This window comes from Solea solea, chromosome 20 (genome assembly GCF_958295425.1).
Source record: "Solea solea chromosome 20, fSolSol10.1, whole genome shotgun sequence".
Lineage (NCBI taxonomy): Eukaryota > Metazoa > Chordata > Actinopteri > Pleuronectiformes > Soleidae > Solea > Solea solea.
Genome location: NC_081153.1, coordinates 459,287 through 525,000, shown reverse-complemented (window position 1 = coordinate 525,000; position 65,714 = coordinate 459,287). Strand labels below are relative to the sequence as shown.

At 40.6% G+C, this 65,714-nt stretch overlaps 3 protein-coding genes across 3 annotated transcripts in view; 2 read left to right on the top strand and 1 right to left on the bottom strand.

Moving 5' to 3' along the window:
- LOC131447429 (carcinoembryonic antigen-related cell adhesion molecule 6-like) overlaps nucleotides 1–6,914 on the top strand; it is an 18,737-nt gene extending 11,823 nt beyond the window's left edge. The window contains exon 10 of the mRNA XM_058619213.1: nucleotides 5,661–6,914. The gene's annotated coding sequence lies outside the window, so the exon portion shown is untranslated. The remainder of the gene's footprint in view (nucleotides 1–5,660) is intronic.
- A 31,079-nt stretch (nucleotides 6,915–37,993) lies between these two features.
- Nucleotides 37,994–39,747, bottom strand: LOC131447436 (PWWP domain-containing DNA repair factor 3A-like). The gene is made up of 5 exons (XM_058619222.1): nucleotides 39,603–39,747; nucleotides 38,953–39,048; nucleotides 38,686–38,871; nucleotides 38,473–38,561; nucleotides 37,994–38,360 (listed from the first exon to the last, which is right to left on the bottom strand). The coding sequence occupies exons 1-5, from the start codon at nucleotides 39,657–39,659 to the stop codon at nucleotides 38,234–38,236; spliced, it is 555 nt and encodes a 184-aa protein (XP_058475205.1). The 5' UTR covers nucleotides 39,660–39,747; the 3' UTR covers nucleotides 37,994–38,233.
- Nucleotides 39,748–62,722: 22,975 nt separating this feature from the next.
- sf3b4 (splicing factor 3b, subunit 4) lies at nucleotides 62,723–65,424 on the top strand. Its single transcript, XM_058619911.1, has 2 exons — nucleotides 62,723–62,735; nucleotides 64,610–65,424. The coding sequence occupies exons 1-2, from the start codon at nucleotides 62,723–62,725 to the stop codon at nucleotides 65,422–65,424; spliced, it is 828 nt and encodes a 275-aa protein (XP_058475894.1).
- The last annotated feature ends 290 nt before the right edge of the window (nucleotides 65,425–65,714 follow it).

The following is a 65,714-nucleotide window of genomic DNA, read 5'->3' as shown; positions in this document are numbered from 1 at the left end:
GATTTAAACTTCAGAACATATTTAAACTTCACAGCAGATTTTAACTTCAGAACATATTTAAACTTCACAACAGATCTAAACTTCACAGCAGATTTAAACTTCAGAACATATTTTAACTTCAGAACATATTTAAACTTCACAACAGATTTAAACTTCACAGCAGATTTAAACTTCAGAACAGATTTGAACTTCACAGCAGTTTTAAACTTCAGAACATATTTAAACTTCACAACAGATTTAAACTTCACAGCAGATTTAAACTTCAGAACAGATTTGAACTTCACAGCAGTTTTAAACTTAAGAACAGATTTAAACTTCACAGCAGTTTTAAACTTAAGAACATATTTAAACTTCACAGCAGATTTAAACTTCAGAACATATTTTAACTTCAGAACATATTTAAACTTCACAGCAGATTTAAACTTCAGAATGGATTTAAACTTCACAGCAGTTTTAAACTTAAGAACATATTTAAACTTCACAGCAGATTTAAACTTCAGAACATATTTTAACTTCAGAACATATTTAAACTTCACAGCAGATTTAAACTTCAGAATGGATTTAAACTTCAGAACATATTTAAACTTCACAGCAGATTTAAACTTCAGAATGGATTTAAACTTCACAGCAGATTTAAACTTCACAACAGATTTAAACTTCACAACAGATTTGAACTTCACAACAGATTTAAACTTCAGAACAGATTTTAACTTCATAGCAGATTTAAACTTCACAGCAGATTTAAACTTCAGAACAGATTTACACTTCACAGCAGATTCATACTTCAGAACATATTTAAACTTCACAACAGATTTAAACTTCACAACAGATTTAAACTTCACAACAGATTTGAACTTCACAACAGATTTAAACTTCAGAACAGATTTAAACTTCAGAACAGATTTGAAATTCATAGCAGATTTAAACTACACAGCAGATTTAAACTTCACAACACATTTAAACTACACAGCAGATTTAAACTTCAAAACAGATTTGAACTTCACAGCAGATTTAAACTTAAGAACAGATTTAAACTTCACAGCAGATTTAAACTTTACAGCAGAATTAAACTTCAGAACATATTTTAACTTCAGAACATATTTAAACTTCACAGCAGATTTAAACTTCAGAACATATTTAAACTTCACAGCAGATTTAAACTTCAGAAAATATTTAAACTTCACAGCAGATTTTAACTTCAGAACATATTTAAACTTCACAACAGATTTACACTTCACAACAGATTTAAACTTCACAACAGATTTACACTTCACAACAGATTTAAACTTCAGAATAGATTTAAACTTCACAGCAGATTTAAACTTCACAACAGATTTAAACTTCACAACAGATTTACACTTCACAACAGATTTAAACTTCACAACAGATTTACACTTCACAACAGATTTAAACTTCAGAACACATTTAAACTTCACAGCAGATTTAAACTTCAGAATAGATTTAAACTTCACAGCAGATTTAAACTTCACAACAGATCTAAACTTCACAGCAGATTTAAACTTCACAACAGATTTAAACTTCACAACAGATCTTAACTTCCCAGCAGATTTAAAACTCAGAACATATTTTAACTTCACAACAGATTTAAACTTCACAGCAGATGTAAACTTCACAGCAGATTTAAACTTCAGAACATATTTAAACTTCAGAACACATTTAAACTTCACAGCAGATTTAAACTTCAGAACAGATTTTAACTTCAGAACATATTTAAACTTCAGAACACATTTAAACTTCACAGCAGATTTATACTTGATAGCAGATTTAAACTTAAGAACACATTTAAACTTCACAGCAGATTTAAACTTCACAACAGTTTTAATCTTCAGAACAAATTTAAACTTCACAGCAGATTTAAACTTCCCAGTAGATTTAAACTTCAGAACAGATTTAAACTTCAGAACAGATTCAAACTTCAGAATAGATTTAAACTTCAGAGTAGATTTAAGCTTCAGAACAGATTTAAACTTCACAGCAGATTTAAAGCTCAGAAAAGATTTAAACTTCCCAGCAGATTTAAACTTAAGAATAGATTTAAACTTCCCAGCAGATTTAAACTTAAGAATAGATTTAAACTTCAGAACATATTTGAACTTCACAACAGATTTAAACTTCACAACAGATCTAAACTTCACAGCAGATTTAAAACTCAGAACATATTTTAACTTCAGAACAGATTTAAACTTCACAGCAGATGTAAACTTCACAGCAGATTTTAACTTCAGAACATATTTAAACTTCAGAACACATTTAAACTTCACAGCAGATTTATACTTCAGAACACATTTAAACTTCACAGCAGATTTAAACTTCCCAGTAGATTTAAACTTCAGAACAGATTTAAACTTCAGAACAGATTTAAACTTCAGAATAGATTTAAACTTCAGAGTAGATTTAAGCTTCAGAACAGATTTAAACTTCACAGCAGATTTAAAGCTCAGAAAAGATTTAAACTTCCCAGCAGATTTAAACTTAAGAATAGATTTAAACTTCAGAACATATTTGAAATTCACAACAGATTTAAACTTCACAACAGATCTAAACTTCACAGCAGATTTAAAACTCAGAACATATTTTAACTTCAGAACAGATTTAAACTTCACAGCAGATGTAAACTTCACAGCAGATTTTAACTTCAGAACATATTTAAACTTCAGAACACATTTAAACTTCACAGCAGATTTATACTTCAGAACACATTTAAACTTCACAGCAGATTTAAACTTCCCAGTAGATTTAAACTTAAGAACAGATTTAAACTTCAGAATAGATTTAAACTTCAGAGTAGATTTAAGCTTCAGAACAGATTTAAACTTCACAGCAGATTTAAACCTCAGAATAGATTTAAACTTCCCAGCAGATTTAAACTTCACAGCAGAATTAAACTTCACAGCAGATTTAAACTTCAGAACAGATTTAAACTTCACAGCAGATGTAAACTTCACAGCAGATTTTAACTTCAGAACATATTTAAACTTCAGAACACATTTAAACTTCACAGCAGATTTATACTTCAGAACACATTTAAACTTCACAGCAGATTTAAACTTCACAGCAGATTTAAACTTCCCAGTAGATTTAAACTTAAGAACAGATTTAAACTTCAGAATAGATTTAAACTTCAGAGTAGATTTAAGCTTCAGAACAGATTTAAACTTCACAGCAGATTTAAACCTCAGAATAGATTTAAACTTCCCAGCAGATTTAAACTTCACAGCAGAATTAAACTTCACAGCAGATTTAAACTTCAGAATAGATTTAAACTTCAGAATAGATTTAAACTTCAGAACAGATTTAAGCTTCAGAACAGATTTAAACTTCACAGCAGATTTAAACTTCAGAATAGATTTAAACTTCACAGCAGATTTAAACTTCACAGCAGATTTAAACTTCACAGCAGATTTAAACTTCAGAATATATTTAAACTTCACAGCAGATTTAAACTTCACAGCAGATTTAAACTTCAGAATATATTTAAACTTCAGAACATATTTTAACTTCACAACAGATTTAAACTTCACAGCAGATTTAAAACTCAGAACATATTTAAACTTCAGAACACATTTAAACTTCACAGCAGATTTATACTTCAGATCACATTTAAACTTCATAGCAGATTTAAACTTCCCAGTAGATTTAAACTTCAGAACAGATTTAAACTTCACAGCAGATTTAAAATTCCCAGTAGATTTAAACTTCAGAACAGATTTAAACTTCAGAACAGATTTAAACTTCAGAATAGATTTAAACTTCAGAGTAGATTTAAGCTTCAGAACAGATTTAAACTTCACAGCAGATTTAAACCTCAGAATAGATTTAAACTTCCCAGCAGATTTAAACTTAAGAATAGATTTAAACTTCACAGCAGATTTAAACTTCACATCAGATTTAAACTTCAGAATAGATTTAAACTTCACAGCAGATTTAAACTTCAGAACAGATTTAAGCTTCAGAACAGATTTAAACTTCACAGCAGATTTAAACTTCAGAATAGATTTAAACTTCAAAGCAGATTTAAACTTCAGAATAGATTTAAACTTCAGAGTAGATTTAAGCTTCAGAACAGATTTAAACTTCACAGCAGATTTAAAGCTCAGAAAAGATTTAAACTTCCCAGCAGATTTAAACTTAAGAATAGATTTAAACTTCAGAACATATTTGAACTTCACAACAGATTTAAACTTCACAACAGATCTAAACTTCACAGCAGATTTAAAACTCAGAACATATTTTAACTTCAGAACAGATTTAAACTTCACAGCAGATGTAAACTTCACAGCAGATTTTAACTTCAGAACATATTTAAACTTCAGAACACATTTAAACTTCACAGCAGATTTAAACTTAAGAACAGATTTAAACTTCAGAACAGATTTAAACTTCACAGCAGATTTAAACTTCCCAGTAGATTTAAACTTAAGAACAGATTTAAACTTCAGAACGGATTTAAATTTCAGAATAGATTTAAACTTCAGAGTAGATTTAAGCTTCAGAACAGATTTAAACTTCACAGCAGATTTAAACTTCCCAGCAAATTTAAACTTCACAGCAGAATTAAACTTCACAGCAGATTTAAACTTCAGAATAGATTTAAACTTCAGAATAGATTTAAACTTCAGAACAGATTTAAGCTTCAGAACAGATTTAAACTTCACAGCAGATTTAAACTTCAGAATAGATTTAAACTTCACAGCAGATTTAAACTTCACAGCAGATTTAAACTTCAGAATATATTTAAACTTCACAGCAGATTTAAACTTCAGAATATATTTAAACTTCAGAATATATTTAAACTTCAGAACATATTTTAACTTCACAACAGATTTAAACTTCACAGCAGATTTAAAACTCAGAACATATTTAAACTTCAGAACACATTTAAACTTCACAGCAGATTTATACTTCAGATCACATTTAAACTTCATAGCAGATTTAAACTTCAGAACAGATTTAAACTTCAGAACAGATTTAAACTTCACAGCAGATTTAAAATTCCCAGTAGATTTAAACTTAAGAACAGATTTAAACTTCAGAACAGATTTAAACTTCAGAATAGATTTAAACTTCAGAGTAGATTTAAGCTTCAGAACAGATTTAAACTTCACAGCAGATTTAAACCTCAGAATAGATTTAAACTTCAGAACAGATTTAAGCCTCAGAACAGATTTAAACTTCACAGCAGATTTAAACTTCAGAATAGATTTAAACTTCACAGCAGATTTAAACTTCACAGCAGATTTAAACTTCAGAATAGATTTAAACTTCACAGCAGATTTAAACTTCAGAATAGATTTAAACTTCACAGCAGATTTAAACTTCAGAACAGATTTAAGCTTCAGAACAGATTTAATGTAATGTAATGTAATGTAATGTAATTTAAACTTCAAGATCGCTAGGATTTTCATTGTTTGGTCGTATGTTAAAGATTAACTAAACCAGGTTCAAACTAGTGTATAACTAGTAATAGTATTTTCTGATTGGCCGATGATGAAAAAAGATAGCTGTATGAATGAATGATGCAGAGCAGTCTGCCTTCATCCATTCATAGATTACTAATTCATGTGCCGTGATTTTGATCATGTGTTTTGTTACATTTTGACAGAAATGTGACGACATATCTTTGTCTTGTCTTTCTTCAGGACACACATGTTTATTTCCCATCATCCATCTGTGCACCACAGAAGGGTGTGTCCATGGATCAGCTGGTTTCCAGTGACAACCTTGATGGACTGGCTTTCACCAAATGTCTCTGTCTCTCTAATGAGGACGGTGGAAACGTGTTTGAACTTTTGACTGTTTTCACACACAGAGACACACACACACACACACACTCACACTCACACACACTCTCACACACACACACTCACACTAAATGATTGTTTTTGGGATTATGTCAGTGTGTGTATTGGGTGGCTGGGATTATTTACCTGACGCATTCACAGTCAGTGAAGTTAACGTTGACTGTGTCTCTTTCTTACATTTGTCTCCTCTTCACTTTGACACCAACGCATTTCTTTTATTTTCCTTCATTAGATGACGTCATGATAAAAGTGTTATTTTTTAATGACAGGTGAGACATTTCTCTCATGTCTCACATGTCTGTTGTTGTTGTGTTTATTTGTTAGTGTGTGTTTGTGATCTCTCATGTCTCTCATGTCTCACTTGTCTCTCATGTCTGTTGTTGTGTTTCTTTGTTAGTGTGTTGTGATCTCACATGTCTCTCATGTCTGTTGTTGTGTTTCTTTGTCAGTGTGTTGTGATCTCACATGTCTCTCATGTCTGTTGTTGTGTTTCTTTGTCAGTGTGTTGTGATCTCACATGTCTGTTGTTGTGTTTCTTTGTCAGTGTGTTGTGATCTCACATGTCTCTCATGTCTCTCATGTCTGTTGTTGTGTTTCTTTGTCAGTGTGTTGTGATCTCACATGTCTCTCATGTCTGTTGTTGTGTTTCTTTGTCAGTGTGTTGTGATCTCACATGTCTCTCATGTCTCTCATGTCTGTTGTTGTGTTTCTTTGTCAGTGTGTTGTGACCTCACATGTCTCTCATGTCTGTTGTTGTGTTTCTTTGTTAGTGTGTTGTGATCTCACATGTCATCGTGCACTGATCTCCAGTCAGAAAAGTATTTATTTTGTTGAAGATCGTTGTGTTTTTTTTTCTGACGCGTCAACACTCTCTTTTGTCGCCATGGAAACTGGTTTTAAGATGGCAGCTCACAGTGAGGGTTGAGTACCACGCTCTCAGTCACTGGTCAGTAACACAATCGCTGTGAGAAGAGATTTATTTCTCAGAATTATTTTTACTGATTTTTCGTGTGTAGCTTAGTTTTGTTATTGTTTACAAGAAATAAATAAAAAGTGAATCACATGAAAAAGATGTGATAACAAAAAGACAAAGATATGTTTTTACTGGCAAAAGTCTGAGCATCTTCAAGCAGCCAATCACAGAGAGGAAGTGTCTGTTACACACGCTCACACACACTCACACAGGGGCCTGGTGGGCAGAGTTTCGTGTTTTGTGAATGAAGTCGGGTGTAGTGTGACGTATGTGCACAGCTGACGTTGACAATGGTGTTCAGGAATGTCACTATGACTTGATTTCAGTAAAGTTATTATTCACGTCGGCAGTAATGACACCCGATTACGCCAATCGGAGGTCACTAAAGTTAATGTTGAGTCTGTGTGTAGGTACGCACAATCTATGTCGGACAACGTAATCTTCTCTGGTCCTTTAACCAATGTGACCAGTGATGACATGTATAGCCGCATGTCGTCATTCAATCGCTGGCTGTCGAGGTGGTGTCCAGAAAACAACATTGGGTTTTTAGATAACTGGCAAACCTTCTGGGGGAAACCTGGTCTCATGAGGAGAGACGGCGTCCATCCCACTTTGGATGGAGCAGCTCTCTTATCTAGCAGCTTAGGACATTTTATTAGAAACCCATGACAATCCAGAGCTGAGACCAGGACACAGAGTTGCAGTCTTTCATGCTTCTCTGTGCTTCTTTTCGAGCAGTCACCAATTAAAAACCCCATTGAGGGGGGTCACGTGATGGCGGTGAGCTGAGCAGGCGCTTTTGGCTGAGCTCCGCGCCACTCAGTGCTAATTTTCCTATTATTCTGACAACATTCTGGCGTTACATGACATTTTTGTTGTGAACATAACAGGCTTTGTCCTTAGAAACATTTTGGCCTCAGTCCTTCGACAAAATGGGAAGAACCAGAGGAAATAAAGACAAAAAAGACGCCTCTCCTGAGCCCGGCGACGACATACAAGATGGCGGCCAGACTGAATTGGATACCGCAGACAGCCTCGACCCTGCCCTTGCTAAGGCTCTGAGCGTAATGACTTCCAACATTATTAAAGTTATCGATGACAAACTTAGCCCTCTGGCCGAGACTATCCACAAGCATGCTACGGAGCTCCTGGCCGCTAGCAAGCAGCTAGACGAAGCTGAGACTAGGCTACTGGTAGTTGAAAACTCCGCCAAAGTGCAGGAGCCGAGGTTGGTGGAGCTGGAGAAGAAGGTCCGCGCCCTAACGGAGAGTTTGGACATGGCTGAGAACTACAACAGGCGCCTAAACATTCGTGTCGTCGGCCTGGCGGAGGATACGGAGACAGGGCAGCCGTTGGAGTTTTTCGAGTCATGGCTACCCCGCGTCCTTACGTTAACCACAAAGGCTGTCCGCATAAAGCTGGAGAGAGCCCACCGCACCCTCGCGCCAAAACCGGACCCGAACAGGAGCCCCAGGTCGCTGCTGCTACGATTTCACGCGTTCAGAGACAAGCAGAGGGTGATGGAAGCGGCACGCCGGGCGAGCCAGGATGGTGGCATAATCTACAACAGATCCAGGATCTCCTTTTACAGCGATTTCTCCTCGACGGTGGTGAAGAAACGCAAGGCATATGATGCGATGAAACAGCGGCTGCGAGAGCGAGGAATGCCGTATGCTATGCTGTTTCCGGCCACTCTACAGGTAATGCACGGAGGCTCCAAGAAGAGGTTTACCACTCCGGAGGAGGTTCGCGTTTTCATTGACTCTCTGCCTGAGTGAGGACTTTGAGGACAGCCGTAGTTTTCCCGTTCAGGCTGGTAGGTCATGCTCCGTTTTCTAGGCGTCGCCTACTCCTGTTAACGCTGATCATTTTGTGCATATTAAACATTTATTAGCCGTGTGGCGTGGCTGCTCTTAACGTGAATATTACGTTTCTACCCTATTTCGTTCACTCCCACAGGAGGTCTTTTTTCGTTTTTTTTGGCACACTACTCTTCATATGCTGTCAGTTCTTTCTTGATGAGTCTGAAAGGTGCCTATATGGTGATCAGTCCCCGTTTATTTGGGGAAAGACCCTCAGTTTGTTTTTCTTTGTTGTGCATTTGTTTTACTTGTTCAGTGTAGTTCATGTGACATGACATGTGTATAAGATGTGTGTGGGGTAACAGTATGGAATTTTCTATTCCTGCTAAATGTAACTGTCCTATGTGTTTGATAATGTGGGTCATAGGATGTATGGGATGACTGTTGGTGTAACCGGCTCTGACTTCTTTATTCTGCCGTTGTGGCAAATAGTGTCTTATGGCCATGTCTGGTTTAAATAATATTAAAATATGTTCTTGGAACATCCGCGGCCTCCAAAAACCTGCCAAGAGGACGGCAGTATTGTCATTTTTGAAAAAGGAAAATGTCTCTATTGCGTTTCTCCAGGAGACTCATCTGGAGGATAAGGATAATGTTAAATTACAAAGGGACTGGGTGGGGCACGTCTTTGCTACTTCATATTCTTCTTTCAGTAGGGGCGTGGCCATTCTGATTAGTAAAAAGTTGGCATTTAGGTCTCTTGCTTGTGTTAAAGATAGCCAGGGCCGGTATATAATTGTTAAAGGAATACTCGCAGGAAAAGAGGTAACTTTTATGAATCTTTATTGTCCCCCAGCCTATTCCCCAGATTTTCTATCCAAGGCTTTTGCAGCTTTTATGGAGCGGGCTTCTGGGGACTCTTTTGTGGGAGGAGATTTCAATTGTCACCTTAATCCCTCTCTTGATAAACGTCCATCTGTCATTTCTCCCCCCTCTAAGCAGGCGAGGGTGCTTGCTAATATTTGTCATGATATTGAATATTCTGATGTGTGGAGGCAGCTTCACCCTTCTGATTTGGAGTTCACCTTTTTTTCCGCCCCACATAAAACCTATACCAGGATTGATTATATTTTTATCCCCTCCTCAAAGGTGTCTCTTGTTTTGTCGTGTTCTATAGGCAACATTGTGTTATCAGACCACGCTCCCCTTTATTTGGTATATTCTCTTGCTGAGGACAGGGCATTGTCACGGCGCTGGAGATTTCAACCATATCTTCTCAAAGACAACAAGTTTATCTCCTACTTTATTTCAGAATTTAAGATTTTTTATTCTATCAACTTGCCATCCACGAATAGTCCCTCTGTCCTCTGGTATGTATGTATGTAAAGTATACTCTCGTGGACTGATTATGTCTTTTGTTGCATCCAAAAGACGTGGGAAAAATGAACAGCGTAAACTTCTTGAATCTCGACTAGCTGAATTGGAGAAAAATCATATATCCAACCCAAGTCCTGATTTGCTTAAGGAACTGTCACACGCTCGTGCTGCATTGAATACTTTTCTGATTCAGGACTCTGAACAGTCCCTCCGATTTGCCAGGCAGAAACTATATGAGTTTGGGGACAAGCCTGGGAGATATCTTGCTAGTCTTGTCAAGAAAAGAGCAGATTCTCAAAATATAGTCTCTATTACTGACTCTAGTGCTGTTAGATCGTTCGATAATAGAACCATTAATGGACACTTTGCATCATTTTATTGATACAGTATATAGTACTGAACAGCCTGATGATGCCTTGGCCCTTATGCGTCAATTTTTTGCAGACTTGAGACTCCCCAAAGCTACAGATGATCAAAAATTACAACTAAATGCCCCAATTACTAGAGGGGAAGCGCTATTTGCTTTGAAATCTATGCCGTCCGGTAAGGCTCCAGGGCCTGATGGATTTGGATGTGAGTTTTATAAGGAGTTTAGTGGCATTCTTTTAGACCCTCTGTTGTCAATCCCTTAGGGAAGCCAACATGTCTCTTATTCTCAAAAAAGGAAAATGCCCGGATAGCTGCGCCTCATACAGGCCGGTAGCTCTACTCAACTCTGACCAAAAACTGCTCTCAAAAATGTTGGCCTTACGCCTAGAGAAGGTTTTGCCCCATATTGTCAAGGAGGACCAAACTGGTTTTGTCAAGGGCCGGAATTCCTGTGATAATGTGAGGAGGCTCCTTAATATCATCCAATTAACCCAGAGCCGCTAGGACCCGGCCCTCGTGCTGTCTCTCGATGCCGAGAAGGCATTCGACCGGGTCGAGTGGACGTATTTGTTCTATGCGCTGGAGGAATTTGGCCTAGGTGATAATTTTGTGAATTGGATCAGGGTTCTGTATAATGCTCCGATGGTGGCGGTTCTGACTAATGGCCTGAGATCCAACAACTTCCCCCTCCACCGTGGAAATAGGCAGGGCGATCCCCTTAGCCCCCTGCTTTTTATATTGCTATTGAGCCGCTGGCCCAGGCAGTAAGGCAGAACGTTTCAATTTCTGGTATCCTCGTTGGTGATAGGGAACACAAAATTACTTTATACGCGGATGACATTTTGATACATTTATCGCAACCTCAAACTTCGGTTCCCTGCCTGATTAAGGTCATTTCGTCATTCAGCGTCTTTTCAGGATATAAAATAAATTTTGCAAATTCTGAGGCTATGCCCCTGGGGTCGTTAACGTGTTTTCCAGATATGGCTGAGCCCTTCCAGTTCCGCTGGTCTCCTGCCGGTTTCACTTACTTAGGAGTGCATGTTACACCCACTTTTGGTCAGATGTTTAAGTCCAACTTCCCCCCCCTTTTGGATGCTATAAGGGCAGATTTAGACCGCTGGGCCCCTCTCCCTCTTTCTGGCTAGGTAGGGTTGCTCTTATAAAAATGAATGTCCTTCCTAGGTTGCTATACCCACTGCAGATGATGCTTGAGGGCTGGCTAAGCTCTTTCATTTGGAACAAAAGGAAGCCCCGTCTCAAGATGACGAAACTTCAAATGGCAGGTTGTGACGGAGGGTTAGATGTTCCAAATCTCAGATTTTACCAACTGGCATCACACCTGCGGGTTATTGCAAGCTGGCACAACTGTGATCCAGCCTCACTTTGGCATGATATTGAATCCTCTCAGTCGGAGTGTCCTTTGTTGAATTTATTGTTTATGAATAATCCTGATTCTGTTAAAAAACATTGCTCTAACCCTGTTACTCTCACTACAATCAGAGCCTGGAGATCCATTCGCTCTTTAGAAGGCCGGGCTCAGTCAACATCTCCTCTCACTCCCATTCTTGATAACCCGGACTTCCTGCCAGGCTGTAGGGATCAGGGCTTTATGGTGTGGAGCACCCGAGGGCTGAAGAAACTAGGTGATCTATTCAATGGCCAGATGTTGCTATCTTGTCAGCAGTTGCAACAGCAGTTTGGTTTATTTAATCGTGGTGACTTCTACAGATATTTACAAATTAGAAGCTTCATAGTTAAAGACACCGCCTTAATGACTAATAACACCACTTCATGGGTGGAGAAGGCCCTGTCTCTACGGATTAATAAGAAATGCATTACTGTTTTTTACAAAGCTCTGAATTCTGTTTCTCCTCTTACCTCACAAACCACCAAGCAAGCTTGGGAGAGAGACCTAGGGGTTGCTATATATGATGATGACTGGCAGGAGGTTTGGTCTCAGGCCATGAACATTTCTGTATGTAACCGTGCCAAATCCATACAGTTCAGAATTGTACATCGCACACATATAGCACCTGTTGTCAAGAACAAAATGGATGCTAATGTTTCCCCGCTTTGCTGGAAATGCAATTCCGAGACTGGTAGTTATATTCACTGTCTTTGGTCATGTGTTGAACTTCAAAAGTACTGGTCTAGTATCGTGAATGATCTGACTGCTATCTTTGGTGTCCCAATACAGATGGATCCTATCTGTTTGATACTTGGTCTTCCGGATTGTCAAATCACTGATAGTAAACACAGGAGACTTTTTAATATACTGACTTTTGCTGCTAGAAAGAACATCCTACTTTTCTGGATCAAGAATGTTGCTCCGTCAAAAAAATCATGGCACAATATTGTTATGGACTGCGTTCCTAGTGAATATATCACTTGTATGATTCACTCTAAAATAGATGCTTTCTATAGGGTATGGGACCCTTACTTGCAGCATATTGGGCCCACGCTGTCATCCTCCTTGCTTCGTGGTTTTCCCAGGTCAGCCTAGCCGGTCTTGGTGACTTTGTTTTAAGTGTTCACTGTCTAACAAGCACCTTGTAGTCTTGCTGTGTGTATGTTTGGTATTGATGTTTTCATTGATTTAGGTGACTAATTTACTTGTTACTTTTTTTTTTGGTTGCTGTACCCACATGCCATTTCTCTGTTGTCTTTTTTTTTCTCTGTTGTGTCTGAGCAGTTTTGTGTTAAGAGGAATAAAATGTAATAAAAATATAAAAAAAAAAAAAACATTGAGACTGTGTCTGCCCCTCGACCTACTAAAGTAAATAAATCAATAACAAACAGAAGAGGAGTTAGACATTCTAACTTAATAAAGATTAATACCAACAATAAAATAGAGTCAAATAATACCACTTTTAAATGTGGACTATTAAATATTAGGTCACTCTCCTCAAAATCTGTTTTAATAAGTGATCTAATTTCTGACAATTGTATTGATTTATTCTGTGTAACTGAAACTTGGTTACATGAAGAAGATTACGTTAGTCTAAATGAGTCAACTCCACCCACTCATGCTAATACCCATGTTCCTAGAAGCTCAGGCCGAGGAGGAGGTGTAGCAGCCATTTTTAATACTAGATTATTAATCAATCCCAAACCCAAACTAGGATATTCATGGTTTGAAAGCCTTATTCTTAATCTATCTCATCCTAGTTGGAAATCACAGAAACCAATTATGATAGTCACAGTTTATCGTCCACCTGCACCTTATTCAGAGTTCCTATCAGAGTTCTCTGAGTTCTTATCTGAGTTAGTGCTTAAGACAGATCAAATCATAATTGTAGGGGATTTCAACATCCATGTAGATGTTGACCGTGATAGTCTTATTCAACACGTTAATAAACCAACTCATCGCCTTAATCACACCCTCGACCTTGTTTTAACTTATGGTATTGATATTGATAACTTAGTTAGATAGATAGATAGATAGATAGATAGATAGATCATTTATTCATCTCACAGAGAAATTCACAGTTCAGCAGCTCCAGAATATGTTACACGATAGAAACATAAGAGGCATGCAAGTCTATGTACAGTCTAAATATAAACTGAAACATATGTATAAAAAGGAAAAAAGAAAAAATATATAAAAAATATAAAGACGTTAAAAAGAATGAGATGAACATGTGTGCTTGCGTGTATGTGTTATGTATGATGCAGGTTGAAGAGTCTGATGGCATGGGGGAGGAATGATCTCCTCAGTCTTTCTGTGGAGCAGGACATTGACAGCAGTCTGTCACTGAAGCTGCTCCTCTGTCTGTGTATGGTGCTGTGTAGTGGATGGTGTGGATTGTCTATGATGGACAGGAGCCTGTTGAGTGTGCGTCGCTCAGCTATGGATGTCAGACTGTCCAGTTCTGTGCCTACAACAGAGCCTGCCTTCCTTATTAGTTTGTCCAGGCGTGAAGCGTCCTTCTTCTTTAGGCTGCCCCCCCAGCACACCACTGTGTACAGGAGGGCACTCGCTACCACAGACTGGTAGAAGGTCTGTAGCAGCTTCCTGCAGACGTTGAAGGATGCCAGCCTTCTAAGGAAGTACAGACGACGCTGTCCTTTCCTGCACAGAGCATCTGTGTTGGTGGTCCAGTCCAGCCTGTCATCCAGCTGTACTCCCAGGTATTTGTAGGTGTGCACCACCTCCACACAGTCCCCCTTGATGAGAACTGGTTCTGGGTGCACCCTGGATCTCCGGAAATCCACAACCATCTCCCTGGTCTTGGTGGTGTTTAGGAGCAGATGATTGTTGTCACACCATTTGACAAAGTCCTGGATGAGCTCCCTGTACTCATCCTCCTTTCCGCTCCTGATACAGCCAACAATGGCACAGTCCCCTGCGGCGCCCCCATGATGCTGACCACCGTGTCAGACCTGCATTCCCCCAGTCTCACATACTGGGGTCGGCCGGTCAGGTAGTCACTTATCCAGACAACTAGGTGTGAACCCACTCCCATCCCAGACAGCTTGTCCCTCAGGAGCAGAGGCTGGATGGTGTTGAAGGCGCTGGAGAAATCCAAGAATGTAATTCTCACAGCACCGCTGCCGTTCCTCAAAACCCTCTCCTTACTGATCATTATTTACTCACATTTAATTGTACAATAATGAACTACAATAACATAAATAAGAAATACTGTCTGATAATAATACGAATACATTCAAAGAGACAGTGCAACCTTTATTTAACTCTGTGCCATATGTCAGTACATCTGAAGGTACCTTTTGTGATTTTACTCCCGCCCTCATAGATAACCTTGTTGATAGTACAGCAGCCTCACTGTGTACTACATTAGATTGTGTTGCCCCTCTGAAAAAGAAGGTGGTGAATCAGATGAGACGAGCACCATGGTTTAACTCCAATACTCGTGCTCTTAAACAGACGTTACGTAGATTAGAAAGAAAATGGCGTTCCAATAACCTAGAGGAATTTTTTGTGAATAAAATAACATCAATTAGAGAAAACATGGATCATCTCCTCCCTCATATTGGGACTGACTCATCTTTTAGCACAAGAGCTTTAGAAGCACCAGGTGCACAGTTAGACAGTTTCTCCCCTATAGATCTCCCTGAGTTAACATCATTAGTTTCATCATCTAAGCCATCAACCTGTCAGTTAGATCCTATCCCCACCAAACTGTTTAAAGATGTGTTTCCTTTAATTAACAGCTCTATATTAACTCAAATTAATCTATCCTCATTAACTGGATATGTGCCCCAAACGTTTAAAATAGCAGTTATTAAACCCCTTCTCAAAAAAGCGACCCTTGACCCAGATATTTTAGCTAATTACCGACCTATATCTAATCTTCCCTTTGTTTCTAAAATCTTAGAAAAGGCAGTTGCTAATCAATGATGTGAATATTTGCGCATTAATGGCCTGTTTGAAGATTTTCAGTCAGGTTTTAGATTAAACCATAGCACAGAAACAGCACTAGTTAAAGTTAGTAACTCAGATAATGGTCAATTCAATTCAATTCAATTTTATTTGTATAGCGCCAAATTGTAACATACATTATCACAAGGCACTGTACAAGGTACATGGTCATTGTAAATGTCAGTCAGTCATCATCTACCGCTTAATCCTCCACCAGAAGGTCTCAGCTACATCGGGCGATAGGCGGGGTACACCCTGGACAGTTCGCCAGTCCATCTTAGGGCCACACACACACACACAGATAGAGACAAACAACCACTCACTCTCCCACTCACTCCTATGGTCAATTTAGAGTGACCATAGTGACCCCATTGTAAATGTATTTACATATAATATGTACATGTATGTGTATAGCTATATCTATCTATCTATCTATCTATCTATCTATATATACATATATATGTGTATATATATATATGTATATGTATATATATATATATATATATATATATATATATATATATATATATATAAATGAATTCCTTGTCTTTGTGTTTTTTATGAAAAAGGTGTGTGTGACTGACATGCGTGAACACGCCCACAGCTTTTAGTCAGGAATGTGTTTCAAAGACTTTTTTAGACCCTTTTTATTATATTATATTATATTATATTATATTATATTATATTTAGGGCTGTCAAACGATAAATTTTTTTTAATCACGATTAATCGCATTTTTTCCATAGCTAACTCACGATTAATCTCTATATTAAAAATATAGTTAGAATCAAATAAACACAAAGAAAAAATGTCTTTTATCTTTGATTTCTTCTTTCAAATAAAAAAGTGCATTGTAGACCCACTTGACATGTCTATTTCAAAAACACAGCACATAAAATGCCACAACAATGTGGTCTTAAAACTGAAGAGGTAGTAGACAACAAACGACAAACAGAACAGGGCCTAATGACAGTTGAATGAAAAACTGCAGTCATTAGACACATCAGATTCAGAACTCTGAACTCTTAGTGCTAACTTTTCTCCTATTTATGAAGCCAATTGCTAAGGCAGACCAGTCTGGTAACAGTGCTGCTACCGCTGTAGTTAACTTAGCTTCATCCAGTGTTCGACGACGACTCACACACTCAACCATAGAACTCTGACGAATCTGCTGCTTGCTATTAGCCTGGACTGCACTGCCGGTATGTTTGCCAGTAGGTGGTAGCTCAGACTGCTAGTACTTCGGTGATAGTGAAATTCTGTCGGACACAAGGCGCATATTACTTTTGTTTTGTCGACTGAGCCATCTTGAAGTTTTTTAAAGTGAAACGAACCATTCAGAAGCTCGGGGGTATTTTTTTCCATAGAAGAAGTATTGCTCTCATTCTTCTTCTTCGTCTCTGTGGTTGGCAAACAACTTGAAGGTGCCTTACCGCCACCTGGCCTGGAGGTCCCACACTACAGTCTAGTAGAGGACAAACTGGGCCACGATTAAACGTGATCAAAACATTTTTACGCGTTAATTGTTTTAATTAATCGCATCGCGATTTACGCGTTAACTATGACAGCCCTAGTTATATTATATTATCAGTCATCATCTACCGCTTTATCCTCCACCAGAGGGTCGCGGGGGGTGCTGTGCCAATCTCAGCTACATCGGGCGATAGGCGGGGTACACCCTGGACAGTTCGCCAGTCCATCGCAGGGCCACACACAGATAGAGACAAACAACCATTCACTCTCACACCTATGGTCAATTTAGAGTGTCCAATTTACCTATCTTTGGGGATGTTTACCTATCCCCAAACATTGCATGTTTTTGGACTGTGGGAGGAAGCCGGAGAACCCGGAGAGAACCCACGCACACACGGGGAGAACATGCAAACTCCATGCAGAAAGGCCCTTGTTCCAACCGGGGCTCGAACCCGGGTCTTCTCGCTGGCGAGAGTGCTAACCACTACTCCACCGTGTGACCCTATATTATATTATATTATATTATATTATATTATATTATATTATATTATATTATATTACATTATATTACATTACATTAAATTATAATGTGGTATGTTATATTATGCTATGCTAACAGACTTTCATCAACTCACAACTGTTCATTTGTCCACTGAAGGGACAGGTTTCTTGTCTTCATCTCTTCAGGTGTGAGCTCAGTTATATGTTTCCAGTAAGGTCTTATGTTTACCATGGTTACCATGCAGACATACCATAACCACATCCAGCTGAGGGACTCAATCTCATCTCCATTTATCTCCGTTTACATGAGTGAACCTAGTCAGTGAGACCTGGTCAGTAGGTGCAGGACTGTGGTCTCCTTCAGACCTGGGGCCTCATTTATAAAACTTTGTGAAGGTCAAAAACATCATGATTTATATATGTCCTACATGTCCTCCACATCCTACACATCCTCCACATTCTACACATCCTGCATGTCCTCTACACCCTACATGTCCTCCACATCCTATATGTCCTCCACATCCTACTTGTCCTACACATCCTACATGTCCTCCACATTCTACATGTTCTACACATCCTACACATTCTACATGTACTACACATTACATGTCATGTCATTTTCTACATGTACATCTACACATTCTACATGTACTACACATCCTACATGTCCTCCACATCCTACATGTACTACACATCCTACATGTACTACACATTCTACATGTCCTACACATTCTACATGTCCTACACATCCTATGCCTGTTTCCATTTATAAAGTCGACAGGTGCTGATAAAAGTTCGGACAATATTTATTCAAACTCAGTCCACGGTGGGACCAGAGATGAAAAGAGCCAAGAAAAGAAATTTCATGTGAAGTGTTAACAGTTATAGTGATAATTACTGTGATAACACTAACCCAACATGGAGGAACAAATGTGTTCCTGATGCAGATATGAGCAGCAGAATAACTAGCAAAACAAAAGAAAACACAAAGTAAACTCTCACATTCATTCCATCAGAAAACTTGGGAAAACATCTGAATCTAAACATTAATGAATTTTATAAAAGACTCTAGTTCACTGATGTCAGTCTTTACATCAAAGGCTCCTCTGGTCTCTGCTGCCCCCTGCTGGTGTGTCTATGACGTTACACAAGCTAATGTTTCATACAAAGACTCACACGTCTCATTTGTTTGTGTTTGGTTTGGAAACATACTGAACTGAACTGTCCCGATCAGGTTGACCACAAAGAATCAATCGCCATGGTAACTTGTGCGCCATTGCTTTCTTGCAACTGACTTGAGGCTAAATTCAGCCAGAATAAGTAACATAGCCCAGCTTAATCCCTGACCCTAGTTTCGTGTAACAGGCCCCAGGACATTCTGTAAAAACCCAGGTACTTGTAAGATGTTACCATCTCAATGTCCGTTTCCTGGATGTTCACCGGTGTAGGAGGAGTGTTGTGTGCGGTTCTGCATGGACAAAGTCCTGTATAATTTCTCTGTACTCTTTGTCGTCATTGACTGTGATGAGGCCGACAATTGCAGAGTCATCAGAGAACTTCTGCAGGTGACAGGAGGGGGAGCTGTAGGAGAAGTCTGCAGTGTACAGGGTGAAGAGGAACAGAGCCAGAACCGTTCCCTGTGGGGCCTCTGTACTGCAGCCATGTCCAACACACAATCCCGAGTCCTCTACGGCGGCCTGGAAGTGCAAACCAGTATGACAAAACTTGAAACAAATTTACAAAAGCCACAGTCCTTACGGAAAGGGAATGTCCCAAAGGCTGCGAGTGATGTGGAAATGATTCAGTTCGCTCAGAGCGACAATTTTGTCAGGGTGGCCACTCGTGGTACTGCAACAAAAAATACTCATGCAGCCCAAAAAGCAATTTTCCAATTGATCACAATAGTAAAAGAGACGCCTATAAAAGTGATATATATAAGACACCTCGAGACATGGACATAGGCATGTATAGATCTTATATTATACAGCTGTGTACGAGCACAGCAAAGCACGGTCGGCAACGGCACTACTGTCAGGGAACCGTATGATGTGAAAACTTTATGAGAAATGTAAATAAACGGAGAAGTTGATGGGTTTTCTTTTACATTTTTTTAAAATATTAGGACAAAACAGATTTTAGTTATTTATTTCGTCGCTCATGAGGATTTATTTTCAAAGTAATTATCGATGTATTAACGAGCTGCTGTGTGGATTCATACTGTGTGTGATGACCTGAGACCTGCGCCCACTTCACCACTGATGTCTTATCGTTTATTAGGTTCATAAAGTTACTGATAAATGTGATGAACACATGAATTAGAGTGAAATAATCTGGACAGCCGGACTACTGGCATTTTGCCTTTCCCCCCCAGAATGCATTGCGTGTTGGTCACATGGTCTGGCGAGCTCTTTTTCGACATATGTGCTGTGTGAGCAACTCCATAGGAGGGAACGGAGCCACAGGGGCGGTGCTGTCCAGTTCTTATAATGCATGATACGTGATGACATGTATAGCCGCATGTCGTCATTCAATCGCTGGCTGTCGAGGTGGTGTCCAGAAAACAACATTGGGTTTTTAGATAACTGGCAAACCTTCTGGGGGAAACCTGGTCTCATGAGGAGAGACGGCGTCCATCCCACTTTGGATGGAGCAGCTCTCTTATCTAGCAGCTTAGGACATTTTATTAGAAACCTAATGCTGCAGCACGAGTTCTGACAGGAACTAGAAAGAGAGACCATATAACTCCAGTGTTAGCTTCTCTACACTGGCTCCACCCACAGTTTAGAATTCAATTTAAAATCCTCCTCCTCACGTACAAAGCACTTAATGGTCAGGCCCCTTCATACCTGAAAGACCTAGTCTTACCTTATCACCCTAACAGACCACTTAGGTCCCAAAATACAGGTTTACTTGTGGTTCCCAGAGTCTGTAAAAGCAGAATGGGAGGCGGAGCCTTCAGTTACCAGGCTCCTCCTCTCCTGTGGAACCAGCTTCCAATGACAGTTCGGGAGGCGGAGCCTCTCTCTGTATTTAAAGTTAGACTTCAAACTTTCCTTTTTGATAAAGCTTATAGTTAGAGCTGGTTCAGGGAAACCTGGACCAGCTCTTAGTTCTGCTGCTATAGACCTAGACTGCTGGGGGATTTTCCTGTGGTGCACGCACATTCACTCTCTCACACTCAGGGTATGAATATGACTTTTTATATGTCATTAACCTTGTCTCTTTCTCTCCCTAGTTTGTGTCCTTCCTTCCTTCCCTCTCTCTCTCTCTCTGTATCCTCATCTTGCAGGTTGCAGGATCCAGATCCAGTTTTTGAGGCTATCCATATCATACATATCATCACCATTATAATTGTGCTATAATTAAAAGTCGATATCATTAACTGTATAAACTTGTAACTTGATACAGTTGTTGTGTATCTGCTCCTGGTCTCTCTCTCTCTTCTGTCTCTACCTCATCTCCCTCTTGTCCTTTCTCTCCCCCCTTTCTGTCCCCCACCTCTCCGCTGTCCCCCATTTTCCTTTCACCCCAACCGGTCGAGGCAGATGCTGCACATCTCTGAGTCTGGTTCTGTCAGAGATTTCTTCTTCTGTTAAGAGGGAGTTTTTTTCTCTCCACTGATGCCTAGTGTTTGCTCATTGTGTGAACTGTTGTGTTTCTCTGCTCTCCTTGATGTTGTCTATGTACAGACCTGAGATCATGTATGTTATGATTTGGCGCTATACAAATTGAATTGAATTGAATTGAATTGGTGCCTTGGTTGCCTGTGCAACAGAGGTTTGTACACAGGAAGGAGATGAACCAGGTTGTGATCAGATCTTCTGAGGGGAGGGAGGGGGGGATGAGCTGTTGGCATAGAAAAGGTCCAGTGTTTTATTGTCTCTGGTGTGGCATGTGACATACTGAGTGAGTATGAGCATAGATCAGGAGGAAAGCCTGTGGATGCTGTGTCTGCAGCCTGCTCATCACTGAGTGCAGGACATCACAGGCTGCATTAGCATTAGCAGAGGGGGGAACGTAAGCAGCTATCACGATAACATGCAAAAATTCCTGCGGCAGCCCTCCTCCGCCGTCCTGTCTGCCCGAATCAGCTGGAATCTGTCCAGCGCGGTGACCGTGGCCGGGATAGTCATGGTGAGCGACTTATAGGCGGGGTCACACCCTAATAGGCGGGGTCACACCCTCGACAGGTCGCCAGTCCATCAGGACACAAACCGACAACCTTCTCACTGTGAGGCAACAGTGCTAGCCACATACTCCACTGTGTGGCCCTGTGAAAATCAGTGACTCATTCTCTGGAAAGTTCTTTATCAAAAATTTTGTTCAATTGAATCTTTAAAAGTGAATTATCTGTTAGGAATATCATCTATTGTAAAGGTCTTCAACAAACCAGTGTCAGTGAGTGCGACTTATTAGAAGTCTGAATTAAGAACAAAAACCTAAAACCGTTTCATGAACCACACCATTTCAGTTACAGTGTTTTAATTTAAGTTACTAAAAAAATGACAAATAATAATAAACTCCTCCCATCACAGATATGTGGTTAATATACACACAATCTCAGGAAGACACACACACACACAGATAACTTAGCATATAAAATTAGATGTTTACATCAAAACTCCTTCATTTCTTCACAACGTTTACAAAGAATTGAACTTAACGTCTTCAAAGATGGAAACAAAGTACACCTGACAACATGGCAACAGCAACTGACAACACATTGATTGTGCTGACAAAAGCTGATGAGGTGGTGGCAGCAGGTGTAGTTGCAGTGACAGTAGGTGTAGATACAGTGGCAGCAGGTGTAGATACAGTAGCAGCAGGTGTAGATACAGTAGCAGCAGGTGTAGTTACAGTGGCAGCAGGTGTAGTTGCAGTGGCAGCAGGTGTAGATACAGTGGCAGCAGGTGTAGATACAGTGGCAGCAGGTGTAGATACAGTGGCAGCAGGTGTAGATACAGTAGCAGCAGGTGTAGATACAGTGGCAGCAGGAGTAGTTGCAGTGGCAGGAGGTGTAGTTGCAGTAGCAGCAGGTGTAGTTACAGTGGCAGCAGGGGTAGTTACAGTGGCAGCAGGGGTAGTTACAGTGGCAGCAGGTGTAGTTACAGTGGCAGCAGGAGTAGTTACAGTGGCAGCAGGGGTAGTTACAGTGGCAGCAGGTGTAGTTACAATGACAGCAGGTGTAGTTACAGTGGCAGCAGGTGTAGTTGCTGTAAATGTAGCAGGTGTAGTTACAGTGGCAGCAGGTGTTGTTACAATGACAGCAGGTGTAGTTACAGTGACAACAGGTGTAGATACAGTGGCAGCATGTGTAGTTACAATGGCAAGGATCCTGGCTAACGTTAGCATCAGCTAACATGGGCAACTCGAGCAGCGGCATGTTCGGCAGCTCAATGGAACTCCAGCGTCACCACACGAGCAGAGATCCACGTGGACACCTCGACCTCCCTCGTCGGCCCCGTTACATCCACCGGGGGTCTGGCCACAGGTTCAATCTGTCTTCACCTGGTGACCACAGCTCCATAACATCCCTGTGGTCAGCTGAACGTCCTGTCGTGCAACACCTGCGTCACGGTGCACGTCATTAGAGCATGACAACTACGAGCACAGATATGAGCCAGTGCACTGCAAAACCTGGAGTGGATCACAGTGTCCTCCGGCCTCTGAACAAACAGGACTCTACAAATCATATCCTCTTTGAACAATTAAATGTACAGTCTTTATCCAATAAATCTCGATTTATTCACGAACACATTAAGGACAAGGGGCTGGGCATTCTCTGCCTCACAGAAACGTGGCAGCAGCCTGAAGTTTATTCAGTTCTAAATGAGGCTTGTCGCCCGGGTATAATTACCTGAGCAAAGCCCGTACAACTGGCCGTGGTGGTGGCCTCGCTGTTTTACAGCACAGTGACATTGAATTGAGCCTTCTGTCTGCCCCAAATTTCTGTTCCTTTGAAAATCTGGTACTCAAATGCAAACACCCTCTAAATGTAACAAGAGCTCTTATTTACGCACATTCACGCACATTCACTCTCTCACACTCAGGGTATGAATATGACTTTTTATATGTCATTAACCTTGTCTCTTTCTCTCCCAAGTTTGTGTCCTTCCCTCTCTCTCTCTCTCTGTATTCTCATCTTGCAGGTTGCAGGATCCAGATCCAGTTTTCGAGGCTATCCATATCATACATATCATCACCATTATTATTGTGCTATAATTAAAAGTCGATATCATTAACTGTATAAACTTGTAACTTGATACAGTTGTTGTGTATCTGCTCCTGGTCTCTCTCTCTCTTCTGTCTCTACCTCATCTCCCTCTTGTCCTTTCTGTCCCCCACCTCTCCACTGTCTCCCATTTTCCTTTCACCTCAACCGGTCGAGGCAGATGACCGCACATCTCTGAGTCTGGTTCTGTCAGAGATTTCTTCTTCTGTTAAGAGGGAGTTTTTTCTCTCCACTGATGCCTAGTGTTTGCTCATTGTGTGAACTGTTGTGTTTCTCTGCTCTCCTTGATGTTGTCTATGTACAGACCTGAGATCATGTATGTTATGATTTGGCGCTATACAAATAAAATTGAATTGAATTGAATTGAATTATCTATCGCCCTCCAAAATCCCAACCAACATTTATTACAGATATACACAATTTCCTCATTTCACTCTGCACATCCTACAAAAACATTTTGGTTATTGGTGATTTTAATATTCATATGGACTCTCCCTCCAATCAACTAGCCACGGAATTCAAAGAAGTACTGGACTGCCTCAACCTCACCCAACATGTCAATGTCTCCACCCACAATAAAGGCCATACCCTGGACCTAGTTATCACCGACTCCCTCACAGTCACTGAGCTCCATGTATATGACACTGGTGTGTCTGACCATCAGGCAGTCAACATGAAACTCCCCCTACCATCTTCCTACACAAAACCAAAAAGTACATTAACTGTCAGGAACAGTTAATGTTCCTCCATCCTAAAGTCATCATCTCCAGCTTCTTCTCCCACCTACATCCTCCTCAGTCTCCAACCTTGAGGATTTTTACAATAACAGTCTATCCTCCATCCTCCTTCTCCCAGCTACCCCATGGTACACAAAGGAGCTGAGGCAAATGAAAAGGTCAGGCTGTGTCCTGGAGCGAGCCAGCGTAACATCCGGCCTGACGGTGCATAAGTTGGCCTACCGGGAACATCAAAGATCTTACGCTAAAGCCCTTTCCGTATCCAGGTCAGAACACTATTCCACAATCATCAACAATAACCCAGGTAACTCCAAGCAGCTCTTCTCTACAGTAAATCACATTCTCAAACGTCAGATCACTCCATACAACACTCATACAGACAGTAACTGCAACAAGTTCCTTGAATTTTTCACCTCCAAAATTGACAATATCCGCTCAGCTATCATACAAACGCATAGTCCCAAGACATCCCAGCAACTTTCAGCACAAAACATTTCTCACATTTCATCCCCACAACGCAGCAGGAGGTCGAGAAGATCATCCGCAGATCCAAACCATCCACCTGCTCCCTTGATCCCCTCCCTTCTCCTCTGCTCAAAACACACAACCATTCCCTCTCATAGCAAAAATCATTAATCTTTCTCTCCAAACAGCCAACGTTCCTCCCTCCCTCAAAACAGCTTTGATAAAACCTCTACTCAAAAAACCAACCTTAGACCCAATCCCTCTGTCCAATTACAGACCCATTGCAAATCTTCCATTCATTTCCAAAATCCTAGAAAAAGTTGTTTCCATCCAGCTTCACAACCATCTCAAATTACCTCTATGAAAAATTCCAATCTGGTTTCCGCCCCTCCCACAGCACAGAAAGAGCTCTCATCAGTCACAATCATGTCACCCACATACACTCAAAAAATAATTGAAGCAAAAACGTTGACTTTATGTATTTTAATTACATGAAGTTTTTCCATGTAATTTTATTAGGCAAGCTCAATGTGAGGGTCCTATTTAATTCAATGTGTTTCTACCATGCTGAATCAGTGTGAATACATTAACTAAAGTTAATGCAAAGGTAAACATAAACCTTATGTGTTCATTCACTTAAAAGGTAATGTGAACTTTCACATGAACTGCGTGTGTTAATTCAGTTAAAGGTAAGGTGAACTTTTATATAAATTAATGTGATTATTCAGTTAAAGTTAAGGTGAACGTTCACATAAACGCTATGTATTAAAGTATACAATAGTAATGTTTTTCAAATATGTTATCCTCATAAAATCACAAAGCAACACGCAGCATATCTCCGACAACTTTATCGGCAATTTTCAAAATTACAGTAACTTTAAATATGTCTGCACCACATGGATGCCACACCTGTGGTGTTGGAACTTGAACAACAAGGCACATCACAGCCACCATAGGCCCTACATACATGTGTCTATCTCAAAACAAAGACAAGAACGGAAATCCTGAATTCTAATCAGACACTGATGCACCGGCACAGTATAACGCATGAACTGATTCAGCACTTTACAAGTTTAAGGAAGATTATCTTTGAGATCTTGCAATTAGAAAAAGTCAAGGCTGTTAATACTGCAGATGATAATATAAGCAGTGGCCATTTCATTAGGTACACTTGAATAATCTATTGCAAATAAATACAATGGTTTTACTGTCAATTCCAGCTTTGAAATCATGACCATTAATTAAAACATTTTATTCTACCATGAAATCATAAAACTGATTATAGGAGGCCTTATGCAAATATTTTTTGGATCAACATGAATTGGACTGCATTAGAGTTTACACTTGTACCTAATAAATGGCCACAGAGCATATTATACTGCATTACACCGCAGATTCAACCAAAAAAATACATCCCATCATGAATATACAAAGACTACCATTTCTAAGTGCAATGCAGTTAGCCTCAACAATTTGAAAAAAAGGTCAAACCAAAAGGAGTTACCAAAAAAATATTCAAGGTAAACTAAACAAATACATAAATAAAAATGAAGACTTAAGTCCTTATTCAAGGACAGTCATTTTAGCCTCACCACATGAGGGCCAAGCAAGCTCAGCAAACTGGCACTTGTTTCACAATAAGGTTGGGACATAGCAACACATTTAACAGTTAACATGTGAAATTACAGCAGAACAGAAGTTGAGCTAATGTGGGGTGGGGGCAATCATGACAAAACTGTACACATCCACATTGTAGGTGACTGTCCACCTGACCCCCAGGGATGTTCAGAAGCAGAAACTAACAAGAGGATTAAAGGAGAAGAGAACTCCACATAGGAATCTACAAGGTCTGCAATCATCAATATTGGTAATTATTGAGCACAATTTTCAGAAAAATGCAAGTTTCCCTTACTAATGAACAAATAACATTTACAGTAATGAAAGCTGTGCATATGAATGCTGTATTCCTCTTCAACGGGAACAAAATAATAACTGGAACTAAGTAATATCAATGAAAAGTGTCCAGAAGCAGGTTCATCTAAACAAATGCCCCATCCCTTCAAACTGCACATTCAACACATTTCACAGCACAATCAACAATTTCAAACCAAGTCAAAGTAGATGAAGAAGATCACAATGTCCAACACACCAAATGTGACTGGGCTTAATTGTCCAGCCCCTTAACTTCTGAGCTCACTGAAGCATCTTTATTTTAAGTGCTTGGACCTTTGGGGACAGTCTGTTACCATCCAAGTTCATCAACACTTTCTGAAAGAACTCAAATGTGAATTTGAGTTCCTGGGGATAGCTCAGGTTGAGTGTGTAGATGAGCCCAAAAAGCATGGCACACCCAAAGGAAACACTTCCCAGATTGCACAGAAGTTCCACGCCCTCAATCACTACTCCAACATCCTCTGGCTTTCCCTCCTCATCAGCACCCTCTTTTTGGATCACATACAGCCCCATGGTGGTCTGTGCGATTTCGCTCTCAGCTTCCGCAATGTTGACGTTCTAATGATGAGAAACAATTTGAGCATTTTGAAATAAACTGATAAAACATTGCAAGACTGAAAGATCACAATAAAATCAAATGCAATTACTGACCAAGTACTTCTTGATAAGAGTATTGCTGTCCTCATTGAGATAAGCACAAAGACCTTGAAGTACACAGTCCCTCTTGACTTCGATATCCTCACTCTGCAAAAAAATGTATATGAAATATTAAAGCTATTAAATTTTTAAGACATTTTCCAGCATTTATCAGATCTTTGTCACAAATAACCCCCAGGTAAACAAAGATGGACATTAAGAAGTGGAAGTTAAAGGGGAGGAAGAGAAGATGGATGAAAGAGGGGTGATCATGTAAAGAGAAGAAATTGTAGGAGATGAGAGGAAGAGTGGAGAAGTAGGAAGATGAGGTATGGAAGATGAAAACACCAAAATATGAGGGGTCCAACATCTCATCCACAGAGGATATAAAGGATGGCAGCAAAGGAAAGAAAAATGACAGAATAACAAAGCTCATTGAGGAGGAAGATTAAACAGATGAAGGTAGATAGGAAACGGAGATGTTATATTGGGAGAAAAGCCTCTTCTGGCTAAATAATGTAACAGTTTACTGCACTTGCCTTAGTTGTCGGAGCCATGAGAAGCCTGATCTTCTTTCCAGCAGCTCCTCCTCTACTGCTGAAGACCTTCATCAAGTTAGGTGTGTATTTGTCTACTTCTCCCAAAAACTTGGCTTGAAGTGGCAAAGTTGTTATACGCATGAATTCTGCATTTATCTGTAAGAGAGAGGGGAAAAAATGTGTTAATGGGAAAAGAGAGAATAACTTTCTAGCTTATAGATAGTCTATAAGACAATAGATATTTTCTGTGCTGAAAAAAGACAGACACTTCGAGGACTTGGCACTTGGGCACTATCAGATGCAGATAAATCACATCTCAATCCAATCAGGGCTTTGTCAAACCGTTTACATTTAAAGTATTTTAAAGTCTTAAAAGCATCTGCTCCAGCTCATATCAGGCTAGAGAGCAGTTGATCAAGTCATCAATAAAAAAGTTGGGCAGCTACAAATAAAATAAAATCTTTAAAGCTGATGGCATGTCAATAGATTGATATCTTTGATGGAATGGAAAAATTAGTGTCCAGTCTCCCTCTATAATCAATCTCTGAAAACAGTCTTAAGAAATTCTGTTGACATAAGAAGAAAACCTGCTTACCATTGTTTTTATTGTAGAAATAGATATGTTCATATAAAATAAAATAATATTTTCCCCAAGGTAATAATTACCTTAAAATCATTTTCAAGATTCAAGATTCAAGATTCTTTATTGTTATTATGCAAGCATAACAAAATGTCCTCCCGAGACTCTCAGCACACATTGAAATAGAAATGAACAAAACAGAAAACAAGAAAGGTTATTGCAGGTGAAGTGTGCAAATTGCAAGTGAACAGTGCAGGGAAATGTATGTACAGGGGGAAAAAGGGGCAGTTGTATGATAAATATAAATATAAAGATGGAAAGCAGTTAACACATCAGCAGAAAAGTGTGCAAAATGTCATCAGTAATGCTTACCTCACTGACTGTGAACAAGGCAGGCCATCTGTTCACAAAGTCAGAGACTAAAGGCGAGTCCTGGACAACCTCTTGACGTCTGTAGGAGAAGGTCTTCTGCATTTTCTGCTTGACCACATTGTGTCTCTTTTTCACCTCTGTCAAAAGAGCTACTCTTTCATTTTCAAGACTCTCTCTCGTTTTACCACAACGGAGAGATGGGAGAAAGTTAACTTCAGCTTTTCTTGGTTTTTTGATGCTCGAGTTCCTCTTTCCCTCAAACATGGATGGACATGCACCAAGACCTCAGCAGCCTCTTCAATTTGGGAGCCACTGGGGTATGCTGTGTATTTGAAGATCTGTTCAGCCATGCCTTCAAGAATATCCATTCTTAGCTTTGGGGGAGGGGTAAGAAGAGTGCCGTTTTCTCTGAATTCTGCATTTGCTCTCTGAAGTAGAATGTCAGCAAAATATGAAAAGTTGGGAACAATGAAGACTGGAGGCCATGAAGAGGTTCTTGACTCTGGAGATGGATCTAAAATGATGGTGTCTGCACTGCCAAATGAGTGATCAGAGGAAAAACCATCCTCGTCCAAGGATCGAGAGCTGAAGGAGTTCACAGAGCTTTGGGATATGTTGGGAGAAGTCAGTGGGGTGCTGGTGCTGCAAGGTGGTAGAGTACCTGGAATGCTGGAGATAGTTTCTTCACATGCAAAAAATACCACTTTCACAGTATCCCTGTCTCTTATTTCACTTGTTGAAATGAGATTAACATATGTATTTCCAAAATCTGCATCTTTATACTGCAGTCTGAACTGCTGCACAAGTCCGAAAGCAGTCTTTATCTCATGGACAAGTTGATCCGCAGATGCTGGTATACCTGACATCAGGCTAAGTTTTCTAGCGTCATCTCCGCCGAGGACGACTCTCAGGTGGACTGGATTTGACATCTTTCACTTTATGGATTCTAGGGAACAAATACAGGACACAAAAGGTTATGAAAAATTGAATTACTGTAACTTTATTTAAGAACTTCAACTATGGTTATCTCTCGCGGCTAATGGACTTATAGGGATAGTTCAACATTTTGGCAAATTGCTCATTGCCATAGCAGTAGGTTCATTACCTTTATTTGTCAGTGCAAGCTATTTCTAGAATGCTGGAGCAGAGCCACGAGCTGCTCAGAGCTACGCTACAGAGGCTAATGGGATTTCTTGGTTTCCCTCATCAAACGTATCAAATACACAATTCAACAACTCCAAAACACTCTGGTGGAAAAGTTGTGACCTGCACATCTACCACGCTATGAGATAATAATGGAACGTTAAAAGACTGAGTTATTTTAGAGGTAAATTCATGCAAAACCACTGATACTCATACTAACCCGTTGCCTTCAGCGACACTTTTTCTACAAGCAGTCGCTGTATTTATCCTGAAAACAACTCTGTCTCATAACGTTCCATTATTATCTTATACTGTAGAGGTCACAACATGTCCATCAGAGCGTTTTGGAGTTGTTGGATTGTGTTTTTGATGAGTTTGAGGGAAAACAAGAAAGTCCATTAGCTTCCATTTGCCAAAATGACAAACCATTCCTTTAAAAAATCATAAATCATAGACAGACAGATAGATAAAAACATCTAACATTTACATTTTTTAGTGAGGAATACAATTTAAAAAAATGTCATATGACAGTTGATCTGGTTTATATTTGTTACACCCCTATTTCATGAGACATTGAGAAAAAGGTTTCATGATAAACCCACCTTAAACAATAATGTGCCTTTTCAAGGTAACCATTCGTTTCACACCCACAGTGTAGTCACAGAGTGGATAAGCATCGGCCAGGTTTTCAAGATGAACTAGGGCAACCTCTCTATGAGGAGATATAGTTAGTTCATAAGCTCTGAAATGCTCACGATACCATGCAAACAATACCCTTACAACAAAGCTCAAACTTCTTTCAACAATGCAGATTTGAAGGATCTCTGCAAACCCAGGTAAGCCACCTGTGGAACCATATGGAATAAGCATTCCAATTCTGTAGGAGATACCTTTAATGGTTGCATTTTTGGCAAGATGTACATCATTGATCTCAGGGTTTTTCTGCCTAAGGCTGCCCACTACTTCCTTGTTCATTACATCTACAGGAAGCACAGAAACATTTTCAACTTCCAAAGCAGGTTTAAGATGTAATGCACTGATATGATATGCAATCATTTGCTGATGTTTAGTTGCTAATGTCAGTGGAATATTCTTGAAACAATTTGTGTGACGAGCAACTTTCTTAAAGAAGCTATGCTTCGCCTCAAACCTCATAGTCCACTGCCCTACCAAAGGCCCAAAACATTCAATTAATTGAGGGTAATGTTCGAGGAAGTGATGTTTTGGTAAGAGTCGTGCAGGAAAAAGTTCCAAGAACCTGTCTCTGTGTTCTATAATTTTGCAGTCCAAGTAGGCGATGGTTTCTTTATTATGAAGAGGGGCAACAGCAAGTTCAACTATTTCTTTTAAGTCAAGCAACACAAGCCAAGCAGGCTCTGCCTCTGGTATCAGGTCTCCTATTATAAACGGAAGCAACCTCAAAAGATTCCAATTTTCATGGGCGTTACCCCCAATGGTCCTTCTAGAGGCGTAAGAGCGTGGTATAATATGAGGTTTATTAGTTCTGTCTCCCCACTTATATGGAAAGTTCAGGATTAAGTTGTTTAGCGTGTCAAGAGACAAATGTTTTTTGGAAATTATTTCACTGATGCAGAGGGCAATTTCAACGGGAACAACACCCTCAAATAAGTCATGGACTATATCAGGAGGGTAGCCTCGGGTAACATCAAAATGAGATAAATTCTTAGTAAAAAAACACTCTCTCTTTACTCCACAATAGATTGTTGAATTCTCCGTTGCAAACTTAATGTGGGTTTCATGTACATCTTTTGTTCGTAAGTTAAAATGTCCTGACTGAACAGCCTTGTCCTGAATGTCTGTTTTCTCACCTGTACAAAACCTGCAGAAGTACACACCAGAGAAGCTTTCAATGAAGCCTGCAATCCCGTGGGCTCCTAAATTATCAGCAATGACTGACTGGACTGTGCCTTTCACAAACTCTCCAAGACCTGTAATAAAAACACCATGTTTCTCTAAAATGACAAAATCCTGTAAAAGGGACTCTAGAATTTTTTCATACCCATACACCTTAACATCAGTACTCTTACATAAAACTGCTAGGTAGATGGAAGAAAGAGCTGAATGAGATCCAGGTGGTAAATTGTTCAAAATCCAATACACACCACAAAGTTTATGAGTTTTTCTGGATGTGCCTAAAGGATTGCACACCTCAAAGTCATCTACATATAGTGACACTGATCATTTCAAATTCTCCCCAGTGAAATTTTTTTTTTCTTTAAAGTAAATTCCATCCCTTATTGATTTATAATGTACTACATTCAAAGTACTTTCCTGTTTCTTGTGTGTATGGATTACACTTTCTAAAATGTCATGATTATTTAACAGGTGCTGAAGAGAAGGCAAAATAGGAATATACTGATATGTCTTATTGGTCTTAGGGTCAAGGATGTACTCAACTGGGTTTACCACATTGAAATGTTTTTTATAATACTGTTTTCTTTTGGGGACACACGGTGGTGTAGTGGTTAGCACTCTCGCCTTGCAGCGAGAAGACCCGGGTTCGAGCCCAGGTTGGAACAAGGGCCTTTCTGCATGGAGTCTGCAAGTTCTCCCCGTGTGTGCGTGGGTTCTCTCCGGGTTCTCCGGCTTCCTTCCACAGTCCAAAAACATGCAATGTGGGGATTAGGTAAATTGGACACTCTAAATTGACCATAGGAGTGAGTGTGAGAGTGAATGGTTGTTTGTCTCTATCTGTGTGTGGCCCTGCGATGGACTGGCGAACTGTCCAGGGTGTACCCCGCCTATCGCCCGATGTAGCTGAGATTGGCACAGCACCCCTCGCGACCCTCTGGTGGAGGATAAAGCGGTAGATGATGACTGACTGTTTTCTTTTGTAGGCTGTAGCTAGGGGGCCATCTTTTGCAAAGGACATCTTTTGCTAAAGGACAGGTTTTGCACACTGTTTCAGCAAGCTCCTTAACAACCGACTCATTAACTGTAACAGAACATTTATTAAGGATGTTACACAAGCTATTAAATGTGACTGGAACAGATACAGAGCTTAACAGATAGTGTAATTCCTGAAGCAATTCATCAGTGTCGGATTCCTGTAACCTTGCAACAACACTAACAACCTCAGCTTTGAAATCATTTACAGTATGGGGATTATGTTTCTTGTTTTTATGAGTATGAAATGTATTGTAAATGCTAGTTTTAAATGAACATGCATGTTACAGTTTCATTCCTTCTTAAATGTTCATTTACATGACTGAAGTAATCTCGTTCTTTTGCAAGTTGAGGACATGCACCCAGCTGACATGAATATATAGATAACTCTGATGGTTCTGAAGATGTTTGAGCTTTGTGAGAACTGTATATATGACTCAAAAGACTGTTCCAAAGTCTAAATGTGCATGGACAATTAGAATATGGGCAGCAATGCCTGAAAACTGCTTCCATGATGGCCATGTTTTAGCTTGCAATGTTTAAGCAATTCATACCTACTTGGGACTGATTTTCCACAGACCTTACATTCCCACACACCCATTCACATGTTCTACCTAGAAGAGAAGGAAAAACATATGAAAATAGAATAAAAGCTAACATTTTAGCAGAAATCTATGGCTTATTTAAACTTCAACAATTGACAATGCCATCAACATGTACTACAACAACAACAAAAAGTAACAGGAAAAACAAAAAATAAGTTGTCCCCAGTGTGGAGGAAAAAGCACATGCAGGAATATAATGTAATGTAAATGCAAGTAATATTAAGTTAGATAAGTTTGAGCAGTTTGAATATAACTGTTTATTTTATCTTTTGCAAACAGACGCCTGGAGATAAGTTAACTTCATCTGGTTGTGTTAGCTGGACAACACAATGGGGACACAGTATGTAGCCATATCCAGCCAAAATTCAACATTAATCGATAAAAATATATATTTTCACAGAAATAAATTTATATTATTTTTGGAGTATTAATATCACCACCCATTAGAATTTAAGTGGTTACGTTAATCACATCATTTACAGTGCTAAATCTCAAATTACGTCAGCTCCTGGGACTTAACTAACGTTACTCCTTTATTAAAATTTAGGAGAACATTCCCACATGAGCAGCATTTGGCTACAGTGAAGAAAAAAATCGGTTTGACATTAAATTAATGTCATTAATACGTTTTATAATATAATACGGCATGCCAACTGCAGAGCAAGTAAGCGAGTGAGTGCCCAACTGCAGCAGCAGGACAAGTCAGGTCAAGTGCCATATGCCAGCCAGCAGCTATACATGTAAACATACGCTCTTAGCGCATTAGCCTAGCGCTAGCGCTTAGCATAAAACAGCTAACCCTTAGAAAGGCGGGGGTGGAGTGGCTCAGTGGTTAAGACCCTACCTTGTGTACCAAAGACATCATGGTCGCAAGTTCGATTCCACCCCTGGCTAATTGTACTTGATCCATTGTAAGTCGCTTTGGATAAAAGTGTCTGCTAAATTACATGTAATGTAATGTAATGTAAAAGGCAGTCACGTCGGAACATAGGGATTTCGGAATATCGGGATGTCCCTTCACGGGCGCTAATCGAACTTCGCCAGACTTTCAACAGTATAAAGTCCAAAGTATTCACATTATCTTTGAGAAACTAGAAAACAACAACAAAAAATAGCAACATCATCGTCATCATCATCCTCCGCTTATCCGGGGCCGGTTCGCGGGGGCAGCAGTTTCAGCAAGGGACCCCAAACTTCCTTTTCCTGAGCCGCATTGACCAGCTCCGACTGAGGGATCCCGAGGCGTTCCCAGGCCAGAGTGGAGATGTAATCTCTCCACCTTGTCCTAGGTCTACCCCAAGGCCTCCTCCCAGCTGGACGTGCCTGATACACCTCCCTTGGGAGGCGTCCAGGAGGCTTACTCACCAGATGCCCAAACCACCTCAACTGGCTCCTTTCAACGTGAAGGAGCAGCGGCTCTACTCCGAGCCCCTCCCGGATGAGCGAGCTTCTCACCCTATCTCTAAGGGGAAAGCCAGCCACTCTCCTGAGGAATCCCATTTCGGCTGCTTGTACCTGCGATCTCGTTCTTTCGGTCATGACCCAACCTTCATGACCATAGGTGAGGCTTTGCCTTCCGGCTCAGCTCTCTTTTCGTCACAACCATGCGGTAAAGCGAATGCAATACCGCACCAGCTGCTCCGATTCTCCGGCCCATCTCCCGCTCCCTCGTCCCCTCACTCGTGAACAAGACCCCGAGATACTTGAACTCCTTCACCTGGGGCAAGGAGTCATTCCCTACCCGGAGAAGGCAATCCACCGGTTTCCTGCCAAGAGCCATGGCCTCAGACTTAGAGGTGCTGATCCTCATCCCGACCGCTTCACACTCGGCCATGAACCGATCCAGTGAGCACTGCAGGGCGCAGGCCGACGAAGCCATGAGGACCACATCATCTGCAAAAAGCAGCGACGTGATCTCAAGTCGCCAAACCACAACCCCTCTCCCCCACGACTACGCCTCGATATCCTGTCCATGAAAATCACAAACAGGATTGGTGATAAAGCGCAGCCCTGGCGAAGGCCAACACCCACAGGAAACAGGCCTGATTTAGTGCCGAGAACCCTGACACAGCTCATACTTTGGGCGTATAGGGATTGGATGGCACTAAGTAGTGCCCCCCTCACCCCATACTCCCGCAGCACCTACCACAGTATCTCCCTGGGAACCCGATCATACGCCTTCTCCAGTTCCACAAAACACATGTAGACCGGATGGGCATACTCCCAGGCCCCCTCCAGGATCCCTGCAAGAGTAAAGAGCTGGTCCGTTGTTCCACGACCAGGACGGAATCCGCATTGTTGCTCTTGAATCCGAGGTTCGACTACCGGTCGAACCCTCCTTTCCAGTACCTTGGAGTAAACCTTACCAGGGAGGCTGAGAAGTGTGATGCCCCGGTAATTGGCACACACTCTCAGGTCCCCCTTTTTGGAAAGGGGGGCCACCACCCCAGTTTGCCACACCTTCGGCACTGACCCCGACCTCCACGTAATGTTGAAGAGACGTGTCATCCAAGACAGCCCCTCCACACCCAGAGCCTTCAGCATTTTTGGGCGGATCTCATCAACCCCTGGGGCCTTGCCACTGCGGAGTTGTTTAACCACCTCAGTGACCTCCTTCAGGGAGATTGACGATGATCCCCCATCAGCTTCCCTCTCTGCCTCCACCACAGAGGGTGCAGATGTCGGATTCAGGAGTTCCTCAAAGTGTTCCTTCCACCGTCCAGTTACCTCCTCAGTCGAGGTCAACAGTGTCCCATCCTTACTGTACACAGCTTGGATGGTCCCCCGCTTTCCCCTCCTGAGGCCCCGAATGGTTTTCCAGAAACACCTTGGTGCCGACCGATAGTCCTTCTCCATGTCCTCTCCGAACTTCTCCAATACCCGCTGCTTTGCGTCTGCCACAGCAGAGGCTGCCGCCCTTCGGGCCCGTCGATACCTTGCAACTGCCTCAGGAGTCCTGACACTCCTTCTTCAGTCGGACAGCTTCCCTGACCACCGGTGTCCACCACGATGTTCGAGGGTTACCGCCCCTTGAGGCACCTAAAGCCCTGGAGCCACAGCTCTCCACTACAGCTTTCACAATAGAGTCTTTGAACACTGCCCATTCATGTCCCCAGCCTCCACAGGGATACAGGAAAAGCTCCGCCGGAGGTGAGAGTTGAAGGCCTCTCGGACAAAACCATGGATGTATTATAAGAACTGGATAGAGCTCCGCATTCCTATGGAGTTGCTCACCCAGTGCATATGCCAAAAAAGTGAGAAGGGTCTAGCTGCAGACCCGCAGACCACTCAACGAAACGCCCCTTTACTCAACGAAACGCCCCTTTACTCAACGAAACACCCCCTCACACTCAATGAAACACCCCCTCACACTACACGACACTCTGATTGGCTCTCAAGAGACTGCGTCTGAAACGTGATGACGTTTACTAACGTGATAACGTCTTCTTTTATTGAAACTTTATTTACACACGCGTATCTCATAGACACTTGTTGACAAGAGACTTTTATCCCGGTGTGCGACAGGAATAGAGAAGAATAAATACTCGTGTTGACTTTTATGAACACAGAAATGTACTTTCTGTGAAATTTGTGAATAATTAATGTCACTTTGTAAAGTATGAAATGTTATAGCCAAACTGCTAAAATATATAAATGCCGATTGGAAAAGTTCTTTGAACATCACGTTTACACAATATAGTATCACGTTTTTGTGATATAATTATCACGTTTATGTGATATAATTATCACGTTTATACAATATAGTATCACGTTTATGTGATATAATTATCACGTTTATGTGATATAATTATCACGTTTATACAATATAATATCACGTTTATGTGATATAATCATCACGTTTATGTGATATAATTATCACGTTTATACAATATAATATCACGTTTATACAATGTTTATACAATATAATATCACGTTTATACAATGTTTATACAATATGATATCACGTTTATACAATATAATAGTTTGTAGTTTGACATGTTGTTCAACTGGACAGAACAACGATTAGAACTAATAAAAGTCTACTTGATCAGGTTTTTAACCTGAAAGAAACCCTCCTTAAATTCTGTGCTGGTGTGGTCCAGGTGGTGGTGACAGACAGAAGTTAAGTAGACAAGATCTGCTGAGTATGTCATTAAGGAGATGTTACCTATTTCCAGGAAGATATGTGAAACATTGGTATCTGAATCAAACCCAGCCAGTTGGACATCAGTAGGTCTTTTGATGAAAGTAAAACAAATGCACTGAAACCCTTGATTCTGCACAGAAAGTTGTATAACTTTCAAATCCATGTAATGAATACAAGTGATGAATGATATATTTTCTTTATTTTATACACAACAGACTATCCAGCAGACACATTCACTACCCAGGGATTACAAGCGCCTGAGGAATTCCTCACACTCCAAGACTTTCTTGTAATTGCTGTGTAAATGTGGCTCTGAAGCTGTTCCCCAAGCTGGGTTATCTCGCTGACAAGACAAAATGATATAGCAAAATAATGAAGTCATTAAAGACACTCAAATACATAATAAGATATAAACTGAAAATTGGATTAACAGTTTCCTAAACTATCCGGCTTACCTTGAGTCAAACTCTGTGCCACGCATGTACATCTCCTTGGCTTTGTCCAGGGAGATGGAGTGAACAGCTCCGAGGGCGTATACTGTTGCCTGTGGCATGAAGATTAAGATTTAAGATTGTGTTAGACAGTGACCATGTGTTAAAAGGAGACAGACATATGCAGTCATATAAAACATGTAGTCTACAAATCAGTGTCAGTGTCTGAGATCTCACCTCTGGCAAAAGTACATCCATTACAAACGCCACTGGATCTGCAGACTTCTTGTCTGTCTCAGTACGTTCGAGTACTTCAGACAAGAAGTGCATGACTTTGTCCACTTGTTCATCATCTTCAAAAAGAAGGATGACCCTGTCCTGTTTCTTGGCCCAAGGAGACACCGTGTTGCCTGTGATGATGTTCTATAAAAATTGTATAGGATTTTAGTTTGGGTATTCATATACAAATACACAAACACCACACTAAATGCCATTGTCACTCACTTTAAGGTGTTGCAGCATGCCCTGATCCTCTGTGATTACACTGGTTAACAGACAACATGCCTCGCGTCGCTTCTGTTGGGCTTGTTGGGCCCTTTCCTAAAATTAAATTACACATAATATGCAACACTGAATACATGTGATTAAGAACTTTGAATAAGACATTTTCTCTCCCTGATTATTTGCACTTCCTCTGATAAGAGGTGTCATCCTGGCTGGCAACTTGTTTGGCCACAGTAACATCACTGCCCTAAATGGATATACAGATAAGCCTGTCTGAGAGGCAAATTGTTACATTACTTCTGAGAACAATCATTATTATCAGGGGCATCTATAAAATGCAGGAATCTTGAAACTTTTTCTCAATATCTAAATTCTCAACAAGAGTGAAAATAAAATACACATTGACTTAAGATTCTACACACATGAAGTACAGTACACATAGATGAAATGGCTCCAGCATTAGTTTACTTTACTTTACTTATTTTGAGTTTCTGATACTCAAATGGATGAGTTGAATAGTTTGATGGTCACAGTTATCCATGGTCAGGACAAACAGAAATAACATCACATTTAATAATACATAAGGCTCATGGGGAAATTAAAGCCTTTCAGCGTTGGAATGAAAAAATATTTGATAATTTAGGACTTACCACCGTACTCCACCATTGACCTTTGGTTTCCCTGCAGATGGGACACAAGCTTTGCATAGCTCCCCTTTTTTGTGCAGATCAGACACTGATAAGTGTCCGAGTCGCATCTTCTCAGCTCAGGGTCTGCTCCTTCACTGAACGTAGTGTTGCTCTATAAGAGAAAATGTAAATTAAAATTGTATTTTGTATTTTTAACATAGAAACATTTTTAATCCAGAATCAAGTAGTAATGAACTGGACTGCATTTGCCTTTAAGACTTTCCCTGTCCTAAAATATAAGCAGGCTAACTAAAATAAATCAAATCAAATGTCACTGTTGACTGTGATTCAACAGAACTTCTAATTTCTAAACATGAAAAATATTATTCATCATCAAATCTTTTATCTTAACAATTGTAGAACTGAGGTCACACGTTTTCAAATGAGCAAAGCTGTGTGCAACTTGTCAGAGTCATTTAAAGATTAAAAAACAGATAAATACTAATATATAGAGATCATATAGTTTATCTTATACGTTTCTTGGTTGAAAATGAGACAATGTTATATTGTCAATGTTATAACCTGTACATATAAATAAAAGAAAAAAAGGGAGAAAAGAAAAAAAGGGAGAAAATCGCTGTCTTGCTTGCTGTTACAATCGCTATCGTTACAGCATGCAGACATTACTGGTTAATAAACCCCACTTAATTGATTTAATGGATACAAATAATGACTATTCATCCAGTGTTCAATATCTAAATGTGTTTTTTATCCATTCTTACCTTTTCCTCCGTTATTTTCCCCTTGTTTTTCCCGTGTTACTTTTTCGGGTTCTCTCTTCATACTCGGTCAACGTAAACGTCATCACGTTTCAGACGCAGTCTCTTGAGAGCCAATCAGAGTGTCATGTAGTGTGAGGGGGTGTTTCGTTGAGTAAAGGGGTGTTTCGTTGAGTAAAGGGGCGTTTCGTTGAGTGGTCTGCGGGTCTGCAGCTAGACCCTTCTCCATTTTTAGGGGGCCAGGGGTAACTGGCTAGCGTCACCTGTCGCTGTGCAGACAGACGCAGATACGTGCGTCCATACGTCAGGCTTTTCAAAATAAAAGCAACACAGTTGTAGTGCATGCTCAGCATAAATACTCCATCTGTGTTTATGACTGACATACCGCGGGCCGGACAGGGACGCTTAAAGGGCCGTAAAATGCCCAGGTCTGCCCTAGCAGGAAATCCAAAGCAGCAAAACACATGTTGGAAGAATTAGGGCTTGTGGATGTTTGGAGATCCAAGAATCCAACAACAAAAGATTTCACGTTTCTGTCTATGGTACATGGGTCATATTCTAGAATTGATCTGATCTGCATTTCAAAGCAGAGCCTGCATAAAGTTAGAGAGTGTGTTATTGAACCTAGTATTTTATCTGATCATGGTCCAGTAAAACTGAAATTAAATTTAGGCTTTGAGTGGCATTTCAAATACTGGAGACTGAATATTTCATTACTAACAGACTCAAGTATAAAAGAACTAATAAAACAAACTATAGACGAATACTTCACAATTAATGATAATGGATCAGTATCCCCCTCAACTCTTTGGGATGGGGCGAAGGCGGTGCTGAGAGGGAAGTGTATTGAGATTGCTGTCAAACTAAACAAACAGAGAATGGAAAGGGAAAAACAGTTGGAAAGCGATATAAAAAGACTAGGACATGAACACAAAGTGACCAGAGATGGAAATGTATTGAAGCAATTACAAGACAGTTGAACTTCCTTAGATGAACTCCTCACACGAAAAGCTGAGGGAGCGCTTCGATACACATCCCAAAGATACTATGAGATGGGAAATCGAGCGAGCCAGCTACTTGCCTTTCAACTGAGAAAAGAGCAGTCAAGCCGCATTGTTCCTAAGATAAAACACCCGACACTTTTTTTATAAAAAGCTTTATGATACTCCAGAAGAAACACAAAACAAAAGGCAATTGGAAGTTATGTTCAAAAATCTTAATTTAGCGAAACTTTCTGTGTCTGAGGGAGATGAATTAGTATCTCCTATTCGAGAAAGTGAGATACAGGACGTTATCAAGTCATTGAAAAACAACAAATCCCCTGGCACAGACGGTCTTCCAGGTGAATTTTATAAGACCTTTATGGAGGAGCTTGTGCCAAAACTTTGTCAGGTCTATAATTATGCTTTACAGAAAAATGATCCACCAAAGAGCTGGTCAGAATCAGAATCAGAATCAGAAGAGCTTTATTGCCAAGTACGATTTGCACATACAAGGAATTTGTTCTGGTGTCATTGGTGCATAACAAGCATACAAAATTTTAAAAAGGCCGGTCAGAGGCCGTAATAACAGTTTTACATAAGGAGGGGAAGGACCCACTGGACTGTGGTGCCTATAGGCCAATCAGCTTGCTGGGGAATGACATAAAAATGATCAGTTCCATATTGGCGAATAGGATGCAGAAATACTTAGGTAAATTGATTAACCCTGACCAGACCGGTTTTATACCGGGTCGTCAGGGAGCAAACAATATAAGAAGAGCTTTAAATGTACAATCAGTAGAAAGGCATTCTGCCCACCCATCAATGCTTCTCAGTCTTGATGCTGAGAAGGCATTTGACAGGGTGGACTGGTCATATCTGAATTATACTATGGAACAAATGGGATTCAATTTGACATTTATAAGATGAATTAATATCCTGAATAAAGACCCAATATCAAGGGTTAGGGTTAATGGGTACTGCTCTAAATTTTTTGATCTTAAAAAAGGTGTTAGGCAAGGAAACCTGGTCTCTCCTATTTTGTTTGCACTGTGTATCGAACCGCTTGCTGAGTTAATAAGGGGAAATGATCAGATTGAGGGAATAGTGGATGAGGGAGGCGAGATGCATAAAATTTCACTGTTCGCAGATGACGTTCTTTTGTTTATAAGAAATCCACAGTCATCTATACCGGCTCTTATGCAATGTCTGGGGGACAATGGGGAGGTTTCAGGGTACAAGGTTAATGAGGGGAAATCAGAAGCAATGATGATAACAGGACGCTGGCCTACGTGCTTGGACAGACAGGTGAAATTCAGGTGGTCAAAAGGGGGCTTTAGGTATTTGGGAGTCATTCTGACTTGTACCTCAAATCAGTTATATAAAGTAAATTATGATAAACTTATTTCTCAAATCAAAAATGACTTGGAAAGATGGGAGATGCTTCCTTTGTCTTTAGTTGGGAGGGTTGAAACTATCAAGATTGTTATTTCTTTTTAATGCATTACCCATCCCTGTTCCTGTATCTACCTTTACATTTCTGGATAAACTTGTTTCCAAATTCATATGGCAGAACAAAAGGCCTAGAGTGAGACTTAAAGTCCTCTGTGCACGCAAGGATAAGGGTGGATTAGCACCCTTGCCATTATGTGTTCATTGCATGGAACACATAACGGCAAACCTTCGACTCCAGACGGACTTGTATCTTGAAAAGTGGTCACCTGTTATAATGTATTTGCAAAGGTGAAAATATTCTAGATGGTGTACCTACAAAGAATATTTTTTTTCACCTCTTTGCTATTTGATTGTCCTTGTATTTTGTATTTTGTATTTTGTCAGTTTGATACCAATATGTGTATTGATACTTGTCATAATGTGTGAGACTCTGTCAAGGAACTTGTTCTAATAAATGTTAAAAAAAAAATAAAAATTAAGTCCAATGTTCACTCCCAAAAATTGTTGTCATAAAAGATTAATACTTTTGTCCTGCATCAGTCCTCCTTTCATTCATCAGTCCTTTTTCATTTTGGTGGTTCGATAACTCAGTGGACAGTTAAATAGATATAGTTGTCTACAGACATGCCACAATACAGACTGTGGGACTGAGTGTAGTACATTATCATATATTATCATTATTTCACGGGATATTCCTATATGCGTCAGTTAGTTTGTCTGGTGTTACATGCATGTATGTCACAAAGTTAGGTACAAAACTACAAATTGTGTTTTACTTTCGCTTGTTCATTTTTGCAACTTTTTGGCATAATAAGACACTTGTGTGCATGTGTCTGTGTGCCCACAGCAAATGGACAATGCTGTGTAGATGTTTGAGCAGATCCTTCATCAGAGTCTCGAGTCTCAGGGTACAGAGGAGCTGTGTAAGATCATCCAGCACTGCCAGGACAGAGTCATTAAGGTAATACACAAAGAAAACAGGCTTGTGCATCAAATTCTTGCATAACATCCACATAATATCTAATATTACATCTGGCATACTCCAGCCCTGGGAGTGAAACCTTTGGTCTGGCCTTGTTTTAGTGTAAATTAAAATCCAGGGTTTTGTTTCACTTCAGATGAGCACAAATAAAGATGTCAGGAAACGTAAGTGACTGCCACTGCCTGTGTCACTCCTACACAAGGTGTATCTATTGTAAAATAAGAGGTGAAACAGTATATGAAATCAGTGTTTTTCTCTTTCTCGTTCTTAAATATGATGTCATCATCCCAGTTTCTTGAATGTCTAGTGAACTAAACATCATTTAGGGAGATAACAACGTCCGGTGCCAAATTAATAAAATGCATAGTGTAGTCAGGAACCCACAACCTTTGAGTTGAAAGACGACCACTGAGCTACTGTCGCGGGCTCTATACCAAAACATTTTTTTACTGACCGACCGGAGAACAAGAAAAGAATGCTGGATTTGCAAGAGAGTTGATGTAGTTAAGTGCAATACGGTATGGTGCAGACATAGATTTCCAACAATTATTGAAACACAGTTGGTCTGTTTGTTTGGGCTCCTGTTATTATGCTGTTTCTCCATGACACAAATGTGGCAAGACGTCAGTGAATATAATCGGCTTCTTCCTTTTTTAGGGATTGCCACAGTGGATCATCTTCCAGATAGGGATTAGATAGAAATTAAAAACTCTAAACACTAGACTTTTGCAAGAACAGGTGAACATCACATAGTGCACCCTGAGAAATGATTACTATACCTCACCCAAACACACAGCTGCGCAACATCTGTCACATTGGTGCTTTTGTCCACCGCTATGCTGAAACACGGTGCAGCCGACAGATCTGCGACTGACTGGTCACTCGCATCTTAGCCAAAGTTTTCTATCCGCCTCATAATGGTCGAGTCGGACAAGTGTAATCCCTTCATTGTTATTTTCCCCTGAGCCAAGGTCCATGCGATCTCAAAAGCGGCCTCAGCGTTCAGCTGTAGAAGTTGTTCTGTGGATGAGCTTTTGCTGCTTACCAAGTGAGGCAATGAGCTGCTCGATTTTTCTTTTGCAAAGTTCACTCCCTGGTGCATAGGATTCATTGAATTTTGGGTGCCAGGGTTGCCAGTTTTTTAGCAACATAAGTTCATTTTAGTAAAAGCCTGAATACTAGGTGGAAAAAATGCATGCATATAGTGTAGTGTACTGTAAATATGTATATATTAATTTTTAAATCACCTTGAAATCATCATGTACCAGCCCACAGTGATATTGCCTTTTCGCTGCAACAAAGGCTGCAAAAACTGGCAACACAATAGTGTAGATCTGAGCAGATTTTTTTGGCAATACTGCCATCTTGTGTAATGAAAGTGCAGCTGCTCATAGTACTTTCATCAATCATTTGCATTGGCTGCATTATCATCGTTATTACTTTACCACTGATGCGAGCCACCAATTGAGGCTTGGCGAGCTGCAAGAAGCTCACGAGCCGCGCAATAAGTAACACTGCTCTGGACCATAATCATGAATTGGACTGATAATCTCAACAGTACTAGCAACTTGTGAAAAGTGCCAGTACACAAATAAAAGTGGTGGTACTAAAAATAGTCAAATTAAAAAGTGTACTAAAAAGTGTACCAGACCACTTCAAGCACTAGTTAATAATTGTATTGTAATGACAGTGATGGTATTTTCTGTATACTTAATGTCTTTTATGTTATCTTCAAAAATCAAGTGCACAATAACATTCACTGTGAATTTAAAACAGCACAGACCAAATGGAAGCATCAGCAGGATTAATCTCTACTGGCTCTTACCGTGGTCTGGCAGAGCTTTAGAGAATAAATCTCCGTGGCAAGCTAACTTTATCAATTGATCTTGTTTTGAGCAAAAGAGTCCAGGATACTGGCGATATCCCAGCTCAATCCCTTCTGTGCATGGTCCTCTGATATTTTCAAGCCTCCACTTGCCAGCTCCATGTTTATTTTTATTATGTCAGAAAGTATGAGTGTGTGGATGAGCTAACTCTGCTTTTGAAGCATGATGATGGTCGCCACAGCGGTCATCTTCCAGATAGAGATTAGATAGAAAATAAAAACTCTAAACTCTAGAAATAAACACTAGACTTTTGCGAGAACAGGTGAACGTCACATAGTGTACCCTGAGACATTATTGCTCTGGATCATAATCATGAATTGGATTGATAATCTCAAGAGATTACTGGCATCTTGTGATAAGTGCCAGTACGCAAATATAAGTGCCGGTACTGTGTACTGGACACTACCAGGCCGCTTCAAGCACTAGTTAATAATCGTACTGTATTTTCTGTACACTTAATGTCTCTTATGTGATCTTATTCTTCAACAAACAAGTGCACAATAAAATTCAATGTGAATTCTAAACAGCACATTGCAATTTCTGCAATTATTATCAAAGTATTGATCAGTAATACAGAGAAAATGAGAGGAAATGTGAATATTTGCTTTGCAAGTCAATTTAAGGTGTGCGCCCCTAAATGTTCTGCTTGCTCTCCTAAAATGTTCAGTTATAGGGGGGGCTTCTGTGCTCCGAGTAAAAAGTTAGTCTGGTGCCCTGCAAACATTGTTCTAAATGGTTTATGGTCTTAGTTCCTCTTCACTAGAGCTGCATGTCCACAATGTAAATTTAATTTCACATTTAAAGTCAAATAGATCAGGATACAGTGTGTGTTGGAGGGCATGGACACTGTGTGTGATTGACAGCTCTGCATTTTGTAGTTGCATAGTTGCAGTTATAGGTGGATATGTAGTGCACAAGCTTTCAGGCTCCACCCCTTCTCTTCTAACTATGGTTGTTTCTGGTTTCAAAAACTAACATGGTGTTGCCCAAAATACTAAACTAACATTTAAACAGGGGAGTTTACCCATCAATGACAAACCAGTTAGTTGACACTTCCCCACCTCATGAGAACCTGCCCCCCAAAATGTGTGTGTGTATGTGTGTGTGAGACCATGTGTGTGTGTGAGAGACCATGTGTGTGAGACCGTGTGTGTGAGACTGTGTGTGTGTGAGAGAGAGAGGAACCAACTTGGAATGGACCGCCTGATTTGATTCATTTCAAAGGCCTTGTGTCATCTGTAAAAAAAAAACAAAAAAAACAGCAAAAACTCAAATAACAATACCCTTTCTCGCCAGTAGGTGTCAGCGTGAGGATGATGAATGAGTTACTGCCACTTGAAGAACAGTGTAAAGACAGCGCCACACAGATTATGGATGGTTATTCATGAACGTCTTCTCTACTATATTCACAGATTCACAGTGTTTCTTGCACAATAAAATCAGTGGCACCAAGAAGAACGTTGTTATCATTTTGCAAGTGTAAAAAAAAAAGAAGGGAAATTTGACCCAGGATTACTCAAAAAAAAGTATACAGTAAAAGTACTCCATACTACTGTAACATGGTGTATGTGTTGCGCTGTTGTGCACTGTTATGTACAGAGTACTAAATATTTAATTATTTCTTTTTTTTATCTTATTTGTCTATTCCCACTGCCCGTAGAATTGACGTGCGTTACGCAGGAGACGCCGTGTTGCGTTCAATGTACGCTGTTAATTCTACAGGTAGGTCATGGTGGAATGTTGCTCCTTAAACTTTATTGTTCTTTTGTGGGGAATGCTGCTTAAACTCTGCGAGGGAGATTTTACGTTCTCTGTGTTGTAGTAGTGTGATACGGGACGATATATTTTAATTACGTTATCCTGAGCAAGCTCTGTGTGTTTTGTTTTGTGGTTGCTAATTATGTTCCCGGGCGCTAGCTGATGTTGACGTGCCCTGTGTACTGTACTGTTGCGTTCAATGTACGCTGTTAATTCTACAGGCTGTCGTGGTTACTGTGGTGGTGCTACGAATAATAAACGGTCTCGTCACCATTAACGATCGACTTCTCAGCCTCCCGTGATTCTTTCGGGAGACACACTTCCCCTCGCCGGCAACATTAACACCTAAACACAACGCAGAGTAACGGCGGGCGGAGTGGCCGTGGCAGAGAGTGTGGGTTACACTACTAATATATGAATGAATGTTATAATTAAAACGGATGATTACACAGGTCATACAATACATCTTTATTCTTAATTTGATGTAATTATTTTACATGTAATCACTATAATATGATAGGGTCAGGGTTAGTTTTGATATATAATTAATATATAATCAATACATTGTGACTGATAGTTGATGAGGTCGAGGGCTTCAGCGTCTTGACCGTCAGGATGAATTGAGCCCCAAACAGTGTGACACATTGTGTTTACCTGTAATTGCAACCGAAAGTCAAAAATATTCACATTTAAGAAGCTGAAAAATGACAGAAACTAGAAAAATATTCACATTCAATTACCTGAAAAATGACAGAAACTAGAAAATATTCACATTTAAGAAGCTGAAAAATTACAGAAACTTGAAAATATTCACATTAAAGAAGCTGAAAAATGACAGAAACTAGAAAAATATTCACATTAATTAGCTGAAAAATGACAGAAACTAGAAAATATTCACATTTAAGAAGCTGAAAAATGACGGAAACTTGAAAATATTCACATTTAAGAAGCTGAAAAATGACAGAAACTAGAAAATATTCACATTTAAGAAGCTGAAAAATGACAGAAACTTGAAAATATTCACATTTAAGAAGCTGAAAAATGACAGAAACTAGAAAATATTCACATTTAAGAAGCTGAAAAATGACAGAAACCAGAAAATATTCACATTTAAGAAGCTGAAAAATGACAGAAACTAGAAAAATATTCACATTCAATTACCTGAAAAATGACAGAAACTAGAAAATATTCACATTTAAGAAGCTGAAAAATGACAGAAACTTGAAAAAATATTCACATTTAAGAAGCTGAAAAATGACAGAAACTAGAAAATATTCACATTTAAGAAGCTGAAAAATGACAGAAACTTGAAAATATTCACATTTAAGAAGCTGAAAAATGACAGAAACTAGAAAATATTCACATTTAAGAAGCTGAAAAATGACAGAAACCAGAAAATATTCACATTTAAGAAGCTGAAAAATGACAGAAACTAGAAAAATATTCACATTCAATTACCTGAAAAATGACAGAAACTAGAAAATATTCACATTTAAGAAGCTGAAAAATGACAGAAACTAGAAAAATATTCACATTCAATTACCTGAAAAATGACAGAAACTAGAAAATATTCACATTTAAGAAGCTGAAAAATGACAGAAACTTGAAAATATTCACATTTAAGAAGCTGAAAATGACAGAAACTAGAAAAATATTCACATTCAATTAGGTGAAAAATTACAGAAACTAGAAAATATTCACATTTAAGAAGCTGAAAAATTACAGAAACTAGAAAAATTCACATTTAAGAAGCTGAAAAATGACAAACTAGAAAAATATTCACATTCAATTAGGTGAAAAATTACAGAAACTAGAAAATATTTACATTTAAGAAGCTGAAAAATTACAAACTAGAAAATATTCACATTTAAGAAGCTGAAACATGACAGAATCTAAAAAATATTCAACAATTATTTTACATGTAATCACTATAATGTGATATAATTGTCATATAATAAATTAAATTGACATATAAAATGACCATTTATATTTCAGTATGTTGTAATCACTTCCGATAGGACTTTATTTTGAAAACCAGAAATAAGACTGCTTGGTTTTGGCAGTTTAAGTAAAATTGACGAAAAACAAGTGAAGGGAGTCCAGGTTACTCCAAAAGTAAAGTACTTCATATTACTAGCATATGAAGTACAAGAGGTACTGAGTACAGTGAAAGTAAAATCATAAACTACTGATACAAAATAAGGATTTTATACATCATCAAAAATGATTACCCTATTATTTGTTGCAAAAAGTGAACTTTGACCCTATATTCCTCCAAAATATATACAGTAAAAAATATTCACATTTAAGAAGCTGAAAAATGACAGAAACTAGAAAATATTCACATTTAAGAAGCTGAAAAATGACAGAAACTTGAAAATATTCACATTTAAGAAGCTGAAAAATGACAGAAACTAGAAAATATTCACATTTAAGAAGCTGAAAAATGACAGAAACCAGAAAATATTCACATTTAAGAAGCTGAAAAATGACAGAAACTAGAAAAATATTCACATTCAATTACCTGAAAAATTACAGAAACTAGAAAATATTCACATTTAAGAAGCTGAAAAATTACAGAAACTTGAAAATATTCACATTAAAGAAGCTGAAAAATGACAGAAACTAGAAAAATATTCACATTAATTAGCTGAAAAATGACAGAAACTAGAAAATATTCACATTTAAGAAGCTGAAAAATGACGGAAACTTGAAAATATTCACATTTAAGAAGCTGAAAAATGACAGAAACTAGAAAATATTCACATTTAAGAAGCTGAAAAATTACAGAAACTAGAAAAATTCACATTTAAGAAGCTGAAAAATGACAAACTAGAAAAATATTCACATTCAATTAGGTGAAAAATTACAGAAACTAGAAAATATTTACATTTAAGAAGCTGAAAAATTACAAACTAGAAAATATTCACATTTAAGAAGCTGAAACATGACAGAATCTAAAAAATATTCAACAATTATTTTACATGTAATCACTATAATGTGATATAATTGTCATATAATAAATTAAATTGACATATAAAATGACCATTTATATTTCAGTATGTTGTAATCACTTCCGATAGGACTTTATTTTGAAAACCAGAAATAAGACTGCTTGGTTTTGGCAGTTTAAGTAAAATTGACGAAAAACAAGTGAAGGGAGTCCAGGTTACTCCAAAAGTAAAGTACTTCATATTACTAGCATATGAAGTACAAGAGGTACTGAGTACAGTGAAAGTAAAATCATAAACTACTGATACAAAATAAGGATTTTATACATCATCAAAAATGATTACCCTATTATTTGTTGCAAAAAGTGAACTTTGACCCTATATTCCTCCAAAATATATACAGTAAAAGTACTCCATACTACTAGTATATGAAGTATAAGTTGTACTGAGTTTAGTGAAAGTGAAATCATAAACTACTAATACAAATTATGGATTTTATACTTCATCTAAAACGGATGATCACACAGGTCATTTGATGTAATTATTTTACATGTAATCACTATAATATGATAGGGTTAGTTTTGATAAATAATTTAACCTTTTTCTTTTCAGAACTTTGTGACTGATGAGGTCGAGGGCTTCAGCGTCTGAGGCTGTGTCTTGACAGTCAGGAAGAATTGAGCCCCAAACAAAGTGATACATTGTGTTTACCTGTAATTGAACCCAAAAGTCGAAAATATTCACATTTAAGAAGCTGAAAAATGAAAGAAAGTAGAAATTATTCACCTTTAAAGGCGACATAGAATGCTTGTATCACACATATATGTTAGTTATGGAGGTCTACTTACATATATTAACTTGTTTTCATGATTAAAAACCTCCTAATCGCTGCAAACGAGCCGATCAAAATATCTCCTCGCTGACGCTCTCGTCAGCCGCGCTGCTTCAGACCAAACAGTTGCTGTGATTGGCCAGCCAACGAGAGCTTTCCTACTGTCCTGTGATTGGCCAGGTACCTGGAAGTGACGTAATAGATAGGCCAGCGCTCAGATACACAGCTCCCCCTCTGGCACGGTGGATGCTCTGCATCTCAGCAGCTACAACGAGACTAGTTCTTCTTCTTCTTCTGCGGTTGAATGTACGCAACCGGATGTGCCCGGACTAGTGCCCGCACCGGGAGGCGCTACGGTGGTGAGGATTTCTGATGACGACATCAAATTAAGGAAGTGTCGATCCGCTTCGCAGAGCCCAGGAAAACAATACAACACTATTTTCTCAGCAGTGGCTGAACTGTTTGTTCTGAAACTTTAGGGTTTCATAAACGAGGTAATTACGCAGATACACACAAAAACGCAGCGTTAATTGGAGCTTCCGGTCTATGTCACCTTCAAGAAGCAGAATAATGACAGAAAGTATTCTTTGTAGTGGGTTGTGATATGACACGTCCGCACCCCCTATTATACATTCCTTTCTATATTCATGAAAATGTGATCAATCCTTGAGTGGACTTAACATGCGAGTAAGCTGGGTGTAGTTTCCTCCATACATCTATCATCTGCTCCAGATGTATTTATGAATCTTGTCATATGCATGTTGTTCTTTTTGTGGCTCGTTGTATCCAAATGACAGTTTTTAATAATAATAATTCAAATCTCCCCCACAAATCAAACTACCCTTGGTTTCTGCTGCTATGATATCAAATAAGCGATTTAGTTCTTCTGCAATGTGTTTTTCCTTGTCCATCTTCATTCAATGGTGAAAATACACGCAGCTCCTCGAAGTAGCAGTAACAGTAATCAGAATCAGAATACTTTATTAATCCCCGGGGGGAAATTGTTTTTGTTCCAGATGCTCCATGCAAAGAAATAGAAACACAGCAGTGGAAACAAGGCATAAGATATGGATATAAAAACAGTAAAATAGGCAATAAGGTGGAAATTAGTAAGTAAAATATTACATAAAAAACAATACTACAATAATAAAGTAGAGAATCTGGAAATATATACAATATACAAATAGTTATCAAAAAGTGAGGATGAGTATAGTTTGTTTAGTGTGTTTTGTTTTATTGACAACCATAGGAGTCCAATCATCAGAGGGAGGAGTTGTACAGTTTAATGGCCACAGGCAGGAATGACTTCCTGTGATGCTCAGTGGTGCATGGAGGAGCAATTAGTCTCTCGCTGAAGGTGCTCCTCTGTTTAACCAGAGTGTTGTGGAGAGGGTGAGAGCCATGCTGCAGTATCGCCCGCACCTTCGACAGCAACCTTCCTCCAGCTCCACCCCCACAAGTCACTGGCCTTTCTGATGAGCTTATTGAGTCTGCCACTCTCAGCCTGCTGCCCCAGCACACAACAGCAAACAGAATAGCACTAGATACCACAGACTCATAAAACATTCTCAGCAGATGCGGAGCCTCCTCAGAAAATAGAGGAGGCTCTGTCCCTTCTTGTATAGGACTTCAGTGTTCTTAGTCCAGTCCAGTTTATTGTCAATGAACACCCCCACATATTTGTAGTGATCAACAATGTCCACATTATGCCCCAGGATGGAAACTGGGGTCACTGGTGTCCTGGCTCTCCTCAGATCCACCACCAGCTCTTTGGTTTTTGTTGTGTTGAGCTGGAGGTGGGTCAGGTCACACCATGTGACAATGTTGTCCACCACAGCCCTGTACTCACCCTTGCTGATACATCCAACTACAGCAGAGTCATCAGAAAACTTCTCAAACTGGCAACACTCTGTCTGGTAGCTGAAGTCCGTGGTGTAAAGGGTGAAGAGGAAAGGAGAGAGGACAGTCCCTTGTGGGGCCCCTGTGTTGCTGACCACTGCATCTGACACACAGTGCCGCAAGCGCACATACTGTGGTCGGCCAGTGAGGTAGTCCACAATCCAGGACACAAGGGGGGGATCCACCAGCATCGCCGTCAGCTTGTCACCCAGTAGAGCAGGCCTGATGGTATTGAAAGCACTGGAGAAGTCGAGGAAGGTGACCCTCACACTGCTCCCCGGCTTGTCCAGGTGGGCGTAAGCACAAGTCAGCAGGTAGATGAGGGCATCCTCAACTCCAATCCGGGGATGGTAGGCGAACTGGAGGGTTTCCAAATGCGACCTGAGCTGCTCCAGGACGAGTCTCTCCAGGGTCTTCATGATATGTGACGTCAGTGCCACCGGTCGGAAGTCAGAGTGGGCTGTGGCGTCTTAGGCACTGGCACAGGGCAGGACGTCTTCTATATCACAGGAACTCTCTGGAGGCTCAGGCTCATGTTGAAGACACGATGAAGCACTCCACAGAGCTGTCCAGCGCAGGCTCTGAGGACCCGTGGACTGACATCGTCGGGGCCTGCTGCCTTACCAGCAGGGAGTTTGCTCAGCTGTCTTCTAACATAAAGCAGATTGAGGGTGGGGGGGAGTTGGAGTCCAAAGTTAGAGGAGGGCAGGTGGCATGGGAGCCAGAGGAGGTGTGAAAAGTGGGGGATGGGTGCGAGGGGCTCACAAAGTTGGATGAGGTGCTATCAGGAGGAGAAGGGGGGTCACAAGTGTTGGTGGCTGGAGACAGTCAACAGTAGAGCCAGCAGGGGCCGGGGCTGCAGTGTCAAACCTGTTGAAGAATAGATTTAACTCATTAGCCCTAGCCAAACTGTCATCAGCTCCACTGCTAGTTGGTCTGAAACCAGTGATGATCCTCATACCACTCCAGACCTCCCTTGTGTCATTCTGGTGAAGTTTCCTCTCCAATTTCCTTCTGTAGCCATCCTTAGCCTCTTTGATGTTGTTATTGAGGTCCCTCTGAATGTCCCTCAGCTCCTCCCTATTGCCACCTCTGAAAGCCCTCTTCTTCTGGTTGAGTATGGCTCTGATGTCTTTTGTTACCCATGGCTTGTTATTTGGATAACAGCGCACTGTCCTTGCTGGGACGATGCTGTCCACACAGAAATTGATGTAGTCTGTAATGCACTCAGTAAGCCCATCAATATCCTCTCCATGTGGCTCACAGAGTACATTCCAGTCAATCACCTCGAAACAGCCCTGCAGTGCCTCATAGCAGTCATCTGACCATGTCCTCACAGTCTTTGTGGTCACAGGCAGCCTCTTCACCAGAGGCTTAGACTTAGACTTAGACTTCCTTTATTGTCATTGCACAGAAAACACAGGAGTGAAAACTGGCAACGAAATTTCGTTGCTTGGCAACCGGATAAACCAACACCACAGCATTGAATTTTGAGGTAGATTACTATATACTATGACTTAAGAAAACAAAATACATAAATAAGTGTGTATATATATAAATACATATAAAAGTAGTGTAAAAAACAGGATAGAAATCTGTAAGCTAACAATATGAAAAAAGCAACAGTTAAATATTGCACAGATAGTGTGTGTGTGTGTGTGTGCGTGCGTGTGTGTGTGTGTGGTGGGGGGGTTGTTATTCGGAATTTAGCAGGGGGTGAGAAGCAACAAGTTGTGATCTGATCTTCCCAGCAGGGGAAGGGACCTGGAGGTGTATTTGTTCTTTACATTAGCATACAGCAGGTCCAGGGTCTTCTCCTCTCTGGTATTACAGGTCACAAACTGGGTGAATTTCGGGAGTGTTTTTTAAATGGAGACATGGTTGAAGTCACCCGAGATTATAATGAGAGCACTCGGGTGTGCAGTCTGTAGTCCAGCTATAGTAGAGTGGATGACGTCACATGCCGACGTTGGGTTAGCAGCCACTACAATAGCATGTGAGAATTCACGGGGTGAATAATAAGGACGGAGAACGGAGACCCACAGCTTGTTAGCTGTGGGTCTCCGTAGGCCATGGCTTCTCCCGGGTTTTGAAACCGTTTCTCAGTTCCATTATATGTGATCCGGAGCTGGGAAGAGAAGACTGTATTTATTACCGTCTCGTCCACGAAGTAGTCATCTCACCTCGCTGAAAGCGGACCTTGCAGATTGCAGTTTTCTATTGAACTGTTGTTCAATATCCGGGCTGCAGATGCGGTCTTTCACGGTGTTGTGACCAGGATTGCATCACCTGTTCACAAAAACAGCAAGCCCACCTCCTTTACGCTTACCGCTCTTAGTGCAGTCCCTGTCAGCCCGGACAGTGTGGAAACCCTCGGTGGAAACATTGTGGTCAGGAACATCAGTGTGTAGCCATGACTCCGAGAAAATCATCAAGCTACACTCCCAGTATTCCTGATGACTCCAGGTTAGCGCTGTAAGCTTGTCCATCTTATTCCCCAGTGATCTCACATTGCCCATTATGAGAGATGGGAGACACGGCTTGTAAGTCTTCCTCTCCATAAGTCTCCGATGTTTTGCTCCTCTCCTCTGCCGTAGCGATCCTTTCCCTCTGCATCCCCGGTGTGTTTTCCTCCAAAGTTCCGCATAAATGTCCTCCGTAGCCAGCCGGCTTCAGCTCTAATCAGCTGATCTCGGGAGTAAACAATGCAGTGATGCTGAGCGACAGTCGAGTGGCAGAGTAAAAAAAGAGCCATTCCACCATGAACAGAACAACAAAAACTCTCCACAAAAGCATGTTTAGAGAGAATGTGGCTTAATAAGTAACTAAAGTTAAAACAAAAAAAAAGTAAGAACAAGAAAGAAAGGAAAAGTTGAAAACAAAGTTAAAGTAAGCAGGAGCGACTGAAACAGGCTGCATACGCTGCGACACATGCGCACTATCAAGCCTAACAAGCCTGATGTAAAGTAGCCATGTGTTTCCTCTGTGACGCGCAGCTGATTGACGGAAAACAACAACAAAAGCACTGGAATGTTATAGAAGAACTCAATTGTTGGAGATGGATCCATTGCCATCATGCCAAGGGTTAATGCTCTGTTCACTCCGTGCATTGACCTGATATTGAAGTGATGCCAGGAGCAGCTCACCATTTCAGAAGCCCGGTGGTGCCCCCACTGCGTGAGACAGAGCTGCTTTGCTCATGCACTCACATCTACCATTAAATCTTAGAGGTATACCAGTGAGTGAGGAATGTGCCACAGCCTCAGCAATTGATAGAAAACTGCGATCTGCAAGGTCCGCTTTCAGCGAGGTGAGACGACTAATTCGTGGACGAGACGGTAATAAATACAGACTTCTCTTCCCAGCACGGCTCCGGGAGAAGCCATGGCCTATGTGAAAACCAGAATTCTACCGGACTCTTCAAAGGACTGACCATGACTTGAAATTAGTGAGAATTACTAAATTTGAATAAGATTGGTGCTGTGCACTCTCTAAACACATCACTTTGACCGCTACAGAGCCATAAGACTCCAGACTGTTCCAGATGGAGAAATAGAGAGCACCTAAGAATCAAGATTGTGCTATTTTTTTCACACTTATTTTGTTAATAACAGATATAATAATTTGACTGCTCAGAGTACTGTGTCTCTCTTATTATTGTTTATTTTCCTTTCTATCTATGCTCAACACTTACACGACTTTTTACATGACAATTTTTTTCTTTTTTTTCTTAAGTTTGAAATATTCAACATAAGGTGCCTTATACGAAACCATGTTCTATGTACAGCAGAGTTTGTACATTTAGTGCTAGTGTATCCTCACACAAGCACTTAAATGTGTAGATATCTTTGCGAGGGGTTTGGGGTTGAATGTACGCCCGGACTAGTGCCCACAATAAAACAATAAAACCCATTTTCTCAGCAGTGGCTTAAATTTTTGTTCTGAAACTTTAGGGTTTCATAAACGAGGTGATGACGCAGATACACACACAAACGCAGCGTTAATTGGAGCTTCCGGTCTATGTCCGCTTTAAAAAAGTAAAGTAGCTAATTAATTTTAAGGTGTTATAGCTGAATATAACTGTGTTTAGGCAACTCAGATAATGGCAGTACAGTACGAGTGACGTTAACTCAAAATCATTAATTGGGTTAAATATAAAAATATTGAAGGTGACATAGACCGGAAGCTCCAATTAACGCTGCGTTTGTGTGTGTATCTGCGTCATTACCTCGTTTATGAAACCCTAAAGTTTCAGAACAAACAGTTCAGCCACTGCTGAGAAATTAGTGTTGTATTGTTTTCCTGGGCTCTGCGAAGCGGATCGACACTTCCTTAATTTGATGTCGTCATCAGAAATCCTCACCACCGTAGCGCCTCCCGGTGCGGGCACTAGTCCGGGCACATCCGGTTGCGTACATTCAACCGCAGAAGAAGAAGAAGAACTAGTCTCGTTGTAGCTGCTGAGATGCAGAGCATCCACCGTGCCAGAGGGGGAGCTGTGTATCTGAGCGCTGGCCTATCTATTACGTCACTTCCAGGTACCTGGCCAATCACAGGACAGTAGGAAAGCTCTCGTTGGCTGGCCAATCACAGCAACTGTTTGGTCTGAAACAGCGCGGCTGACGAGAGCGTCAGTGAGGAGATATTTTGATCGGCTCGTTTGCAGCGATTAGGAGGTTTTTAATCATGAAAACAAGTTAATATATGTAAGTAGACCTCCATAACTAACATATATGTGTGATACAAGCATTCTATGTCGCCTTTAATTCAGACAACTCATACAATGGCAGTAAACTTGAGTATAGTTAACTCAAAATCATTAGTTAGGTTGACTATAAAATGTCAATTTTGACTACTTAAACATGTGAGTCATGTTAATTAAACTGTACTCATAAAAATAAGTTATCCATACAAGTTTAAGCATTCACATTACTAGCAAAATATCAGGAAACTGATTGCCTTGATATGTTCAAGTAAGCTGAACCAAAAGTTATTGAAACAAAGAGACAACAGACAACAGTTTGAATGGAAAACAAAGTTTAAGAATTAAACTTGTTTTGTTCTGAACACAAGTACATGGAGAAATAGGGTCCAGGCTGAAAACTACTGAAATTTACCTTAAATACAGGGGTTCTCAAGTGTGGCTATATATTTTAAAACACTAACCTGGAAACAAACTTTTCCATAGACGTTTTCAGAAAAAAATGACACATGACTTTTTTCTAGGGCGGCCTTCAATCTAATATTGAGAACTGCACTAGAGACTTTCAACATATATTAAGTCAACAAATATATCTTTCAACAGATATTTAGTCTGAGATAACTGGCTAAATCACAACATACATTATCTCAAGGCACTGTACATAGACAACATCAAGGAGAGCAGAGAACCACAACAGTTCACACAATGAGCAAACACTAGGCATCAGTGGAGAGAAAAAAGGCTTTATCATTAACATGAACAAACTGGAATCTATCAGATAAGTATGATTTAAACCAGCAGAGGGCAGCACCTGTGATCCCAAGAGTCTGCTCCAATCTCTGCAGTAGAATATTATGATCAATGGTGTCAAATGCAGCACTAAGATCTAACAGGACAAGTAAAGAAACTAGACCATTATCTGAAGCCAAGAGAAGATCATTACTAACTTTAACTAGTGCTGTTTCTGTGCTATGGTTTAATCTAAAACCTGACTGAAAATCTTCAAACAGGCCATTCATGCGCAAATATTCACATCATTGATTAGCAACTGCCTTTTCTAAGATTTTAGAAACAAAGGGAAGATTAGATATAGGTCGGTAATTAGCTAAAATATCTGGGTCAAGGGTCACTTTTTTGACAAGGGGTTTAATAACTGCTATTTTAAACGTTTGGGGCACATATCCAGTTAATAAGGATAGATTAATTTGAGTTAATATAGAGCTGTTAATTAAAGGAAAGACATCTTTAAACAGTTTGGTGGGGATAGGATCTAACTGACAGGTTGATGGCTTAGATGATGAAACTAATGATGTTAACTCAGGGAGATCTATAGGAGAGAAACTGTCTAACTGTGCACCTGGTGCTTCTAAAGCTCTTGTGCTAAAAGATGAGTCAGTCCCAATATGAGGGAGGAGATGATCCATTTTTTCTCTAATTGATGTTATTTTATTCACAACAAAGTTGATAAAGTCATCACTGCTCAGTGTTAAAGGAATAGATGGTTCAGTGGAGCTGTGGCTCTGTGTCAGCCTGGCTACAGTGCTGAAAACAAATCTATGATTATTCTTATTTTCTTCAATTAAAGAATTAATAGGAAACTCTAGCTTTGTGGAGGGCTTTTTTGTAAACTACAAAACTTCTTTCCAGGCTACATAAAATTCCTCTAGGTTATTGGAACGCCATTTTCTTTCTAATCTACGTCAAGCCTGTTTAAGAGCACGAGTATTGGAGTTAAACCATGCTCGAGACGAGCACCATCTTTTTCAGTTTTCTCTGAAAAAGAAAGTGGTGAATCAGATGAGACATCTGATTCACCACTTTCTTTTTCAGAGGGGCAACACAATCTAATGTAGTACGCAGTGAGGCGGCTGTACTATCAACAAGGTTATCTATGAGGGCGGGAGTAAAATCACAAACGGTACCTTCAGATGTACTGACATATGGCACCGAGTTAAATAAAGGTTGCACTGTCTCTTTGAATGTATTCATATTATTATCAGATAGTATTTCTTATTTATGTTATTGTAGTTCATTATTGTACAATTACATGTGAGTAAATAATGATCAGTAAGGAGAGGGTTTTGAGGAACTATGTTTAAGTTATCAATATCAATACCATAAGTTAAAACAAGGTCGAGGGTGTGACTAAGGCGATGAGTTGGTTTATTAACGTGTTGAATAAAACCTATTGATTCCAACAGCGAGTTAAATGCGCAGCTAAGACTATCACGGTCAACATCTACATGGATGTTGAAATCCCCTACAATTATGATTTGATCTGTCTTAAGCACTAACTCAGATAAGAACTCAGAGAACTCTGATAGGAACTCTGAATAAGGTGCAGGTGGACGATAAACTGTGACTATCATAATTGGTTTCTGTGATTTCCAATTAGGATGAGATAGATTAAGAATAAGGCTTTCAAACGATGAATATCCTGGTTTGGGTTTGGGATTGATTAATAATCTAGTATTAAAAATGGCTGCTACACCTCCTCCTCGGCCTGAGCTTCTAGGAATATGGGTATTAGCATGAGTGGGTGGAGTTGACTCATTTAGACTAACGTAATCTTCTTCATGTAACCAAGTTTCAGTTACACAGAATAAATCAATACAATTGTCAGAAATTAGATCATTTAATAAAACAGATTTTGAGGAGAGAGACCTTATATTTAATAGTCCACATTTAAAAGTGGTATTATTTGACTCTATTTTATTGTTTGTATTAATCTTTATTAAGTTAGAATGTCTTACTCCTCTTCTGTTTGTTATTGATTTATTTACTTTAGTTTTTACTTTAGTAGGTCGAGGGACAGACACAGTCTCAATGGGGTTTTTAATTGGTGACTGCTCGAAAAGAAGCACAGAGAAGCATGAAAGACTGCAACTCTGTGTCCTGGTCTCAGCTCTGGATTGTCATGGGTTTCTAATAAAATGTCCTAAGCTGCTAGATAAGAGAGCTGCTCCATCCAAAGTGGGATGGACGCCGTCTCTCCTCATGAGACCAGGTTTCCCCCAGAAGGTTTGCTAGTTATCTAAAAACCCAATGTTGTTTTCCGGACACCACCTCGACAGCCAGCGATTGAATGACGACATGCGGCTATACATGTCATCACTGGTCACATTGGGCAAAGGACCAGAGAAGATTACGTTGTCAGACATAGATTGTGTGTACCTACACACAGACTTAACATTAACTTTAGTGACCTCCGATTGTCGTAATCGGGTGTCATTACTGCCGACGTGAATAATAACTTTACTGAATTTACGATTATCTGTAGCCAGCAGTTTCAGATAAGACTCTATGTTGCCCGCTCTGGCCCCGGGAAAACACCTGACTGTGGTCGCTGGCGTCGCTATTTTCACGTTCCTCAGGATGGAGTCACCAATTACCAGAGTTGGTTTCTCAGTCTGTGTGGTGCTGAGAGGGGAAAACTTGTTTGAGGTGTGAACAGGTTGGTGGTGGACAGGACTCTTAGGCTTAACACTACAGTCACCCAGTTGCCCTGTTTGTCTCCCGGCTGCACGGGAGCTGCTGAGGGAGCTAATGCTATGTGGTCCGGAGCCGAGTTGCTACTTCACTAAGCCTCGCCTCCACCCTAGCCAGTAAGCTACATTTTTCACAAGTATCGCTAAAGGAGGCAGAGGAGTAGCTAAACATGTGGCACACAACACAGGAGAGAGAAGGAGAAGGAGAGGGAGAGAGAGAAGCCATCGCTGCTAAGCTAAATTACGCTGGCAAAGAAGGAAACACTGTACGTGATCGACGTAAACGAGTTAAAGCAAAAGTAGCGGGTGAAAGTATTAGTCTTAGTACTAGTATTAGTAATAAAACTAGTGTTTATTCAGTTAATCGATCAGTTAATCCTCCTCTCCCGAGCTGTCTACACAGCTCATCTGTGCCTGCTCTGCACCCAAGTCTGACTCATTATTTGATTCAGAACAACTATAATTACATATACAGTTATCTTTATTATTGTGGCAAAGCTCACATCTCTTCACAGTTTTAATACATTCTCTCGCATAATGCCCCTGGACTCCACAGCGGTGACAACAAAATTCTGGACAATTCCGTAGGATGTGTCCTGGCTGTATGCACATACGACAGACTTTGACTTGCCGATCATGTATTACTCTAAAATATTCAGGACCAGTGGCAGAATAAGGGAGTGACTGCACCATCTGATTGAACTTTACCTTTAAGTATCTTGTCCCATCTGCGATGTTGGTCCCCGGCCACATTCTCCTCTTTATCGGTGACACCGCTGAGACCCCCCATCCGTGTAGTTTGTCCAGAATTTCCTTGTCCGTGGTGTAGGCCGGGAGGCCTAGGAAAGATACCACCAGTTCATCATTGTCGAGTTTGTTTGCCAAAACAGTTGTTGTGCCGATCTTGAAGCCGTCCAGGAGCCTTGTTTTCCCCATAGCACTGGTCATTGTAACTTCGTATTTGTTTTCTCCGGTGTAGCGGCAGGCCATTAAGCCACCGCACAACTCCCGCACACACTTCAAAAGTTCCATAATTGTTACTTTCAAACTGTCAGGTCAAAACGTTTCCATTAAAAACAAAATAACACGTCAACAACAAATCTATCTATCACACCAAGCATCTAATGACAGCGACGTCTGAGCCAGCGGATCATTTCATCAGGACAGGCCAAGGTAACGCTGCTCTGCACCGGGCACAGTGAGCACCGAGCATCCGTAGAGGCGGAGCTGATCACCTCCGACAAATGTCGCTGCTAAACTATAAATATGTCATATCTTAATACACCAATCACATGTTTGAATTCTAAATGACTAATTTCTTGCCTCAAATGATGTTAAAACTGCGTTTCAGGACACAGAAAAATATTTATTTCAGATTTATACTTCTATTGTCTGCTGCTATGTTCTGCCAAAATGTATTCTTGGATACATGGCCATCCCAAGTATGCTTAAGTCACCTCCGATGCATACATACAACTGAGAACTGTCCTTGCTGTTCCATTACTTGAGAATTAGAACAGAACTTGGACTGAGGCTGATGACGTTTTCACAAGTAAGGGAGTACGCAAGTACGCACAAGTATGGATATTGAGAAACAGGCTGTGTCTGGGAACAGCCACCCAGTATTTGGCTGACTGACTGAGGCCGGGCGGTAACGTATTGTGTCACTTCCTGTTCTTCCACTGGTGTTACACTGTGTCTTGCACTTGGATAAAAGGTGTTTGCAAACCTAGAGGTGCGGGCCTGGATTGACCTGTACCTCTACCCTGAGGGCAACAGTGAAAACAGGCTGTGCCCAGTCCCCTTTCGTCAGTGCGGACCACATAGCATTAGCTCCCTCAGCAGCTCCCGTGCAGCCGGGAGACAAACATGGCAGCTGGGTGACTGTCCGTAATAAGAGGCGTAGTTTTTAGCCTATGAGTCCTGTCCACCACCAACCTGTTCACACCTCAAACAAGTTTTCCCCTCTGAGCACCACACAGGCTGAGAAACCAACTCTGGTAATTGGTGACACTATCCTGAGGAACTTGAAAATAGCGACGCCAGCGATCACAGTCAGGTGTTTTCCCGGGGCCAGAGTGGGCGACATAGTCTTATCGGAAACTGCTGGCTACAGATCGTAAATTTAGTAAAGTCATGTCTGATTCGTGTCGGCAGTTATGACACCCGATTACGCCAATCCGAGGACACAAAAGTTAATGTTGAGTCTATGTGTAGGTACGCTAAATCTATGTTGGACAACGTAATCTTCTCTGGCCCTCTCCCCAATGTGACCAGTGATGACATCGCTGGCTGTCAAAGTGGTGTCCAGAAAACAACATTGTTTTTTTAGATAACTGGCAAACCTTCTGGGGGAAACCTGGTCTCATGAGGAGAGACGGCGTCCAGAGCAGCTCTCTTATCTAGAAGTTTAGGAGAGGTTATTAGCCATTTCGCAGCGATGGTATGTGAACAAACTACTACTAGAGCTTTCATGGAATCACCTTCAAACTTGGTGAGGTCACTGTGGACAAGTTGAGGAGCTTAAGTTATCAAAAGGTTTCTAATAAGTATCATGGTTTTCAAGATAGGGGGCTGCAAATTTGGTGAAAATTCCGAATTTCTCGCAACGCACAACGAAACTCTTATAACTTTGCGATGGAAGGTCCGATCTTAACTAAACTTGTGGCGATTGATTATGGGCCCTTGCTGAAGATGCCTATACAAAAACTGTCAAGTTTGTAAACATCGCCTCCTGGCGGTGGCAGAAAAAAAAAAAAAAAAAGTTACTTTTTTTTTTTTTTTTAAATCCTGTCCTGTCCAGTACCCAGGACATGTAATATGATTGACTGCATGCCTTTTGGTGTCGGACCGGACAGGGGGACAGGGAGTGGACTGACAAGGGGATGGGGAGTGAGAGAGAGAGAGAGAGAGGGAGAAAAAAGAAGAGAGAAAGAGATCGAGAGGGAGAGAGAGTGTGAGAGAGAGAGAGAGCAAGGTGGACAACAGTATAATACATGGGTTAGTACCATTAAATTGAAATTATATAAAGTAGGCAGAACATACCTAATAAGACAGAACATAGACAACTTAAGGATGACATTAGTGTGTTAGTAACAGGTTAATAACATTAAACAGTTTAAATTATTTAGCGTATACAGAACATACTTTCAGATACAGTTTATATAGTAATTGTTAACGACCACATCAAGAGAGTATGTCCGGGCTTACAACAGTTATATCAGTTAAATTTAATTTATCTTAGCGTGTTAGTGTGTGTGTGCGTGTGTGTGTGTGATCGTGCATATCAGTGTATATGTGCAGGGGTTGTCATTAGGTGTGATTGGAATCTTGGTGGGGGACCGTGCCTTTGTCCGGCCAGTCCCCAGCGACGGGCCGAAAATCATCCAGGCGCCCAGTAGCCGTACAGGGCAGGAGAGGCCCACAGCCACCACCCCCAGGATAGCAACGCATCCATCCCGCAGGGGGCCAGTCGGAGGAATGCGGGGGGGAAGTCCCCCCCACCCAAAGTCGACCCGAGGGGGCCGACGGCGACAAGACCACGGACAGAGGCCGGACCACCCCACACCCAGGCAGGCCGCAGAGGCCCAGGGTCCCCGCACCCAGAGCCCGCCAGCGCCCAAGGGCAGGGCCAGCCCACCACCGGGGGGAGCAGAGCCCCCCCAGACCGCCCACCAGGGAGGCACGGTCAGATACCCACCACAGCCACCCCCACCGCCCCCCAGAAGCCGACCGCACGCCCCCCAGCCCAGGGAGGGACAGGCGGAGGCCCACGTAGGGCCACCAGCCAAGGGGGCCCCCAGAGACGGGAGAGAGGCAGACTCCCGAGCCGGTCCAGACCCCCCAGGTAGAGGCAGGGTCAGTGGTCCAAGGACCCGCCACGCCCAACCCCGCGGTGCCCCGGAGAGGGGTCCCCCAACATCCAGGAGCATCTGCGCCCGCCGACGACCCCCGCCAGGTAGGCAGACTGCCGCCCACCACAGCACCTTCAGGGAGGTGCGTCATGATGAGCCACAACCATGCCTCCCGGACACCCCCCAGATCGAGCGCAGGGGATCCGATCCCCCACGTCCGATGGCCACCACTGCTGCCCTCACCCAGACCGCCTGTCCCAACACGGCCGGGGGGTGAGCAGGAACCGGGCGCTCAGGAGTGCACCCACGATTAATGCCATATTGTTCCACTAAGTTCTGAAATGGAATGAATTTGTTATCTTGAAGAATTTGTTCCAGGTGCCTTATACCTTTTTCTTGCCATGATTTGAGTTTTAGTGTTGTTTTATTCCGTAGTATGTCTGGATTATTCCAGATTGGGGTATATTTACATGGGATATGCGAGGACCCAGTGAGTTTGATAAATTCCCACCAGGCTGACAAGGAGGTATTTATATTTATGCTTTTAAAGCACTGATGCCGTTTGAT

What these genes read in the sequence shown, in the direction of transcription:
- LOC131447436 (XM_058619222.1), bottom strand. Translation starts at nt 39,659, where the DNA reads ATGCAAAGCTTGTGTCCCATCTGCAGGGAAACCAAAGGTCAATGGTGG. An exon ending in GCATGCTGCAACACCTTAAA is followed by an intron (nt 38,872 to 38,952) that starts GTGAGTGACAAT and finishes CAATTTTTATAG; the next exon opens with AACATCATCACAGGCAACAC. An exon ending in GGCACAGAGTTTGACTCAAG is followed by an intron (nt 38,361 to 38,472) that starts GTAAGCCGGATA and finishes TTGTCTTGTCAG; the next exon opens with CGAGATAACCCAGCTTGGGG.